Source organism: Mytilus edulis, chromosome 12, assembly GCF_963676685.1.
Source record: "Mytilus edulis chromosome 12, xbMytEdul2.2, whole genome shotgun sequence".
NCBI classification, from domain to species: Eukaryota; Metazoa; Mollusca; class Bivalvia; order Mytilida; family Mytilidae; genus Mytilus; species Mytilus edulis.
In genome coordinates this window covers 17,111,638-17,172,585 of record NC_092355.1, presented here as the reverse complement: position 1 = coordinate 17,172,585, position 60,948 = coordinate 17,111,638, and the positions used below count along the sequence as shown (strand labels likewise).

The 60,948-nt window shown below is 32.3% G+C and overlaps 4 protein-coding genes and 1 pseudogene across 4 annotated transcripts; 1 reads left to right on the top strand and 4 right to left on the bottom strand.

Moving 5' to 3' along the window:
• Nucleotides 1–292: 292 nt before the first annotated feature.
• On the bottom strand, nt 293–2,476 carry LOC139497465 (uro-adherence factor A-like). The gene is made up of 3 exons (XM_071285691.1): nt 2,209–2,476; nt 1,311–2,157; nt 293–618 (listed from the first exon to the last, which is right to left on the bottom strand). The coding sequence occupies exons 1-3, from the start codon at nt 2,474–2,476 to the stop codon at nt 363–365; spliced, it is 1,371 nt and encodes a 456-aa protein (XP_071141792.1). The 3' UTR covers nt 293–362.
• Nucleotides 2,477–2,486: 10 nt separating this feature from the next.
• On the bottom strand, nt 2,487–3,260 carry LOC139497464 (uncharacterized). Its single transcript, XM_071285690.1, has one exon. It carries the CDS (start codon nt 3,258–3,260, stop codon nt 2,487–2,489), a length of 774 nt encoding a protein of 257 aa, XP_071141791.1.
• Nucleotides 3,261–3,472: 212 nt separating this feature from the next.
• LOC139497463 (uncharacterized) lies at nt 3,473–11,208 on the bottom strand (annotated as a pseudogene).
• A 14,319-nt stretch (nt 11,209–25,527) lies between these two features.
• Nucleotides 25,528–36,277, top strand: LOC139497461 (uncharacterized). Its single transcript, XM_071285687.1, has 5 exons — nt 25,528–25,724; nt 30,586–30,940; nt 31,444–31,670; nt 34,044–34,251; nt 35,019–36,277. Exons 2-5 carry the CDS (start codon nt 30,673–30,675, stop codon nt 36,275–36,277), a joined length of 1,962 nt encoding a protein of 653 aa, XP_071141788.1. The 5' UTR covers nt 25,528–25,724; nt 30,586–30,672.
• Nucleotides 29,197–30,286, bottom strand: LOC139497462 (uncharacterized). The gene is made up of 2 exons (XM_071285689.1): nt 30,071–30,286; nt 29,197–29,667 (listed from the first exon to the last, which is right to left on the bottom strand). Exons 1-2 carry the CDS (start codon nt 30,284–30,286, stop codon nt 29,197–29,199), a joined length of 687 nt encoding a protein of 228 aa, XP_071141790.1.
• Nucleotides 36,278–60,948: the final 24,671 nt, after the last annotated feature.

Genomic DNA, 60,948 nt, shown 5'->3' with positions numbered 1-60,948 from the left:
TAGTGGCAATGAAGGATGGATGAAAGCAAATAAACAAAATACCACCTATATACTAGATCGACATTATCAAGTTTTTTACCATGATAGTTCACGTGTGGCAAATACTAATTTTATTTTCCAACCTAGGCTCAAATGTTTGAGCTTCTGCACTTGAAGCAATAGTACCAAACATAACACATATTGAATGGTACACATTCACTTGTGTATTGGAGCTGCAAACACAAAAGGGCCATCAAAAACCAAGGACAACAATAAGAAACGCCAACAAAAAGAACTAACCTGAATGATAGAATAATGTTGAAAGGATATATTTAGGTGTTACCACATTTTTTACTACTACACCCATTAATAATAATAAACAATTATGGACTATTCAAGCAATTGTGACACTGTGTTACCAGTAAACATAGTAAGTCAAATGAATGAAAACATTTAATTATCAAATTTAAAGTGAAAGAATGTCTTGTTGTTTTTTTCAGTCGTATTTGGTTTAGCGAGTCTTTGAACAATATGTTCCTCAGGTTCCTGTGATGAATCTTGCCTCTCTGGCCACGTGTAACCATATTTACACTTCTGCATGTATCGCAGTATATATTCTCTCTCAACAATATCAACGATCTGGAAAAAAGACGAAAGATGTAACAATACCGATCAATTTAAACAAAATAAAAAAAGTTGATGTGTAAGACTTTTATAAAAAAACTTAACTTGTTTAAAGACTAACATTTTAGTCCAAACCAAAACAAAAAACAAATTATTGAGAACATGTGTAATCAGTTTAGTTCCTCAGCTAGCTTTCAGTTAATTAGCCAGCAAGATTTAGATAAAACATCAGTAATGACAAATAAAGTCCAATAAGACTAAACATTAGGCTCACCTATTATCACTGTACCAAAAATGAGTATTAAAACTTAATATTTCCTAATCTGAAACATGCAATAACAAAGGACACCAAATGTGATTGATGTCAATAATTATACTGCAAGTAAAATAAAAGAGAAAGAACATCAACGAAACACAATAAACAAATAACAATAACAAAGAACCTTTTTACCTCAGCAACAAAATTCTGTGTTTTTTTTGGTCCACATTGAAGTTTCACCAACACGAAATTTCCCACATCATGATGCATTAGCCTAAATTCATAACATAATTATTATAAAAAAAAACTTGACATACCATTTCAGTTAAATAATATATCACACAAATACTAAAACAAATCAAAAAGGAGAGAAGTTTACAATTTTTTTTTCAAATAAAACTTCAAATTTCAACAATATCAAAATTAATAAAGAATAATATTCCCTTACCTTTTGCAATCTGCTTTGTCTGTTGTCTCCAAGCCATCTACTTTCTCTGGAGTCACCATGCCATCTGCTTTCTCTGGAGTCACCATGCCATCTGCTTTCTCTGGAGTCACCATGCCATCTTCTTTCTCTGTTGTCTCCATACCATCTGATTTCTCTGTTGTCTCCAAGCCATCTACTTTCTCTGGAGTCACCATGCCATCAGCTTTCTCTGGAGTCACCATGCCATCTGCTTTCTCTGGAGTCACCATGCCATCTACTTTCTCTGTTGTCTCCATACCATCTGCTTCCTCTGTTGTCTCCATACCATCTGACTTCCCTGTTGTTAACAAGCCACCTGCTTTCTCTGTTGTCCCAAAGCCATGTACTTTCTCTGAAGTCATCATGCCATCTGCTTTCTCTGGAGTCGCATTGCCATATACTCTCTCTATTGTCTCCATACCATCTACTCTCTCTGTTGTCAACAAGCCATCTGATTTCTCTGTTGTCTCCAGGCCATCTGCTTCCTCTGTTGTCTCCAGGCCATCTGCTTCCTCTGTTGTCCAAAAGCCATGTACTTTCTCTGGAGTCATCATGCCATCTGCTTTCTCTGGAGTCACCATGCCATATACTCTCTCTATTGTCTCCATACCATCTACTCTCTCTGTTGTCAACAAGCCATCTAATTTCTTTGTTGTCTCCAGGCCATCTGCTTCCTCTGTTGTCTCAAAGCCATGTACTTTCTCTTGAGTCATCATGCCATCTGCTTTCTTTGGAGTCTCCATACCATCTACTCTCTCTGTTGTCAACAAGCCATCTGATTTCTCTGTTGTCTCCAGGCCATCTGCTTCCTCTGTTGTCTCCAAGCCATCTGTTTTCTCAATTATCTCTAACCCATCTACTTTCTATGAAGACATCATACCAACTGTTTTCTCTGTTGTCATCAAGCCATCTGAATTCTCTGTTGTCTTAAAGCTATCATATATCTCTGTTGTCTCCATGCCTTCTGCTTTCGCTGTTGTCTCCATACCATCTACTTTCTCTGTTGTCTCTAAGACATCTGCTTTCTCTGTTGTCTCCATACCATCTACTTTCTCTGTTGTCTCTAAGCTATCTGCTTTCTCTGTTGTCTCCATGTCATCTGCTGTCTCTGTTGTCTCCAAGACATCTGCTTTCTCTGTTGTTTCCATGCCATCTGCTTTATATGTTGTCTCCATGCCATCTGCTTTCTCTGGAGTCACCATGCCATATACTCTCTCTATTGTATCCATACCATCTACTCTCTCTGTTGTCAACAAGCCATCTGATTTCTCTGTTGTCTCCAGGCCATCTGCTTCCTCTGTTGTCCCAAAGCCATGTACTTTCTCTGGAGTCATCATGCCATCTGCTTTCTCTGGAGTCACCATGCCATATACTCTCTTTATTGTCTCCAATTATCTCTAACCCATCTACTTTCTCTGAAGACATCATACCAACTGCTTTCTCTGTTGTCATCAAGCCATCTGAATTCTCTGTTGTCTTAAAGCTATCATATATCTCTGTTGTCTCCATGCCTTCTGCTTTCTCTGTTGTCTCCATACCATCTACTTTCTCTGTTGTCTCCAAGACATCTGCGTTCTCTGTTGTTTCCATGCCATCTGCTTTATATGTTGTCTCCATGTCTTCTGCTTTCTCTGTTGTCTCCATGCCTTCTGCTTTCGCTGTTGTCTCCAAGACATCTGCTTTCTCTGTTGTCTCCATACCATCTGCTTTCTCTGTTGTCTCTAAGCTATCTGATGTCTCTGTTGTCTCCATGCCATCGGATATCTTTGTTGTCTTCAATCCATCTGCTTTTTCTATACCATTAACTGTCATATTTTCTGTACCAATATCATTTACTGCACCAACGTCTATATCCATACTATCAATGTCATATGTCATTTCTAGAATATTTCCAAATACGCTGCTTATCAGATCAGAACCAAATAAATCCATTGATAAATCTGGTGTGCTTTGTTCTTCCAAAACAACTAAATCATCGTCAAATGGTTCTTTTGGTTTTTAAATTTGCAAAAGTACAACAAAGTGATTTGGCACCCATTCTGAAGGTTTATCGTCAATTCCTCCTGTGTTTGTCCACATAATATGTGCTGGAAGTAGGTCTGTATTGTATGTCTGCTTGAATGGAAAAAAAGTGTCTATGAAGGTCATTTCTGATACACTGGATACACTGAGACAACCTCTCTGAGTAACGCATTGGAAATTGCTGCTATTTGCCAAATACCCATATAAGCCGCATGATGGGCGACACTTAGAACCTCTTGCTCAAATATGGACTCAATGTTGTGCTTTGATAAGTTTTGAACCATATAAAATGGCGAAAACATCGCATATTGCTTTGCTATATCCCTTTTTCTGGTTCCACCTCTCTCCAAATAATGGTCATCAAGGTATTTTTGCTTCTGCTGTACTAGCTCAAACACTATTCTAATTCTCATTTCCTTGAAGTGTTCTTCTGTTCCATATGCAATTAAACTTGCACAACGTGTCAAACAATTTCCTTCCCCATAAATAGTTGTTGGATAAAATCCCTTATCCATATATTCTCTTGTTACAAGTGGCAATGAACCTTTGTCTATTTCACGCTTGTGAGACACAATATATATGTCTTGCTGGTTTGTCACTGGAGGAAGTTTCCCTACATCTCTAACAAAATCTTCAACCTGTTCATAATGAGTGCATGCATTTAACTGTTCATACAGATCTGGGAAAACTATATAATCAACAAGTAATGTTTTGCTAACACCATCCTCTATCCAAACCTTATCCAATGTTTCAACACCATCCGGTGTCTCAACACCATCCACTGTCTCAACCTCATCCACTGTCTCAACACCATCTGGTGTCACCATACCAGCTGCATCAACGCCATCTGTTGTGGTATTCTGTTTTGTTTTGACTTTTTTGTTCACTGTTTGTCTTTTGTTTCTTTTCAGTCCTTTCTTAGGTTTACATTGGTCTTGTCCATTTCCAGCTTGCATTAATCTTGTCACTTTCCATTTATCCACATATGCTTTGTTGGTACAACAATTATAATTTTCAAGCAAACATTTTTCACAAAAGCAAGTCAAATTTCTGGTCTGGATCATATTTGGATCATCTGTAAGACCTTTGATACTGTGTATTTTTTGTGTTCCTGGCACTGTTTTACAATTAAAGCTTTTATCATGGTCTATTTCTGTCTTTCCTACTAAAATATAGTGTGTCCTATGGTGTTGATGAGCTTCCTTCTCATCTTTGCTATTCTTTGTAAGAAAATGAACAGCACTTTCTGCATTACTTATGACTGCTTGGTTTGATTTCACTGCTCTACTAAGCTTTGCTTTCACAACTGCCACTACCTGGTCTCCAGGTCCTTTGCCATGACGACTTCCAAAGTAAGATCTATGAATTTTCACATTTGAGTTACAAATATAACTGAAGGGAATTTTGCTCTTATACTGTGATGAACACCCATCTGTAAATTCAAACTATGTGTCATTTAAATATTTGAATATTTTTCTCTTTTAAATGTTCAATAGTTTTATTTTCAAACCAATTAACTGCGTGTGCATCATGGCGAATATCTTCACTTAAAAACACAACATCTTCCTTAACTGTACTATTGCATCCATTCTCATTACACTTGTAATAACACACCACAGGGTGTACTGTTATTTGAGTATGAATCCAGTAGAGAAACTGTGGTTCATCTTGAAACTCACAAACATAGTTACGTCCAAAGTCTAGCACTGCAATCACACAGTTTACAGGTGGGTGCTGTGAAATATTCTGGAATTGACCTAATTCCCAATGGGCAATAAATAAATGTTTTTTCAGGAATAAAATCTCAGAACACAATTCATCAATTAAAGTGTTGCTGTTCGAACTTTTGAGAATGAGGCCTTTCTTTTTAGCTCACCTGGCCCGAAGGGCCAAGTGAGCTTTTCTCATCACTTGGCGTCCGGCGTCTGTCGTCCGGCGTCCGTCGTCCGGCGTCCGTCGTCCGGCGTCGTTAACTTTTACAAAAATCTTCTCCTCTGAAACTGCTTGAACAAATTAAACCAAACTTGGCCATAATCATTATTAGGGTATCTAGTTTAAAAATTGTGTCCGGTGACCTGCCCAACCTTCCAAGATGGCCGCCAAGGCTAAAAATAGAACATAGGGGTAAAATGAAGTTTTTGGCTTATAACTCAAAAACCAAAGCATTTAGAGCAAATCTGACATGTGTAAAATTGTTCATCAGGTCAAGATCTATCTGCCCTGAAATTTTCAGATGAATCGGACAACCCGTTATTGGGTTGCTGCCCCTGAATTGGTAATTTTAAGGAAATTTTGCTGTTTTTGGTTATTATCTTGAATATTATTATAGATAGAGATAAACTGTAAACAGCAATAATGTTCAGCAAAGTAAGATTTACAAATAAGTCAACATCACCGAAATGGTCAGTTGACCCGTTTAAGAGTTATTGCCCTTTATAGTCAATTTTTATCCATTTTTCGTAAATCTTAGTAATCTTTTACAAAAATCTTCTCCTGTGAAACAACTGGGCCAAATTAAACTAAACTTGGCCACAACTATCATTTGGGTATCTAGTTTAAAAAATGTGTGGCGTGACCCACCCACCCAACCAAGATGTCCGCAACAGCTTAAAATAGAACATAGGGGTAAAATGCAGTTTTTGGCTTATAACTCAAAAACCAAAGCATTTAGAGCAAATCTCACACCGTGTTAAATTGTTCATCAGGTAAAGATCTATCTACCCTGAAATTTTCAGTTGAATCGGACAACCCATTGTTGGGTTGCTGCCCCTGAATTGGTAATTATAAGGAAATTTTGCTGTTTTTGGTTATTATCTTGAATATTATTATAGATAGAGATAAACTGTAAACAGCAATAATGTTCAGTAAAGTAAGATTTACGAATAAGTCAACATGACTGAAATGGTCAGTTGACCCATTTAGGAGTTATTGCCCTTTATAGTCAATTTTTAACCATTTTTCGTAAATCTTAGTAATGTTTTACAAAAATCTTCTCTGAAACTACTGGGCCAAGTTAATTATAGATAGAGATAATTGTAAGCAGCTAGAATATTCAGTAAATTAAGATGTACAAACACATCACCATCACCAAAACACAATTTTGTCATGAATCAATCTGCGTCCTTTGTTTAATATTCACATAGACCAAGGTGAATGACACAGGCTCTTTAGAGCCTCTAGTTTTCTTTGTTGTCAGTGACGGCCCATACATAATAGTCTACCCCATATTTGTTGGTCACGTCCTTTAGATGAGTTCTCATCTTCTGTTCTCCACATATGTTGCAAAGCCCATCAATACAATCCTTCTTGTGGTAAGGTTATCCCCTTTTGGACACATAACTATATTAACAGCACAGTATTTGTCCTTGATATTCAGTTCCTCTGCATTTTCACAAGAACGGCCACTTAATTTATTGACCGTCTTCAACTTCAGTTCTACATTTAAACAGTATTCACATAAACACTGCTGCAATTGTTGATCACAAAATGTTTTAACATTTTTGGGGCGCAGTGATGCAAACTTGCTTTTTCCTAACTTAACGCTTGGATTCTTTTCCTTATAGATTTGAAATGTGTCTAACAATGATCTGTGCATTATGTGTGCTGCTTTTCCATCTTTGTTAACCAACCTTTTGTCTGGCAATGGTGTTGATAGCTGTGGGTGTAGAAAAAAATCTTTAACGTCTTCAGTTATTTCCACAGGGATTTTATCTGATCTGACTTTGTATTCATTCAGCATGTTCAGTTCTGAACATTTATTTAGGTAAGACCATTTGATGCCCAGGTGTCTGCTTACATTCTTAGCACTTTTAACTTTAGACTGTATGCATGCTGATACTAATGCTCGACGTAAGGTTTTCTCAAATTTCTTATTACTGCTTTTTAGTCGAAATATTTGTCTTTTTATATTATTAAAGCAATAGGTTTCTACTTTTCTCTTTTTTGGTGTGGTTATTCCTACTCTTGCAAGAGCTGCATGTTTCTTGGGTGATGCATTACTTATTATATTCATGACTACTCTTGCCATTTTTTCTGCACATTTTGGGAGATACTGCTTTACTCTTTGTGTTGCTTTTTCTTCAGCTGAAGGACTACTAAAAACTGAATTAGCATGTGCTGGCTTTGTTCTCGTCTTTTTGTTCTGCGACATTTTTCTCATTCGGTCCTTTTCCTTAACACGTCTTTTTTTTCTGGCAAGATGATCTGCTACGAGAATCTTGCTTTTTTATTCGCCAGTATTCTCGCTGTTCTAAGATTTTTTGTCTTGTCTTTGGTTTTATTCTCTTCTTTTCTATCCCAAGGGCTTTTTGTTTTTCTCTATGTCTTTTAGCTCTAATACGATTTCCTTCTCTTATTTGTTCTATTTCTGTTTCAGTTTTTTCCTTTAGTCTATTCTTTTTGGCTTGCTCTGCATTCTTCTTTTTTATCTCCAAATAATCTAAAAAGAAAAAGAAAAAATCAAGGTCGACATACTTTTATTGTGATTTAAACATGGGTCTTAGCAATTGTGAGGGATAAAATATGCGAAACACAAAGGCCTGTGTTTAAAATATTCAAAATTTATGGCCACAATGAATATTTCGATTATAATGTTTTTTTTTTTAGAGAACATAGACTATACCGACATTTTCAACAATTTAATGAGGTTTTCATGCACTAACTATACTGTGATGTTGTCAATTTTGGTGTAAATATTTACACAGTCATATAGACACATCTTTGAAACCAGAATGCTACAGATGATTGGCACCAATAAAATCAACGGTACCAATTTTGTTGCACCAGATGCGCATTTCGACAAAATATGTCTCTTCAGTGATGCTCGTGGCCAAAATATTTGAAATCCAAAGCTTATATAAAAGATGAAGAGCTATAATCCAAAAGGTCCAAAAAGTATAGTCAAATTCGTGAAAGGAATCAGAGCTTTGCATGAGGGAGATACATTCCTTAATTTATAATAATTTCTAATATTTTGTAACAGCAAATTTAAATAACACAAAAAATCCGTATTTTCATGCCAGTACCGAAGTACTGGCTACTGGGCTGGTGATACCCTCGGGGCACCAAATTTGGTCAATTTTTTACAAGTAGTTTCAGCAAAAAAGATGTTTTAACAAGAATGTGTCTATAGTACAGGGATGGCCCACTCCCACTATCATTTCTATGTTCAATGGGTCGTGAAATTGGGGTCAAAACTCTTAATTTGGCATTTAAATTAAAAAGATCATATCATAGGGAACATGAGTACTAAGTTTCAGGTTGATTGGACTTCAACTTCATCAAAAACTACCTTGACCAAAAACTTTAACCTGACACTGGACACGGGACAGATGGACGAATGAATGCAGAGACCAGAAAACATAATGCCACTACTATTGTAGGTGGGGCATAAAAAGTTTTCAATGCGTGACAAATGCCAAATGAAGCGTTAGTTCACACAGCCCTTCTGGCCAGATAACTTATTAGGAGTCCTTACCAGGTCTTAATTTCAGGTTTTCTCTGTATCTTTTTTGTTTCTCTGCATTGCTGAGTTTTGGTACATGCATAAATCCTTCTTCTTCAGCTGGTTTTTCTTTCCTAGGCCTCATCTCCATTCTGTAAATACCAAAATAAGCCAAATGAACTGTAATTCAAGCGTTTTCTACTATAATCAAAATGTCACATTTCTCTTTCTATGTATGAATGTGAAACACTGTTACTTTTTACATCATTTCATGGTTAAGATGTCCATAATCACAAAGCCAAATATTTTATATTTGTGGTTTATCATTATATATCTTTCAAATTTAACAGACTATAGGTACAAAAATGTACTTCTGTTAACATGTAGAATGTTTTCAATATTGCAGTCATAACGATGCTGATATGATCAATCATCATTATGTCAAAATGTTGCGACATTTGACACCATTTTGTTTAACATTAAAGGTCAATATTCACATATATAACCTAATTTGTTAACACTTGTTTACCTTGGACTATAAATATATTTTGAGACAATAATTCTGTTTCAAGAACACAAAAAATATGTTCTTTAAAATAAAATGATGACTGTTCTATTACAGTAATATAGTATAATACTTTGCCAAACAGTTGTTATTTGGACTCGTCTCTTCACAATTTGTTTTTTTTAAAGCAAGTCAACATCACATATGTTACTTCATTGTCAAACAGTATTAATTGAATAATATAAACAAGATTATATTTTTTGAAGCAAAAAAAAAAAAATAGATTGGAACTCAGGATTTTAACATATTTAAAGCATTATTAAACTGATTTTGTTACATTTCTTGGTTTGTCGAGATATCTCAAACTGCTGTGATTTGGACATACATTATTCACAATATTTAAAATAAAAAATGGTCAATTTTCACAACTGTTACAAAAAAATTGTAGAATGATATTCTATGCAACAATTGCACTGTCTTTAAACGATAAAGAGCATGACTTTTTTGTTTTAAAAGTCTAATTCTGACAAGAACATTCAAAGTCTAATGTTATGTAAGTTTAAGTAAATTGTAAACAGGTCATGATTGACCATGATTTTTTTCCATAAAAGTCACATGTGACATTAGTTGTACATCTTAATGTAAACTGGTAAATAACAGTCTTTCTTATATTATCATGCTAGTTATAAAGAATTTTAAACCATCCTCTTTAAATTTAAATCTTTATCAAAGACTTCAATTAAGAACTACATCTAAATTGATTTGATGTCAAAATCATGTTATACTGGACATATTTTAAGTAAGACAAATATCTTTGATGAGTGGTCAAACATCACAGCTGTTGTTTTTTGTGTTGTGAAATTTGTTTGTGCATTAAATGTACTTAAATGGTACATTGACATGTGGGTGATTTAAGATAAGAAAACAGAACTTTTGATACTTTCAGGTAAAGAGTATATTAAAAGTATTTTTGAACAGGATATGGTAACACCAGTGTGCTTGACAATGTTAACAGGTTGAATTAAGTAAACAGATGTCATGAATGACAATGTTACACCAGCCAAGATCTAATAAATTAATTTCTTATTTGTAACAATTATTTATAATTTTGTATACATTATCAATAATAAGCCTAAAAAAAAAGAACAAAACACATTGAGCAATGTTTAATTTATTGTATCAGTCAGACACCAAACTGTTATGATGAATGACAGTTTTTTCAGGCAAGAGCTGAAAAAAACAAAAAGTCCATAATAACATTCTTATCTGTTTATGGGAAAATGTTCACATGTACAATTCAGATCTAATAAGGCATGTAATTTTCACCTTTATAAACAGAAGTATGTAAACAAAACCCATTATAGTGTGTTTAAAACATGTTATGATTGGTGATTAATAGAAATACATTGCTTAGTAACAACTGTGTACTTGACATTTCTGTCCAGGACGTTGAAGTCAACCATCACTTAGTTATTCATGGTTAACATAAACACACATCCCTATAGATCTATATTTCTTTTTGTTTTCAAAGTGTACATGTATCATAGTAGATTCTTTTTGCAACTTTTTCTTTATCATGACAAGCTTTCTTTTTGATGATGTGATGTACAAAAAACATAAGTGATGTTTGACTCTAATTTTAAACCAGACAATGTATGTCAATGATAACATGTGTTACCCATGTCAATACCGAAATCATGCGTATATCTCGTGTCCCTTTCCAAACTCCCCAGGTATTTTATATAAAGTTTGCACTCTTTAAAACAATCATATCACATTAAAAACCACATCTAAACACGGGACATTTAATGGATTATTTACTTATAACGGTAACTAATGTTATCATTCTCAACGAACGTGAAAATCCTCAATTTCTGACTGAAAACTTACCTGAGGAAATTGCTTGCCATCTTGTATTGTAATAACCAAATCAGATACGGTATTAATCCGGTCGTTTAACTTCCGGTGGAATTGTCTAGAACAATCAACTGCAGATTAAAATTCATTGGATAATATTGCATAAACTGCATCCAACAACCGTTACTTTTTTGACGGAATATTTTTTATTTTTTTCAGTTGTGTTTATTTTTTTAGGGTGCATTGCTCTGTACGCCATACTATAAGAAAAACGTGTTATAACATCAGATGTTTTCAGTGATAACAAGTTTGCGTTCTTTTTATTTCACATTTTGCTTTCTGTGTGTCTTGTTGCTAACACTGTTATTTGACGGAAAATCGTAATGCTTGGGTTATCATCTAAATAAATCAAAGTTTTCCTAGAAAACACCACTAAAACAACTTTATGTTCATAATTTAAATAAAATATTGATTGCACTATGCTTTAAAACCATCAACTTGAACAGAAAATAGTATCATGAACCAAAAATTTTGCTGTGAAAATTTGACACTCTGTTGAATTTTGCATTTGTCCGTGATTTTTTTCTCAAAATTTACAGTTTTAACTTCAAATCTTTTTTAATATAACTCCAATCACCATGAAATTTTAAGAACTATCTCTTTATTCATTTAGTTTCAATTCTGATATCTAACACTTTTATTTTTATGATTATAATTTGCTCTACACAGGTTATAATGAATGTCACTGTAAGTTCCACTGTAGCGTGGAATGGCTTCGCGGATTTCGTGGGTACAGGTGAACCACGAATTTAAATATTCAACAAACTGCAAATTTTCAGTTGGTTTGAATGTAGACTTTGGCAAAAACCACAAAACGAAATTTTTGTAAAAGTTACGACGACGGACGACGGACGCCAAGATATGAGAAAAGCTCACTTGATATGGATTCCTGGAAAAAATTCTACCCTCCCCCTTTTTTGTTGTTGTAAAAGGGAAGTGATAAAAATGTTAATTTCACATCAAAATAGATTTTTCCAAACCATAAAGCAAATGTCAGCAAGAGGTATGCAAAGGTAGACGTCAGCGCATAAGCTGAATTATTATTAAACATTTTATTGAAAAATGTGTTTTGTTAAATGATTTGCTTACAATGCTACGCTTAGTCTGCTACGCCACTGAAACCTTGATCATGTTTTGTTAGTGTTTAAAACATATTGTTGTAACCAGAAAATATTACACCCATTAAAAGATGATGAAGATTAAGTAGAGGAAAATCTTGGATTACCGAAATATTTTTCTTCCAATCCGTCAAAACATCAACCTTAAAAAGCGTTGTCTTATATGCGGCAATTGTTGATCATTGTACTACATGTTATGTTCTATTGAATTGTTTTTCATCTATACCGATATCAATTTAACCCCAGCTCTTTAAAATAAAAGCATGCATTGACCAATAAATTTAAATAATCATAACAAACATTTACACGGATGAGTACATGTGACGAGCTAGTATATATCATACGGTAACTAGAGAAAGGTTCCGATTTAAGTATTCCTTAGTTAAGTGAAGACTTAAGTAAGTTTATGCATACCACTTAAGAATTTTACTTAACTAAGGAAGTTCTTAGTGAAATATAAGTTTAAGGAATACTTAAGTTAAGATTTTTTATGCATACGGCCCCTGCCGAATAGTTTTTCTGCACTTGTAGTCAGGTCAAGGTCCTCGGCTATCGCCTCGGACCTTGACCTGACTACTAGTGCAGAAAAACTATCCGGCAACGGTTTTTACCGGCCTGTTTCTTTGTTACCTTTGTATTTTTTCTAATACATGTAGACAAAACATGATTTTAACTACATGTAAACATTGAGTTTTATCAATGGGAACGTTATTATGTTTTGTTTATGTGTGAGTTACACTAACTCAACATCGAGTATAGGTCAGTGTGAACACAGCCTTATTCATCTATTATGACTGTAATGTGTTGCATTCCAAAATTGACATATTTGACCTAAATACGACAACCGTTCATGCTGGCTTTTCAAACTCCTCCCTTTGAAAAATCACAGTGCCAGCCGTTTGCTTCTTTAAAAACAAAAAAGAGAAGTTCATGGAAGAGCCTACACAAACGCTTTTACACTTATACTAATCGGACATAGAAATTACCTAAATAGATTGTCCTATTCAGAATCGAAATAATTGATGCAAGCAATACTCTTTTGTAGTTTTAACATGTGTAGGCATTATATTCATTTTATTTTAGCCCTCACTGTCGCTCGGGCAAAAATAATCACGAATATAATGCATACCCATGTTAAAACTACAATAAAGTATAGCTTGCATCAATTATTTCTTAAATATACAATTTATGAATCAGATGAAAAAATATAGCAACTCCTTTTAGCTCTATTTAACTTCATTCAACATATTAATAACATGGAAAATGGCTCTGTAGATATACCGCTAAAATATATAACAACATATATGTACATAAAAAAAGTTGTTTATCATTTATCTGACCATTCTCATATTGAGCTGAGTATCGAAGTCATTTGTCCTAAACTTTAAACCATATACAGTATACACAAAACGTACTACTGTATATCAAATTCACCAGAAGAAAATGGCTCTTGTTATTTAGTTTAAATTTCAAGTTATTTTGAGAAAGTCTTGCATCTATATACATGTAGAAGTTCTGTTCAGCTGTCATGCAAGTGGGTGTTTTATTTGGCAATGGGACCACGTTTGGTCCACTGTTTTCTACATAGATAAATGCATGTAAAAGTCAAGAATGTCACAGTTTTTTTTATTATTTGTGTGATTTGTTTGAGTATTTGATTTATAAATTTGAAATGGACTTTCCGTTTTGTGTTGTCCTTGGAGATTATTTTTTTACTATCGGCTATGTATTTAAGGAATGACTGTAATATATCTTCTGCATATGATTGAATAACATCTAAAGTGTGGAACACACTGAACAACCCTATAGATTAAATGTGCGCCACTTTTTAATGTTATTTCGAATAGATTGATCTTATGAGTTAAGCCTTTTTTTGACTGATTTTGTATAGTTTGTTCCTCAGTTTTGGCTATTTCACCACAATCCCAGATTACGGGGAAGGTTGAGCGCTCACAAACATGTTTTACCTTGCCACATTCTTTTTGTGTCTTTCCTCCGTCAGGAGCCAGTATTTCAGAGGTTGTCGCTGGTTCATGTTGGTCATATTTGTTGTACTAATTAACTTGTTATATAATAATTTGACCGTTTTTTTTCAACCGAATTTGTTTCATATTTTATAGTTTTTAAAGCCTACTACAGTGTATACGATAATTTTTTTCTCATTGTTGAAAGCCGTACAGCCTATTATTACTTCCAACACTTCGTTTGAAGTTTGATGGAATGTTGTCTCATTGGAAATTATATCTCATTAACTTATTTTACATTATTAAAAAAACAAAACAAAACGAAAAACAAACAAACAAAAAACGAGAGGCTCCTAAGAGCATGTGTCGCTCACCTGAATCTACTGTGGATTTAGAAATCAAGTAAATATGGTTAAATCATAATGAATAATATTAAATACCATAGATACACAAAAAGTGGTCGAGACGAGGTTTGGTTTAATTTGGTCCATTTTTTAAATCAAAAGCAGGTCATTCATGATTTGTCTTTACATTTTTTCCATAGACTTCTACAGTTCAATTATTAGCTATATTATCTATGGAGGTCATCTTTGTTCATGTTTTGGGTCATTAGATACATTTGTTTAACTAAATACCCAAAAGATGATCCATGTCAAATTTGGTGTGATTCGGCCCTGTAGTTTCAGGAGAGAAGATTTTTGAAAATTTACTTTGGAGGGCAATAACTCCTTATGGGGTCAATTAACAATTTCGAATTAAGTTGACTTATTTGTAGATTTTACTTTGTTATACAGTTTTGCTGTTAACAGTTTATCTCTATCTATTATGAAATTCTAGATAATAACCGAAAACAGTAAAATATCCTTAATACTACCAATTCAGGGGCAACAACCCAACAACTGGTCATTTGATGCGTCGAAAAATTTATGGGCACATATATCTTAACCAGATGAACATTTTACTCCTGTCTGATTTTTTCTTGATACGTAAGATGCAGAGATATAAGCCCAAAACTGCATTTGACCCCATTTCCTAATTTATCCATGCCAGCAATCTTGATTCTTGGACAGGGCCATCGAACACAACTAGATACACTAAAAATTATTAAAGCCAAATTTGGAATTATATGACCCAGTAGTTTCAAAGGAGAAGATTGTTATAATCGTTAACGGACTTCGACGACGGACGACGGAAGACAAAAGTCAAACGATGAATAGGCTCACATGTTTTTTTTTTTGTTATAGGTGAGCTAAACAATAGTGAAAATAAAGAAACTTAAGAACTTAGGAAAACAAAATAAGTGCCTTTTAAAATTTCTCCTGATTTTAATTTTTCTTACTATTGTTTCATTTTTCTGAAATCTTTGCACAGAATAATACAATGAATTCGAACTAACAATTGCATGTTTGCAGTGTCAATTACTAATGACGAGATTTATCAATTAATCCAAGCTATTTTAATAATGTCTCACTCTTTTGTGAGATGTTTTGCTTAAAACCTTATACGACATAGACGAAGCTGACAACGTACCCTCTAAAAATAATATTTACTCACCACGTGACAGATTAAAAAATATTTTTTATAGAACCATTGTTCGAACACCAAGGACACCAAACCTCTAACACAAGGAAAATATTGAAAAGATACTTAACCATGTCCATCCAAAGAGCTACTAAAATAAGGTCTAAGTATTAGCATAATGCACAATAATTCAGCATGAGATGCACGTCAAATAAAAAGACGTCAATACAGAGTAAAAGACACCAGTCTTAAATACTAAAGAGTAAAATCAAAAAAATATCTAACTCCTAATCAAATGGCAAAATTAAAAGCCCATACAAATCAAACGAATGAATAAAAACTGTCAGATTTCTGACTTGGTACAGTCATTTTGCATGTTAAAAATTGTGGATTGAACCTGGTTTTATAGCTAGCTAAACCTCTCACTTGTATGCCAGTCGCATCAAAATCCATTATATTAACAACGATGTGTGAAAGACAGTTACCAGCATGGATTCATCAACGTGATAGACTACTAAGACGCAGAAGATCATTTACTTCATTTTGAATGCATGACTTCGTGAGATATTGTGACTTTGTAAATATATTGCTTCTTACTTGTTAGGCTCTCTAACTGTTTTGATCTCAGCGTCACTGCTGATGAGTCATATTTAGACGAAACAAATATTATGTTTGTAAGAAAAGAAAACTTTATCTTACATAAGCTTTTTTGTATCATTATATTATTACTCGAAACTTTAAAGATGAATTATAAAGATAATTAAAAACCAATTCTTCAGAGAACAATTGAATGTCTTTCCACCTCGACATGCTCGATAATAAGAATGAAATTTAAAAAATGTAATGTGGAAAAACTAACTGATATAAAAAAAGATAAGATTAATAGGTTTATGCAGTAGATTTAACTGTTTTATAATGAAGCAGAAAGAATTTTTAGCAAAGGTTAAAATCTATAACGTCAAATTGACCATTGACCTTGACCTCAATTTTTAGGTCAGTGATCTCAAATCAAAAGACCCCATGTCAATCACTTGTATGGTTGTGGAAAATACTGATTTCAAATACAGAAGGGGAGAAAACTCCTATAAGGGTTAACCAAAACTCTTCGACTTAAATAAGTTGAAGTTGCCCCTTATTGTAAACAGTTATTTGGCAAACGCATCATATCATTTACCGTAACAGTGTCTTGTGACAAACGATAACAAGCAAACTTCAAAATTTATAACATGACCTTGACCTTTGACCTTGACCTCAATTTCCCTCAAAATGACCAAGGACTTCATATCAAAAGACTGTAGACCTCTCCGACTTATAACGTATGAATTGATCCAACATATCGACCATCTTAAATTTTCAAAGGGAAATAACTCCCATTAAGATGTCTTCCGATCACTCCAGTCAAAATTAACCAAATCATTCTTAGAGTAGACGAACAATTCGGTGAAAACAGTTTGTTAAAATCTTTTACGGTTTTAGAGATACAATGTATAGCGATAACAAGACAAAGGGGACGCGGGGGGATAACTCCTATAAGGATAAGTGTTCGGTCGCACAGGGTGAGTTTTGAAACCCCCATTACTGTACCACATCATTGGTCAAAAATCAATTCGATATGTTGTAAGACAAAAAAGCATATTAGACGGCAGAAAAAGAAGAAGAAGAAGAAGAAGAAGAAGAAGAAGAAGAAAAAATAATCAGAAGAAAAACAAAAGACCTAAAAAATAATCAGAAGAAAAACAAAAGGTCTTTCGACGAAAAGTGGAAAGACCTAATTATAAATGGATTCTAGTCTCTTATTGACGTTTGTATGAAAAATTGATCTATTGAATTAACATTGAATTATTAAAAATATATTTGATTTATTAATTTACACAATTTGCATCGTCGCTATGAAAGATACCTGAATACTAGTTTAATCACAAACACATTATACCTATGAAGTTGGAACAGACTATATATCAGTTTGCTCATGAAATATATTGCCTTTTTTATTTACTTAACTAATAGACTATTGGTAAAATCAAATGTAGAAAAACCAGGAGTTATCATTTTGTGTATAATGTTATCTTCATACAGAAACTGTAGATAATTGATTGGGGCTAATGATTTGTTCAATATAACTAAAAGCAACACTAGTATACCGCTGTTCAAACTCGTAAATCCATGGTTTCAAATGCAAACAAATTATGCTTGTATAGAATTAGTTTTGAACAACTTTAATGATAAAACATTGCTTGATGTTTGAAGTCCTAAATTCACAATCTAAATGATTTTATTTATTTAAAATGTCATTGATCAAATAAAGTATGATATATAATTGTAGTCTTACTTATATTGTTAACGCTGTCAAATACTGGAGTACTGCTTTTGTCATCATGAAATTAAATGTATTTGAATTTTTGATCCTGCTGGTATTTATGATTAGCTTTTGTACAGGTTAGTCTTTTTTAATTCTTAGTTACACTTAATTTTAAATGTATGCCCTAATTTTATAGGCACTATGTTTTTCGATCTTTGCGTCTATTCGTCCTTCCGTCCGTTCGTCAACTCTATTATCCGTCTGTCCCGGTTCAGATTTAAGCTTTGATGTTTTCACAGTTTTTGGTAAAAGTTAGTTTTTGATGAAGTTGAAGTCTAAACCATTTGAAACTATGTGGTTAATGTATCTGATTGTTTGACATGTTTATTTATGATAGTGCTAATATTCATATTCCATATTCATATATGGATCATTATCCTATTGGACGAATTAACAAGTTCAGAATAACATGTACTATTGTATAATGCATTTTACAAATGTGTCTGAATAGCATTAATGCAGTAAAATAGACAAAAGACAATAACTAAATTAAAGTTCTGGTTGCTTGCTTGTTTATGAGATAGTTTTCAAGGAAAGCTAAGATTTTCTGAAAAAGTCATACGAAGAATAATCCCTGTTTCTACATGGAAAAGCCATGAACCAAAAGTGTCCACTAAAATGTATTGACATACAATGACTTTTTTTAATATTTTATTGAAACATGCAGTATGTTAATATGGTGAAAATCAATTTCATAAGACTCATCATTGATACTGGATCCAAAACAATTAGAAAAACAAAATTGTAAACATGTTTAAATAATTACGTAGGAGTACTAAAAGTGCTAAATATTTGTTATGCCCCACTTTCGATAGTAGAGGGGCATTATGTTTTCTGGTCTGTGCCTCCGTTCGTTTGTCCGTCCGTTCGTCCCGCTTCAGGTTCAAATGTTTGGTCAAGGTAGTTTTTGATGAAGTTGAAGTCAAATCAACTTGAAACTTAGTACACATGTTCCCTATTATATGATCTTTCTAATTCTAATGTCAAATTAAAGTATTGACCCCAATTTTACGGTCCACTAAACAAAGAAAAAGATAGTCTGAAGCTCAGGTTAAAGTTTTTGGTCAAGGTAGTTTTTGATGAAGTTGAAGTCCAATCAACTTGAAACTTAGTACACATATTAACTGTGATATGATCTTTCTATTTTAATGCCAAATTAAAGTCTTGACCCCAATTTCACGGTCCACTGAACATGTAAAATGCAAGTGGGGCATCCGTGTACTATGGACACATTCTTGTTTTTATTAAATCAAACAATTTTCTAGTCATTCAATTGATTATTTTAAGTCTTATATGCAATTCCATTTACAATCATTAATGTTTGATATTTAGGATGTACAATGGAGTTACTCGGTGAAACCTTTCAAGTTGGAAACGTGTTTAATTCATTTTTTTAAATTAAATCTTACATTTTTTCTAGTCTTTCAATTGGTTATTTTAAGTCTTATATGCAATTCCACTTACAATCATTAATATTTGATATTTAGGATGTACAATGGAGTTAGTCGGTGAAACCTACCAAGTTAGAAACGGAGATGGAGTTGAAATAGTTGTATATAATGATGTTGACAAAGACACATGTCTCTACACCTGCTTGGTGAGATCAAAATGTTCCCACATTGAATACAAAACTGGAGGGAGGTGCAAGCTATTTGAAAGCGTTAGCAGCATGTATTCAGTACTAAACCCATATTATTCCGTATATATTAAGGATTGTTCAGGTATGAAAAGTTACAAAATATCCAGCGGGGATATAATAAATTGACCACAATATATCACACATTTTAATAAACGTGGTATACTAGGGTATAGGAATAAAGTTACCCAATTTTTCCCAATTTTACGTTAAAACCAAGTCTGAGCGTGTGTTTTAGCCAGAATGAGGGCGTTAAAGCCGAGCGCTTTTTTTTCAAAGCGACAACTTGACTGCTAATGAAAGATGTCTTGTTTAAAATCGTTGGTGTATCTTTATGCATTTTTTATATCTAGTAGCAGTCCAAATGATCTGCCCTTCAACCCGTTCAGCTCACAGTGTGAACCTACGTATTGCATTTATCAATAATTGGTTATGGCTCTAGATTTATATGAGTTATATTGCCACTGTTCATTAAAAAAGCCATGCAAAAATCAGTTGAATATGATATTTCAGTGCAAACTTATTTATAACAATACACAATTTAATAAGACATTTCAGACTTTCTTAACAACAGCCTAATTCAGGTAATATAAGTGAGCATCGAAACCAACAGTACATGAGTGTCAAAAGTTTAAATAGTCACAGACTAATTATGGAGATGCAATTAAAAATCTAGTCTAACAAGTGGTGAAAATTCATTCTTGAGGATGAAATAAAGAACTGATTTAATCTTATTATCCTTCAAAAGAAGATATCGAACTAAGGGCTCTATGTTTATAAATATATCTAACTTAAACAGACCACAGAAAATCAAAGACGAAGAACCTTGAGTAAAGCGCTCTTGCTTTTATATTGGTTGCAATTAGTACTTGATCGATTGTTTTTTAACAACTCAACCAAAGCCATTATTACCCGCTAATGATTCCGCATGGACAATTTTTAATTTAGTAATAAAAATATAAGAATTGACACGTCGGTTAAAGTGCTTTTATTGATATGTTTCAGAATGATGGTTTATATGCAGTTTTCTTTTTCTGTTTGTTTTGCTTGTCAACAAGTATTAAACTATACATTGGTATAATTATGTATTTTTAGATGGAAACAGCATGGGGACATTTGAGCTCATGTATTCTGGAACCTCGTTTTCAGAAATGAATATTGTTGTTCCAGTGCCGACACGTGTTAGTTGTGCTTTTTATTGCCACATTGATACAGAATGCTCGGCCTTTATTTACGATGTTTCTCTATTGAGCTGCACACTCCTGAGCGAAAATGCAGTGTCTGGTGGATCCTATTGTAGTGCAACTCTTCAGTGCTTTTTAAAGCTATGAAATTACACATGTTATCTAAAATGCTACAGTAGAAACAATATTGCAAAAGGAAATAACTTGCAATATTTTTTAGATGTTTTACGTTATAAGGATACTGCATAGACTAAATATTTCAAAATCTATAAACATTTGAACGCTAAGTTTGCCCTCATGCTCTCATATTGGGTTCAAAAAATAGAACAGTATAACACTAATGAAGATAAACTAGTCAAAGATACCAGGATTACATTTTGTAGTTAAGCCAGACGCGCATTTCATCTACAAAAGACTCATTAGTGACGCTAGAATCCAAAAATGTTAAATAAAGCCAAATAAAGTACGAAGTCGGAGAGTATTGAGGATCAAAATTCAAAGTTTTTTACAGCTAAAGTTGTCTATCCCTGAGGTAGAAAAGCCTTAGTATTTCAAAAATTCAAAAGTTTTGTAAACAGTTAATTTATAAATATGACCATATCAATGATAATGCATGTCAGCACAGTGCTGATTACTTGGCTGGTGATACCCTCGGGGAATGAAAACTCCACCAGCAGTGACTGACTTAGATATTTACTTTTCAAAACAATAACTCTTGAGGAAATGAGTTATATGTGTGTGTATCACTATGCAAACAATTACATTGTTGTATAGATATATAGTATAATGGATTTGGTTCTATATTATAAAAAAGTTGTTTGTTGCTCATACTTTTTTTTGTTTATGTCTTTCATGTTTGTTGATGTGCATTGCCAATATGTCATTTTTCTTTCTTTACATATTTTTTATACCCCGGCTTTAAAAACAGTTGGGGGGGGACTGTTTTACCTCTGTCTGTCCATCCCTAAGTGCATTCGTCCGTCATTCCGGCCGTCCCCTGAATATTTTCGTCGAATATTTTACAGGAACTACTCGACAAGGATTTCTGAAATTTAGGTTCAGGGTTTATATTAGTCAGCTATACTGTGTGATGCGTTTTCTGATTCATCACTAAACAACTTCCTGTTTACCGAACACTTGTATCATTTTACACCTGATTGCAAAGTTGAAAACTTTCGTCACATTTTTCTCAGAAACTACAATACAAAGATTTCTGTTTGGTTTCAGGGTTTATATAAGTCCGCTATACCGTGTGATTGGTTTTCAGATTGATCACTCAATAACTTCCTGTTTACCGAAATATTTCGACAAGGGTATCATCATTGAACAGTTCCCACAGTTTTACTTGTTATTTTTATGGTATTAAAAGTTATAGCACGATGTTGATGGTTGTACTTTATTTGGCCTTTTTCATTTTTTTGTTATTAGAGCGTCATCGATGAGTTTTTTTGTAGACGAACTGCGAGTCTGGCGCAAATACAACATTTTAATCCTGGTACCTATGATGAGTTTTTTGAACATCCTTTTTGACATTTTTTACAATCAGATTAGTTTTGGTCGTTCGCACATCGTTGTCAATATAAAAACATTTTATGGGACTGTAATACAAGTGAGAGGGTATTCTAGTCTGTACCAAGTCAGGAATTTCACAGTTGTTTTCTATTCGTTTGTGTTTGGTTTTACCATATGATAAGGAACTTTTTGTTTTCATTTTTCCTTGGAGTTCGATATTTTTAGTATTTTACTTTTATCATACAATAATATTCTTTAAGAAATCATACAGTTCATCACAATATTTTATACATGTCTGGAAGCTATTGATATTCTGCTGATTACCATATTTGTTGGTATGAGTGCGAAAATAGTATGTTACAATTGCATGTTAATGAAATGTGTAAACATGAAACTTTAACATATTTTGTGATTTCATATTATATTTATCACTTGGTGCGAAGTCATCCTTGAAAATAAATGAATATCTGAATGGAGAAGTAAGAGTTTGAACTGCTACACTGAGACTATTTTGAAAAAAATATACAATTTTCCTTATAACTTTTCCCTTCACCCTAAAATACAAAAAAAAACATCATAATACGCATGTTTAGGTAGATCATAGAATTCAATTTGTAATACCATCGGATATGTAAAATCCATTTTGTATTTGTTTTCACCACGAAAACGACAAATATGACTGATTGGTATAAATTGGTTTTCTATCAATTACAAATAATTTTAAATTAAATCAAGCGAGTTTTGTTTGACCAAGTCAAATCTCATTATGATAACCCTTGCTTTATAATCTATTTGAATTTAATTTTTTAAGACTTCAAAGAACATGAAGAATAGTCGGGAAAATAAATGGGTCGTGAAAATAAATCGCGAAAATAAGTTTGTATACAGTATGTCTGTTATGTTTTGGATAACTAACTTCGTGAGAACAAATGTCTCATGTCATCTTTTTTCAATACCATTGATGAGCCTTGTGTCTTTCATAAACCATATACCGTATACACGATTCAAACAGAATGAGTTAACTTCCATTTTGTTCTGCAATCTTTTCAATTAACTTATATTCCAGGGAAACAGTCGATACTGTTTGGTTTAGAAATTTAATATTGATGATGTTATTGCTCAATTTATAAAGTTTACTCATCAATAACCGTCAACAATGCTCTTTCCCAACCATAATTATGTGTTGTATTACTTTAACACTGATTATGTATATGTGTCGTGTTTTCGTGAAATTAAGAGCTTTTCTCCTCAGGAATAAATTACTTTAGGTGTATTCGATTTTCAATCCTTTTCAACTTCGTTCTTTACTTGGACATTTTTTATTCGAGCGTCACTGAGTCTTTTGTAGACAAGAGGTGCGTCGGTGGTTAATCTTTGGTAGACAAAAACGCGTCTGGTGCAAATACACAATTAATTGTAAAATGTACAATGTATGTCTCCTATAATAAGTAAGAGTTGCTTTTCTTTCGTTGTGTGTTCTTATTGTCATTCACAAATACTGAAATTAGAGTGCATTTAATAAACGGTTGTAGGAATTGACACACTTTTGTAAAGTGTCTTTTCCTGTAGCTATACAACTATACACATGAATATAATTTATTAGTAAACATACATGTTATTACACATACTTGAATTAGGATTATAGTGATGAGCATATGATCATTTTGTCTGTGTGCCATACATTTAAATACACGCAGAGTATTCTATAATATTTGTTTAGGCATCATGGCGACTATTGATTGCATGTTCCTACACAGGAAAATAACTGACATATGTTGAAAGTGTCATCAAAACTACGGATAGTTAAACGCTACACTCTTCCATGGAGAGTGTCAATGAAAACCCCTCGCATAACCAATGCTCCAGTTCAACAACAATCAAAACCATAAGAGTTCCCGAAGTTGACCATGTTACAAAGAGTTGACGAAGGCATCATAGTTATTCAATATTGAAACATATAAATCCATCAAAGAAATTAAAGTGCATTAAAAAAGTAAGAAGATACAACAATTAAAACAAAAATGCGAATCCCTATTAGACCTACAACACAGAGGACTTGATCAACATACTATAAAACGAAAAAGTACAGAAACTCGAAGAATTCTCTTCACCTTCGTACTTTATTTGATCGTATATACTTCTGTCAATCGAGCGTCACTGATGCGTCTCTTTTTGGACGGAATGTGCGTCTGACGTTCTAATTTTAATCCTGAAAACACTGAGAATGTACCGGAAGCACTTTATACGCGTTATTGTCCTTGATATATGAAAAGAATGCGTGTTTTGTTTAACAAAAATAAAAAAAAGAGAACATGGCCGAATGCACTTTATACGCGTTACTGTCCTTGATATATGAAAAGAATGACTCGTTTTAATATCAAAATGTACGTTTCGATCAGCTAAATTATCTATAGTAAAGGATCCTACAAATGAATGTAAGATACAGTCACAGAAAATAATTATTTAAATATATATATATATAGCGGAAAATTAGGAGGGAAAGACATACAATTTTGAGTTAAAAAGACATTTTAACTTTTTATTAAAAGGGATAACAATTATTAGTCCAGAAAATGGTCCGTACCAGAACACAAACAATGTATGATTGGTCAATTCCCGTTGAATGTAAATAACTGGAATGGCTAGAATTACTAAACCCTTCCGAAAATAATTTTCTTAAAATATTTAAGTTTTATCTACAGTGAACGAATCACTAACTCTGTAAATTCTTTTTTTCTGTATTCCGAAATTACATGTTCTCTTATTCTTTTGCTTACCACAATTTCTGTTGCTATTTTAAAAACTCAGTATTCGCATTATTTTCCGAATGCTTTTTTTTTTGGTAGACAAAATCTGGACCTTTTTACATAATTTGCTTTTTTTGAAATGATTGTCCATCTCAATTTTTAAAACTTTTTTTAGATCCATTTCAGAAAAAATTACGATATCTTATCAATTTGTTGTACCTTTATACGTCCGTTATTCAAACATGTAATTCTAAGTTGTTTACAAAATCTTAATATAGACATATTTAGCTATGATTCATCAACTTTGTGGTGTTGATTTGGGAAATTAATGACTAATGAATTTCATAAAATTAACAATTGTATCATTACCAAGAATTATATCCGTATTGATAAAAAAAAGTTTTTGTCGTGTACGCAAACGAAGTGATTGTGTGGATTTAGCTTTTCGTAGAGTTTCAGCTGCTTAAGGTAATATATTTAGCACATATTTATTTACTGAAAACAAATTTCACGTTGAACAATTTACCATTGCAACAAATCTCGACTAAACTTGCATATTTGGTATATTTTGTATATTTTCGTTGATTTTCATCAAATTCTAAGTATATTTGAGATTGGAAAAGTATGTGCGTACCCAAGAAACAACTTTATATTTGCTGAGATTATGTCTATAGTTATAATAAAGCTTCAGTTAAATTATGTTATTGTTTCTTTGCTGCGCACGATGTTTCCACAATGGAATTAATGATAGAAAACTGCATAAATTCTGTGTTTTTCATCATTTTTGTTAAAACAGTACATACAAAGGCAGAATTTTGACCTCATCAGATAAAAATCTTTGTGTTTTTTATGTATATTTCTCGACCCTATGCATTCTAAACATTTTGTGACAATTTGAAATAGTTAGCAAACATTTTTTTCTTGGGCCAAAACAAGGCTTTAACGTTGACATTTCAGTCCTATAGTAAAGGTGTATTATTAGTTACATAGTGTGCTAGTGACCTAATACGGTATATATGGGGTCAATAAATTTCATATGGGGTAAGAGCGAAGCTCGAATCCCCATATGGAATTTACTGACCATATATATACCGTATTACGTCACTAGCACGCTATGTAACGAATTTATCTTACCGACTATCTTAACGTGTGAAATTAAGACTAGTAATTCTCAAAACGAGCAAGTCTTCAATACTGTTAGCACTAAGAAAATACTTCCATTGATCCTACAAAAACAGATGCCAACAATAATGACTTGTAAAGTTTAAATGTGTTTTATGAATTTGTTTCAATCTTAATCATCAATTTCTTCGTCTGTTGGAACTTTTAAGATTTTTTCTCAGTATCGTTTTGTTTTTTATAAAGGGACATAACACCATTACTAACCGTGTATGAAATAAGCCCCGCCCCCTTCTTACCTAATAAGGAATATAAAGGGACGTAACTCCACTACTAACCGTGTATGAGATAAGCCCCGCCTCCCTACTAACCTAATATCAAATATACACGGTTTGCACGCGGACGCTTTTAACCAATCATATTCCTGGAAATGTATAGGAGGTAAGATAATATTTTATACATGTTTGTATCTGCCTAATGTATACTACAAATGAAATCAGTATGGATCTGTGAAAAAGAAATACGCAAGACTGTCTGAAAGTGTTTATGTCAGCTTGTACTCTATGTTGAAATAATTTATATTAACCTTTTTTTAAATGCCGATATTATAATTAACAAACAATCTGCGGATTTATTTTTTTTATTCTTCTTAAGTAATTGACCAGTTTTAGATGATTTAGTGTTTTTAAAGACAACTTTTGACTAAGATATCAGAGATATTATAGATTCCAGATTATTCAACAAAAATGCAGTGCATGGTTTATGTGAACATTACATTAATAGCTTTAACATAATTATTATCATTCTTGGCCTATTACCAGTTTCCTGTTTTAGGATATACTAATATTTGTGCGGTTTCCTTTTCCACTTTTAAGTTTATAATATTTCAAATAAATTTATTTTTGTTTTCCTGAATAAAAAAAATCTTTGTTTTTGAAGTAAACTTTAAGATGCCAATTGCTCGTCAGATAACGGGTTTTCTATTCAATAATTATAAATTTCGCTTTATAAAAGACAATAAATTCTCCCTTTTTATAAATTCTTCTTATCAAAATTAAAAACAACAAAAATGTATACCCCAAGTCAATAGTAAACTCTAGGTATTCCAAAAGAGTAAAATTATAAACAAAAAATAAACTCCACGGAAAATTTAAAATGGACAGGCCCTAGACCATGTAGTCCTATAATAAATCAAAAGTGTAAATTCATCAAATAATGGATAACACCTGTCATATTCCTTACTTGGTACAGGCATTTACATATGCAGAAAACGATGGATTAAACCTGGTTTATAGCTAGATAAACCTCTAACGTGTGTGACAGTCGCATAACATGCCCTTATATTGATAACGATGTGTGAAATAAACCCAGACATTATGGGTAGGAATGTCAAGGGATATATCATTCAACATTGTGTGAACATTTTCATCACTACAAAAACAAACAAATATGATAGCAAAGATAAACAAAAAGACATATCGACAAAGCATGTTGGTAAAACTGAAAGACAATGAAGGAATTTTCTAGTACCGTGTTATGTCAAATGAATATTACCCAAAAATATTAAACAAGTAATAATTTAAAAAAGACAAATTAAAAAACACACTATAACACGTTTTTAAGATGATAAACAACGTCAGTATATATGATGCTTTTCTGGAAACACAAATACTGAAATTATTAAGTTGGTTATTTATTGTTAACACATGACAGAGGCAAAATCCCTTTGATCTTACTGTGGCATAATCTGGATAATGCACGGGTCAGGTGTGCATAATTAACTACTTCTTTCATTGCACAGGTCACGTGTACTTCACGTCCTTGACAGATGTTTATTATACAGTAATTTACGTTTGTTGATTCCATTGCTACTACAGATATTTGTTTTTCTCCATTTTGTAAGAAATATCAAGTGGATACATGTATATATACTCGGACATAAAAATCAGTCACTTGATAAAACATCAGAATAGAAAACATACAAGGCAAATGTTGTAGCATTACAATCAACAAAATAAAAATCTAAATTAGATAAAGAACACAGGTTGTTATAATACTCAAATTATTTTTCCATCAATATAAAATAATTGTCATGAAAAAAAAATGAAAATAAATAATCATCGACATCTTCTTATTATAGTCTTGATATGTAAGTCAAAAGTTATCAGTGTCACAACCTGCCACAGTGAAAAAAAAACCCGCCTTTTCATACATTTCTATGTATGGCTTTAAAACAACTTATAAAAACGATTCAGAGTTAACAATTGAAAAAAAAAATCTATGAGGTTCACATCTTCGTTACAAAATTAAACACGCAGTTTTGAAAAGAGCTGTTACTTGGTAGTCCCCGATATTTTCCTTCTGGTTTTGAAACATTAAATGCATTTTTCTGTATTTTCAATATTAACTTGTTCAGGTAGGATTGCACGAGTATCCGATTCGGTTAATGGTTTGTGATCCTCAAGTTTTATCTGCTTATTAGAAGGATTCAAAATGTTAGAGACATCTTTTAGCATAGAATCCGCAGGTCTTTTGTAGGTACGAACAGCCTTTTCACTCCTGTGACCTGTTCTATCCATTATCATCTGCTCACTGACTCTTGCTTGGTAGAATCTAGTTACAAGAGTTCTTTTTTCCGAGTGGTTACTAACATTCCCCTTTAGTTCTCCCTTTTGGCATATTGTCTTCATGAGTGACCCTAATCTATTAGCACCCAGTATGTGGTCAACCTTAACAGAACCATCTGATAAAACAGGTCTACGATAAAAAGGACTGCTAACAGATTTATCAATTTCATATATAGTATTCATATATATGCTTCCTATGCAACTGAAATCGGATCTGCTTGTTTAACATTTATACCATACCCATCTAATGTTATTTTTTTCATCTGTGCGTCAAGTATTTGTCTAAACCTCAGAAATCTGTCAACAGACTCGTTCAAAAAGTTAAGATTAGAAACACCTTGTGACTGCATTCCTCTTAGAAGTCCAGTTACAAGAAGATAAAGTGTTTTCGCTGGATATTTCTCTCTATTCTTTTTTCGAACTTCTACTTCAAACTTTCCTAAAATGCTGTTAATATCTTTAACAGACAAATCCTTCAGGTTTGGAACAATTAAACCAATACCAATTTTAGATTTCGTCCAGTCTTCATAGACATTAACTGCCCATTTTGTGGCTTTCCTTGTGTTTTTGTTCTCAGCATCTTCAATAAGTGCATCAATTTCATTGTCTGTCATTTCTGCAAACCTTGATTCGACTCCTTGTCCCTGTTCTTTAGGTTTTTCATCCTGAAATAAGATAATATCACATAATTTAACACATGGCAGAGGCAAAATCCGGCAGTGGCAAATATTTCATGAATATTCCGGATAAGAACAAATAAACGATAAATCTAGTCGGAAGTTTCCGCAAATGATTATATCAAGGGTTCAAGAAGGGGATCCAGAACTTTTTATTAAAGGGGGAGGGCTAACTGGCCTAAAAGGGGGACACTCGTCATGTTCCAGTGATTCAATTCCCTATATAATTAACCAAATTTTCCCACAAAAAAGGGACCCGGGACCCCATCCCTTGGGTCTGTCTATGGGTCCACATCTCAAATTATGCAATAATGGGTCTGCGCGTTGCAGATAATTCTAAAACAAAGACGTACCTTGACTTTTTTTTTATCTTTCCGTTTTCCGAAGGAACTTGCAACCATAGATCTAAGTCTAGTCCTAGGTCAAATGAAACAGCTGAGGTGTCGATTAAATCTCCAGATGCATTCTCATCCATCTCATTATTCGGAAACTTTCCAAAAAAGTCCTCTATATTTACATTTCTCAGTTCCATTTCATTCTCCAATGTTTCTAATACTTGTGATAAAATCATATCGTCCTCCGATAATTCATGATGAAATCCGTCCATTTCAGCTTCTTGTTGGGCGGATGTGATGTGATTTATGCGGGAAAACTGTTGACGTCATGTGTTAAAACAGTTATTAACCAATCAAATCGGTATATGTAATTTAATTTGCACAGCAGGAGATGACCAAATAACCCGAACTCCTTCGTAGTTCGGATTAAACAGGGTCACTCGAGCTGTGCAGATTAAATCCCATGTACCGACTTCCTTGTTCAATAACTATAATATGTTTTCAAAGCATGTTTGCATACATGGATATAAACGGTATTTCTTTTTTACTGAACTCAGCTTCTTTCTTACAGGTAACTGGTGCCATGAAAGATGATAAACGGCTTTAATATTGAATTATTTGGATAAAGGTTGTTACACAGAAACTCTTAGGCTGAAACATGTCTTCGATGTCACAACTAAAAGAAGAACAAAACTTTGTTAGATTTTTCTTCTTGAACTTAAAAGTATCACCCAAAATTACCAGACGATTCTTCGACGGAATTTTTCCGCCACCAAAATTAGCTCAAACTATCAACAGTAGTGTTCCTGCAATTATCAATTTATACCAGCGAAAAAGAATTAATGCAGTCCAATTAGAAATATTAAGGAGTGTCCCAGGAACAATATGGTCTCCATTTCATCCAAAGATTCCTCCGGGCACAAAAGGTAAACAGTTATAATGGAGATCACAATGTTTACTTTTGTTTTCAGGTAGGCGAATAAATTACCTGTCAGTGATAATTTGAGAAACAAATATAATTAAACCATGAATCAGTTTCGGTACTTGAATATGTCAACCTTTGACGTGACATTATTTACATAATGTTTACTATAAAAAAAATTATAAAAGTTATTTAATTAGGGCAGACGGAAACCAACTATAAACACTTTAGGTCATTGTATATTTTAAATGTGTAGTTATTGTAAGCTTCGACAGTCATTAATCATGTCAATAACATAAAATACATGTAAAATTGAGAATGAAAATTGAGAATGTGTCAAAGAGACAATAACCCGACCACAGAGCAGACAACATATTAAGCTTCGACAGGACAGTCATTAATCATGCAAACAACAAAAAAATAAATGAAATTGAATTAACAAGACAATAGTAACATTTGATAGTAAATTCCCCCATCCTCTATTCACACTACACTGTTTTGTTTTAGCTACATCTTCTATGGACTTTGATTTGACACTGATGATAAGTCTGCTTCGTAATATAGGAGGTTTAGTTAAACCCTTACAAGGATGGGATCAACTTCCTAATACGAGTGATACTTCACAGGCAGCGCACTTAGCTACACTGAAGTGGTACAGAAATCAGTTGGCCCATACAACAGTTTCTTCTATGGACAGCAATGAATTCACAGACAAATGGGCTTTTGTTGAAAAGGTTAGATTTGGTGATAAATGCACATTTCCTTTTTCGGTTTAGATATTTGACATTGTAAATTAGTAAAATCCGAAAAGAAAACCGCACTACCCAGATATTAATAGATTATTTAAGGAGATACAAATAATTTCCCTCTCATATCATTATCTTTCGTCATTTTAAATTGTACTAGAACACATACGCGAAATCGCGGGCATTTAGAGCGTGGTTTAAATTATGTAAACAGAAAAGGCATAAATAATTATTCTGTCCACAAGGACCCACAAAAAGTATGTGTAATTGAAAACAGTTCTAATTCAATTATTCCCGAGTTTGTCTGTATACTATGAACATATATTGTACATGTACTATAATATCTCAATAATATATGACCGGCGTTGATAATAAACTTGAAAAATTGAAAGTAAATAGCAAATACACTTTATGTATAGTGCTAGTATACATGTATATGTATGTTCATATAAAAAAGAAGATTTGGTATAATTGCCAATGGGACAACTCTCCACAAGAGACAAAATGACACATTAATCAATAACTATATATTGCCGCATGTCCTTCAACAATAAGCAACGCCCATACCACATAGTCAGCTATAACAGGCCTTAAAATTACAAATGTAAAACAATTCAAACGAGAAAACTAACGACCTAAGTTATGTACAATATATGATCAAATTCATAGTTTACAGAAAACATCTAATTGAACTGTCCCTAAGTACCTCAAAGGTGAGTAAAAGGTCCGCTGATGCAGGACCTCAGGTAAAAGGTACCCTCAGGTAACCGGGGGAATTTGTAATCAAATAATTCGCAAGAAAATATAGTTCAATATTTCGATCAATCTAAATATCAAATGTTAATGTGATTACATGTAATACCAACGATGTTAACCAAATTACCAAGTTCATGAAAAAACACTTGCGAGTGCATAAAAAGAAATTTATGAGATAGAATTTTGAAATAAATTGTGAGAAGATTGGTTTCATAGTTTGTTTTAAGAAAAGAAATAGAAAAAATGGTGTCACCGATCTTGTTTTCTTGCGACAAGTAAATATTCAAAATTCACCATGATCATTCCAGTATATGTTTGGGTATGGATGTTTTTTCTTTATTAAAAGAGCTTTCTCTCCATAAATAGCTTAAATTGAAATAACTCATTCTTAAAACAAAAGATTAGATATTTGTGTAATTATTTTGAATAATACAATAAACCATCAAGTTTTCTTTATATAAATAAATAGTCTAACTAAAAAGTTGCTAATCTGTCTCCAAATTTGCAGATGTGCATGGCAAATAACTAAACCGATTTTGTACTGCGATTTTACAATCCAAGTTTGCGGTATACCATGAATCTACCTATAGGGGTAAATTCAGTAAATAAATATACGTCATCAGGGACCGCCCATTTAAGGGAGAGCTTTCTGTATAACACTGAAGTCATATGCTCTTCTGATTGGTAGATAATGTTTGTAATAAATATTTTTTGGCAGATGGATCAAAACTAGAGTTGAAAAAAAATAAAAAATAAATGCTGAATGTACTAATTACAGGGTTGAAAAGTAATGGGGGTCAGTATAGGAATTCAGTGCGAATCTTCATTGTTTGTAAACAAGGCCATGTGAATGCCCAAAAATGCCGCATGACCCTATGTTTTTATTAGTGCAAAAGATAGGGCTACATTTGTACTTTCATGAATGTTATATGAAAGTTTCCAATTTCTAAAGGTAAATCAGGTATAAATTTAATTCCATACATAGATTAGCATTAAAGTCAATGGGAGATTTTTTACTCCTTAACATGTGTTTAATTCTATAATAAAACAAAGTGAGATATGTTTTCATTTCTCCACAAAGGAATTAGGAATCATTATGAATAATCAAAGTATGTAGTCAGAAAAATGATAACACTAATTTTGTTTCCAATTTGATATCAAATGAATTCCACCGCCAAAGGTAGGATCGTGCCAAAATAGTTTTTCCAACATGTCATAGATTATAAACATAAAAACAGAATCAAAATTGATATAAACGATTGAAGATTTTCATTACGATTTATCAACTGTTAATATACAATTGCTTATTAGTTTTCTCGTTTGAATTGTTTTACATTGTCATATTGGGGCCTTTTATAGCTGACTTTGCGGTATGGGCTTTGTCCATTGTTCAAGGCCGTACGGTGACCTATGATTGTTAATGTCTGTGTCATTTTGGTCTCTTGTAGACAGTTGTCTCATTGGCAATCATACCACATCTTCTTCTTTTTTTTTTATAAATTCAGTGTTAGAGTCAGTTAAAACGAATTACTTTTCTCAGAATATTGTTTAAAATGTTGAGGCATTTAAGATATATTTTTGATTTATTTTTATACTTTCTTTTAGGCTTTGACATCTTTAAATAAAGGTCAAAGACCATATGAGATCACTGAAATCTTAAATTACGATATTGATGGAGATCAAGCAAAATTACTAGCAAACGCTGAATTAAAGCAATTGAAAAAGGAATATATGGATTGTGAAAAGGAAAAAGAACAGATAGAAAGCTATTTATCCTACTACAGAGATGGAAATATTCCGACAAACATTGCAGGTTTGTTACAAATGCTATCAATAGAACCAGTTTGATCGGGCATTAGCTGTCAGAAAAAAATCCTGTTAACCGTTTTGACTTAAATTCTCATATTGATATATAACATATAAAAAGTACATCCAAATTATAAAAAAGTCTAAAATAAAAAATATGCGATGAATGGAGTGGATAATATGTATCACCATTTCTGTGTATTTGAGTATAGACGACTTTAATTGACCATCAAGGAGACTTCCGAGACTGCATTTCACTTCTATTTCTGTAATATTACGAACAGTATAAATACGTTTATTCTCATGTTCAGTTGCTTTGTAAACAAAATACTTTTGTAATTCTAAAATGCTGTTAGTTATTTCTATATACACCGGGCGATTTTTTCTAATTTATCATCTAGAAATTTGCTCTTTTATAAAGCCGAAAATAGCATTCACAAAACATTTTTGTAATTCTAAAATGTTGTAAGTTATTCCTTAACAATACACTGGACGGTTTATTTTTTCCATTTGTCATCCAAAAATGTGCCCTTCGGTGATGCCGAAAATAGCCTATATTTCACTATTTTTGATAGTTACTGCAGTATGATTCTAAATAAAAGAATTAGAAATTCTAACCTGGTCAGAACTATAAGAACAATTGAACATTTTGATTTACAGTTTGTTTATTTATTGTGTATTTTTTTATAACCTCAAGAATGTTAAACAATCTTTTCTGGTGATTAAGTTGTGTTACATGATATAAATGTGAATAAATTAATATTTTTTTTACAGAAGCGAATGCAACTATGGTTGATACATGGATAAAAGATGATGAAAGTTTTTACGAGACAAAGAGATCAAAGCTTGTTTATGAAAAAGTAAAGGCTTGTAGTTGTATTTTAGTAACATCAAAGTCTGGATCAGGAAAGACAGCAACTATTCGACATATTGCTATCAAATTACAACAAAAAGGATATGAAATTGTTCCCATTGAATCACCCCGGGATATAATAAAGTTCAACACAAATACACAGCAGGTGTTTCTCATTGATGATGTTCTGGGTAAATACGATTTAAGTCCGACCCTGTTAGAAAAATGGGAAAGATTGAACGAAAAGCTTATAACCTGTTTTGAAACAAAATTAGGTTCAAGCAAAATATTGTGTACACTACGATTACATATAGTATCACAAGAAAGATTTCAAAATGCATCCACAATTTTAAACAAAGTAGTCTTTAATTTAGAGCACGATTCCAATATTCTTTCAAAAGATGAAAAGCAGAAAATTCTTCTCAAGCACCTTAGCAGAAATAACCTAGAAAAAAAGGTTTCAGCAAATGAGGTTGAAATTATGTGTGAATCGAATTATGCATTCCCTCTTCTTTGTAAATTAGTTTCAAACGACGACGACAGATTTCAAAAACGAATTGCATTCTTTAAGCAACCTTTATCGTTGTTAAATGAGGAACTTACTAAAATGAGACTTGAAAATAAGAAGCTATATTGTATTTTGGTAGTTTGTATGCTGTTTAATGGTTCAATTAGTAGAAGTATCTTTGACATTGACTCAGACACATATGATGAGAAAGTATATAAGATAATGCACACTTGCGGACTCAATAGAAACATGTCGAAGAAAGAACTTGAAGATTCAGCTCTTTCTGCCATAGGATCATATTTCAGTAAGGACAGTAACAATATTTGGTTTATTCACGATGCCCTTGAAGAGACTATCGGCTGTCATTTCCAGACGTTTAATCCACGGATAATGTATTCAGAATGTGACATATTGTTTATTAGGGATCGAATCAGAGTTGTATCAAATAAACACACGGATGGCAGTATTGATGAACATATTGTTACATGTAACACTTCCTACCGCTTTAAAATACACATCAAAATACTTTGTTTTTGTTATTTACTATTATTGGTGGGGGAGGGTTGTCGGAGGGGACCTGATCCCATAATCCCAAGGTTAAAAACACGAAATCCTGAGGTCCCGAATTTTAAGAAATTAAATACACGACATCCCGTAATCCGAAAAAAATAATCCCGGATCCGGAAAGGACCAATCCCGAAATTCCGAGCTTAAAAACCACCAATCCTGACCAGTGGCTGATCCAGAACTTTTCCTAAGGGGGCCCGCTTACTGACATAAGGGGGGGAGGCGCTCCAGTCATGCTTCAATGATTCCCTATATAATCAACCAAATGTTTCCCACGAAAGGGGGGCCCGCCCCCCCCCCCCCCTCCCCCTGGATCCGCCTATGGGTATACGTATAGGGATCTCGAAAAGAAGTGTAGAAAATGCAAGAATTTGAAAATGAGCATCTCGTTTCAACCTCACAGCAGTAAAGAGAACTTACACCAACACACTTCATAATATAAAATAAGCGAGAACAAATTAAAATTGTATGCATGAAGGTAATAAAATCTAGAACATGCAGAATATTGAAATGAGGGCGAAAAACTCGAGGCTAGTGGAAAATATGGCATGCGTATGAATTCACTAATTAACGCTATCTTCTCTTTTTTAAAACATATACACAATTACAAATGTAAATATTCAGTTTAAATGTACAACCAACTGACCAATTATGACAGCCTCTCTTTCTTTACATTTCACATCTTTGTTTACAAGATAATTTTGCACTTACACAGGAAAAATTGATTGCTTTTAATACTTGTTCTGTTATGGGTTATATCATGTATATTGAAAACTCTAATCAGACTATATGTATGAGTGGCCGTTCTTGTCAAAATAATGATACTTCCATCATGATAGTTTTTCCATCGTGATGATTTTAATAAGTATCACGATGCTTTCGACAAGTATCATGATACTACTCAAAAGCATCGTGATACTTATCAAAAGTATCGTGATACTTATTAAAAGTATCATGATACTTGCCGAAAGCATCTCGATGCAACTGAATTGAGAAAAGCATCGCGATGGAAGTCAAAAGCATCACGATGCAAATTAAAAGCATCATGATGGAAGTCAAAAGCATCACGAAGGAAGTTAAAAGCATCGTGATGGAAGTTAAAAGCATCGTGATGGAAGTCAAACGCATCACGATGGAAATTAATCCATCATGATGGAACGGCATTACGAACCGTTGACCGACGATAACCAATCAAATAGATTGTCTTTTATTTCTTGGGAAGATCTATTAACTCAGAACAGATAAAACCAGGACAGTTATTTTCAATACGCTTTTATCTGTAACTTTTGTTTTACTCAACATATTGTTAAAAGATCAATTGTATTATAAAAAAACAGGGTATTTACTTAAAATACTGTAAAAAATATAAAAATAAATAATAAGTAAGTTAAAAAAAAATACAAAACAACTGTCTGGCAGAATATTTTTTTACGATTATAAAGTTTATGAAATGTTCATTCTAAAAATTTATAATTTAGTATTTTTTCTTCTTTTAAAGATAAAAAAAAATCTTACAGGACAGTAGCCTTTCACGTTGGAAATTTTGTTGAAAATATTTCAAAATCAAAATACAAAGTTAAATATCTTCTTCAAAATAAATGTCTGGTAAACAAATTTAGTTCACTGGAAAGTTTAGAATATAGCTTTATAAAAAAATAAAATTATATGAACTTTTATGTCATTAACACCAAAAACATCTGCCGGGACAGTATCCTACTCCGTCAAATTTTAAGAAAAAAATGGCTGAAATTGTTGAGAAAAGTTTACATATAATTGTGATATTTTCTTCAGAACAATTGTCTGGCATAACATTTTTTACGATTATAAAGATTATTGAATAATCTTTCTAAAAACCTATGATTTAATATTTTCTTCGTCTTTTAAAGGTAAAAAAATGTGCCAGGACTAGCCTTTTACGTTTTATTTGGTCAGTACATCAACGGATAACAATTTTGTCAACGAAAATCTTTTTCTTTTATCCGTTAGCCGTCCGTTCGTGCTATCCGGTAAGGTGTGATCACAACTTAAGTGAGGAGTAAACACTTCTAGGCTTAGATAAAGAATAATGTGTTCTTAAAAAGTCACAAATCTTAACTGCGGGATAATACCTTGTGTCTACTATAAACATATATATAAAAGGAGATGTGGTATAATTGCCAATGAGACAACTCTCCACAACAGACAAAAAATGACAAAGAAATTAAGAACTATAGGTCACCGAACGGCCTTCAACAATAAGCAAATCCTATACTGCATAGTTAGCTATTAAGGGACCCGAAATGACAATGTAAAAAACATGTAACGAGAAAACTGAAAAGTGAACGAAAAACAAAATGTGACACATTAACCAACGACAACCACTGAATTACAGGGTCCTAACTTGAGACGGGCACATACATACATAATGTGCCGGGTTTAAACATGTAAGCGAGATCCAAACCCTCCCCCTGACATTGGACAGTGGAATAACAGTACAACATAAGAACGAACTATAAAAATTAATTGAAAAAGACTTAACTCATCTGATGGACAAAGATACACGTGGACGTATATATCAATTTCATTCCGAAACAACATGGCGTGTCAATCTAGTACAAAGGAGGGTTTACATTTTTGTAACATTTTCATGTACTCGTCCTGAATATGCATTTAGTTGGACAATGGGCGTTAATGACGCAGCAATAGTACAATATGTGCAGTTTTATTCTATAAACATAGAAAAAAAAACGTAATAGAAAATAACTGACCCACTGACATTTACTTTGTTGAAATTGCTACCGGTTGATATATAATTTGACTATGAAAAAGATACCCATTCCTGTGGCAAGTCTATGTATTCTTCTTTCACCAGAAGATCTCAACATTGTTCCAGGATATCTCAACCGATACCAGAAAATCTCAACATGACATACTTTATAACATATTTAGCTTAATGAAATTATATAAGTAAAGAAAAAGAACAAACTGTAATTTTATGTTCATAAGGTTTAGAAAAATACTAATTTATTGATATATACGTAAGTTTATCAATAATATCACTGTCATTTTGTCAATAACTGACTGTACTGACGACATTTACCTGCTGGAGAAAAGTCATTCCGATGTCATTTTAAATCATATTGGTCCGTGTTATACACCAGACAAACCCTAATTCAATTATTTATGGCATGACATTCCCCTTTTTTACAAAAAAAAAAAAACCACATTGCTTTACAGTAAATTGACGAAAAGTCGACCTACTCTGTGTTTATTTTGAATATTTTGAACCAGTAAGGCTCAACACGAAGTGCCAGAATAATCTTTTCCGTCTCAACATTTGGTTGAGATTAGATGGTTCACCAGGCGTGGGTGTGCTATTGATATTTCTGTGCCAGTATTTTATAACCAATGTGCTTGAACACTGTTGAATTGCTTTTGATTTTTTTCATATATTTACATATATATACTAGGCTGACACAGCCGCGAAATCGTTTAAATCTGCGAAAATAAAGTGTAGTTGCTTTTTACGAAAGCCGAGAAAGATCATTCATAATTCAGAATTTAAAACTCGCAAATCAAGAAAGATAATCCTGTTTTATTGCAGTTGCAATCCAAACACAATAAATATTATCTTAATCTGATCAACTGATCTGATAAAATATACCGTAGATTAATAATATAATAGTGCACAGACAAACATTATAACACTTTTCAAAGGATATGTGCCGACATTATGTCAGACAAGTGTCACTTCAATCCTTATTCGATTTTTTTCTTCTTCTTTTCATGAGTCGACTTGAGAATCTTTCATAATATAAGAATAAGAAGATGTGGTATGATTGCCAATGAGAAAACTCTCCACAAGAGACTAAAATGACTCAGAAATTAACAACTATAGGTCAACGTACGGCCTTCGTCAATGAGTAAGACCCATATCACATAGTCAGCTATAAAAGACCCCAAAATGACAAATGTAAAACAATTCAGACGAAAAAACAAATTTGATATACAGCAAAAAACGACAACCACCAAATTACAGGCTCCTGACTTGGGACAGGCACATAGAGAATGTGCACATCCTCATTTATACAACACAAAAAATATGTCGTCCACTTTTCGGTGTAGTGAATTAGAATTATTGTCAGGTGTAAAATAAGAGAATAGGCAGGCGAAGAATGGAGATCGTAGCGTTGTTTTTTTTATCCACACAGGGAACACATTGAGAGTTTTATGCTGTAAGAAATTAAGCATTTCGCATTGTGTCCGAAAAGACAAATTTTCCTTCATTGTAGAGGATGCTTACATAGTTTTGACATACTATATGTGAATGTAATATAAAATTTCAACGTTTTTTTTATTAATTTATTTCTGCTATTTCTTTAACCCAAAACCGCCTTTGAAACTGGTGAAAATGTTTTGCAATGTTCCTGGATATCAATTTTACCCAGGGTTTTCGGATTTTTTCATTGCTGTCATTGGGAAATCTAGTGTCAAAATATTACCTTCTAAGTAAACACTGAAAACTTGATCTTTCAATGTTGGTTCTGTTTTAGCAAAGACACTATAAGTTAAAAATTCACAAGAAAACTTTCTGGTAGTAACAATAAAAAAGATTTGCACTTAAAAATAACATTTCAAAATAAAGTTATCATTTCCCTCCTAAAATAGCAATTAAACGACGAGTACAACAGGCTACAGAAACTTTTTGTATAATAAAGATAAAAAAAAAAGCTTTGTGTCAAATTAGGTGAAAATACTCCTATGCGAATATATTCCTGGAGTACCAGCTTTAATTTATGTTTTTATTGGCTGTATACCTCTCTGGAACATACTAATTATCCGCATATGTATCATATGTACATTTTGGTTCGGTGGTGCTGATGGCATTTGAAGCAGTTCTCTTTTTCATATAATGACATCGGGGTTTTATATGATTTGCTATGTGGTATGAAGTTTGCTCATTGTTGAAGTGGTAATAAGCATTGTACAATGTATGTAACTTTCATAACATTTTGTTGAGGCAAATAAAGTTAGAGCGCGTAGACGACAAATTAAACATTTTTTTCCACTTATAAATGGGCTCGAACGGTGAAAGTGATGCCAACCAAATTTTAACTTGATCTCAGTGTGGTGGTAATTAGCATTGTGTATAAGTTTCATAGTATTTGTTTGAGGCAAAATAAAGTTAAATTGCGGAAACTTTCAGTTTGTAAATTTTCCCATGAATACGTACGGACGTACAGACGGACAAGCGTTAAAATTAATGCCCCCTCCGCTGTAGCTGAGATTATTCCGGCGGCACGTCTGTCTGTGTATACCTTTGTAAATAAATATGCCATTTATAAGAATGGATAAGTTTGAAAAAAGTTTGTGTTGAAAAGGGGTGGAGGCAAACTTCTGAAAGTGACAAGAAAAAAAAACAACCTATTTTCTATGTAATGTAATAATCTTAAATTTAGTGATTGTTCTCTCATTTTCATTTTTTAGTTTCAAATTTGTCTTAAAATGGGTGGGGGCATAATTTTGTCCCCTTTTTGCCCCTGGCTCCTACACGTACAGTTATTATGACATATTTTTTGTAATAGCAATGAAACGAGTCATTTCGAATACCGGTATGAAAATGATAAAATTGAGAATAGAAATTGGGAATGTGCCAAAGAGTCAACAACCTGACCATAGAGCAGACAATAGCAGAAGGTCACCAACAGGTCTTCAATGCAACGAGAAATTCCCGCACCCGGAGGCGTCCTTCAGCTGGCCCCTAAACAAATATATACTAGAGACTGTTCTATGACGACTTCTATTTATTGAAGGCACTAAGTTATAAAATACAAAATTATTGTATTTATTGGCTCTTAGTAATGTTTAATAGCGTATTTAAATAAAATTTCAAAGAATTAAATTTACTACAATACAAACAATTCTCAGCTCTATTTTAGAACTTAAATTCTAATTCGTAAACTCAAACGAATATAAAATATTTATCAAATAACCACAAACTCTCACATGGGAGACGCCACTTGCAGAGACAAGTGCACATTTATTATTCGTATATGTATAATGAAATCAATGTTTTTGTGTAAATACACCGAACATTCTCAGCTGGTGCTGGTAACCGCATACTAAAGGTCAGCAAATCTGAAAATAAATAATATAACATTATTGTATTATTTATTTGGAAAAGTGCTACTGGTCACTTTAACTGCAATGGCTCAAATGACTTTAAACTACCTGAATTCACTCGTACATGAAACTTTAAACCCCATACAAACCGACCTTACTATAAATAACTAAAAACGTGTTAACTATAAACAGCAACAACATTCTAACATGTTCGACTTTTGTACAACTTTGATAAATACATATCTATACTATTAAACGAGAAGACCTCATTTTGTGTGTCGCTTCTCTTCTTTCCACAACAAATTAATCAACACGCCTACTATTAAACGAGAAGACCTCATTTTGTTTGTCGCTTCTCTTCTTTCCACAATAAATTAATCAACACGCCTCTGTGTCCTATAGGTACAGTACATAGTCGTATTTGTCATCCATTCATATGATTATTCAGATTGAGTTATTTTGGGAGAAAAACGAGAAAAAAGTCATCCGGATATTGTCCCGTCATTGGACGAAATTTTAAGTCAGATTAGACTTCCGGTTTGCGTTTTTCTGTATACTATGATCATACATATACTACGAATAAAGTGTATTTTAATTCTATCTGCTATCATTTTCAAGTTTACTATTGTTGTGACGGAGATTTTATGATGTTTTTGTTGGTGGAAACTGAACATGGAGATCTCTTGTTGAAGTTGGTATTATGGTTGTCTTCGGTGGTTTCTAAATTGAAAGACATGGTGTTGTTTTGCCTCCTCTCGTTTGCTCAGTTCTCCTACGGTTCTTGTAGGTAGAATGATGTCTGGACATCTGGGGACTACATGTCGTTGTTGTGGACTGGCTTGGCAGCGAGAGTGGGACTCGCGCCTTCTTACCCTTTTTAATGAAATAAATAAGACAACTCAATTTGCTGGTAGGAACAAGGATTGTAATGTTTATTATTCTTTTCTTTTTGATGATAAAATATCACAGTGGATATATCATACAGATTAATAATAAATAACATTATCAATTAACAAAAACACATGCATTTCTATTTCAAATATTGCTTGACTTAACTTATGAACTACGTCCATTTTATTTGTTAAACATGGAGTGAAAAACCTCATGAAAAGCATTTACTAAAATTTATGTATGTTTAAATTTATTGAATTATTTCCACTTAATTAGCAATAAGTTTTTTTTTTTAAATAACTTTAAGTAACAGTATATAACTCACCTTTTTAATGAAATAAATAAGACAACTCAATTTGCTGGTAGGAACAAGGATTGTAATGTACGGGCAGTAGACTTATATTTGCTTTTATAGTCACTATTCATTACCCGACATTCTTGTTCCCCAGACACGATTGAGCTTCTTTTGCAAACGATGGAATTTGTTGCCAAAACATTTATCGCTTCATAATATGCAGAATGTATTTATTTGTTTTTGAAAAGCGTTAGGATTATTTTTTCTAAAAGTAAATAGAATAACATTTTTGGAAGAATTTCAATTTCTGATCTTAAAAATAAAAGATAATTAAAGATTTGTAAATTTTAATTAGTATCTTGTATACGTCAATCTTTGTATCTCAGTTTTTTGATTGGTTATCAATAACATTCTCGTGTGTCTTTAATGTTTTACTGAATATTCATGATTCTGAGAATATGGTTATAACCTTGGATGTAATATCAATTCGACATACATCTGTGTCCGACGATCTAATAACCTTCTAAACGCGTACCAAATAACTAATGAGGTTCTTGACTTGTACTATTTTTGCTTATCTTGCATCTTACATAATGTATGTTTCTCTTATGAATTATGAACTCTTTTCTTTGTATTTTCTTCTTGATATATTTTCTTATGTCATTATTTGACATTTATATTGGTCTTAAACCTTTAACTGACTTAATAAATTAGAAATATATAATTTTTGTTTTAATAAGCTCTATTTTATTTCAATTTCTAAAAACGTCTTAAATCCTTTCATAACATTACCCCCTTGTTAAGGATGTCTGCTGGTCATGTATTTGAATTCTTGTCATATTTTCGATTTTCTCAGGTTTTATCCATCCAAATGTATTAAATTTTTTTTTACACGACACCCCACTTTTGTCTTCATAAATCTGTTCAATAGATCATTTCAGATTTAGTGATCCGGCGGCATGAAATCCTTGTTATTTTTTCTTGGTTTAAAGGGTAAAAAACAATTCCAATGTTAACAAATAGTAAAGTCTGAAGAAAACCCTTTTCCCGCCATTTTCTAAATGTCTCGTATTTTGAAAACTACACACGAGACTAATGATTTTATTACTTTATTTTGTTTAAATATCAAAGTTGTTTTCATTTTAAGCAACCACATGAAATCCTTGTTATTTTAAATTAGAGCAGCAGACATCCTTAAGTTTGAAATCTCCTGATTTCATTTTTTTTTTTTTTTTTTTTTTTTTTTTTTTTTTTTTTTTTTACAAAATGTTTGTTTTGAATTTAATTTTTGAATCTTATTAATTGTGACTAATTTAATTTTTCCTATGAACTGTTTGCAATAAATGAAACACAAATACATACACTAAAATATATAATGCATGCACAATAAAGAAAATAAATTGACAATCAAACGGTGCCGATCCTCTTCTGTGGAACAAAAGTTCACCTGCGAAATAATGGAAATCTGTCTCTGGATGTACTCCAACTCGCGACAATAAGTCATATGGAGATCTGTGTCTTATGTACTCCATATGTACGGGAATAAAAAAAAATCATTCTCTCTCTCTTTGTCATTTAAATTATACTGATTCAAATTTAACCTGATTGTAATAGAGTTTTTTTTTTATCTATAATGTATTTACTTATTTTTTTATTTATACATGAAGATCAGACTTGGTTGTATGAATTCCTCCAGTTTTTTAAAACTTTTACATTCTTTTTTCTTTTTTTTTTCTTCTTTTACTTCATTGATTTTGTTTTTATTTTTATAATTCTTAATTCTTTAATTTTTCTACCCGCCTTTACGTGTGTTAGAATTGTAATATAATGTAGGTTATTATTATTCTGATTTGTTATGAAAGTTAAACTAATTATATGTCTATATGACAGATTGTTCAAAAATATTTATGACTGCTCTCGCGTGCCAAAAATAAATGTACTGTAGTCATGAATATGTATCAAAACATATGTTTGCATAACTCTCTGACCATCTTACATTACTTACTTATTAACAAGGTACCAAAACCTGTGAAATTGCCTGACAAATTATTTACTATAGTAATCTCTGTTATAAATGTATTATATGGTTTGCACTTCACTCTCTTTTTTTTATATATATATATTTATCGATTTTTTTCTTTAAATATTTTTGTCGACTAAGTTTTTAATAATAGTCTTTTATTTGAACAACTACAACAAAAACGAAAAGGATATGCTGCAATTACTGTAAACATCATTTTAGAGTGATTTAATAATTTTGTCTACCCGAGTAGACTAGTACATTTTAGCAAGTGGCCTTGTGCTCTTATTTTTGCTCTTTAGTTGGGATTTTGTCTCGACGACATTTTCCCTCGATAAAAAATATCTTCCCTCATTATGTATAAAGGGGAACCATATATTTGAAACCTAATATTACGATCAATTGCACTCATTTTGATGTTTAAAAAGTTAAAATTCCTTTTATTTGAAACATATCTCCTTAAGTAATTGTTCATGTTCATGTATATTTTTACCTGTGACTTCGTACCTTTGCACATACTAAAAATATCTGTTCTTTCAGATTTTCATCATGCTCAATATTAAGCAATCGATTTTTAAGACTATAATGTTATAATTTTATGTCAGATATAAATCATGAGAGCAATCAAGTGGTCAGTTACTCGAATTTAGTTAAAATTGTTATATGATACATTTGTATGCAATTTGTTCGACAGGTTACATTTTTTTTTCGTTTAGAAGTATTTAAATTTGATTTTTTTTTATTTATACAAATAATCTTTTTATTAATTCATTTTAATTAAAAAAAAAATATATATTAAACTATGGTTTTAGTAGAGAGAAAATATAGGAAAAGCAACAGTCTTACCGTACATGTGAATACAAAATAATACGCGTTGGAAATAAAATTACTGTCCATAGATAATATTGGAACTATTTTTAGAAAAACATTAATATTGTTCGTGGTTCAATAATCTCTCCCTGATTTATCCTTCGAGTTGTCACACAATTGGGTATTGATAACTAATTGTATCTGTTTCTGTAAGAATTGGATGAATCGTCATGGATCGTTTTCAGATTCGGGCTCACTAAATTGAGGCTCTACAGTAGCTATTTTTCAAGTGGCGATTGACTGGTATGGTATCGTTCCTCACATCACAAAAGTAGATTTTTATGAATTGGCTTAGGGTACTGTTTGTCTCCTCATGATTGATAATTTTCTGTCTCCACCTGGTAAGGTCGTTTGCATCGTCTCTTACTTTGTTATCATAAAGAAGGTTTGGGTCCTCCGCCAATTGTTGTGACGGAGATTTTATGATGTGTTTGTTGGTGGAAACTGAACATGGAGATCTCTTGTTGAAGTTGGTATTATGGTTGTCTTCGGTGGTTTCTAAATTGAAAGACACGGTGTTGTTTTGCCTCCTCTCGTTTGCTCAGTTCTCCTACGGTTCTTGTCGGTAGAATGATGTCTGGACATCTGGGGACTACATGTCGTTGTTGTGGACTGGCTTGGCAGCGAGAGTGGGACTCGCGCCTTCTTACCCTTTTTAATGAAATAAATAAGACAACTCAATTTGCGGTAGGAACAAGGATTGTAATGTTTATTATTATTTTCTTTTTGATGATAAAATATCACAGTGGATATATCATACAGATTAATAATAGATAACATTATCAATTAACAAAAACACATGCATTTCTATTTCAAATATTGCTTGAATTAAATTATGAACTACGTCCATCTTATTTGTTAAACATGGAGTGAAAAACCTCATGAAAAGCATTTACTAAAATTTACGTATGTTTAAATTTATTGAATTATTTCCACTTGATTAGCAATGAGTTTCTTTCTTTAAATAACTTAAAGTAACAGTATATAACTCACCTTTTTAATGAAATAAATAAGACAACTCAATTTGCTGGTAGGAACAAGGATTGTAATGTACGGGCAGTAGACTTATATTTGCTTTTATAGTCACTTTCAATACCCGACATTCTTGTTCCTCAGACACGATTGAGCTTCTTTTGCAAACGATGGAATTTGTTGCCAAAACATTTATCGCTTCATAATATGCAAAATGTTTTTATTTGTTTTTGAAAATCGTTAGGATTATTATTTCTAAAATTAAATAGAATAATATTTTTGGAAGAATTTCAATTTCTGATCTTAAAAATAAAAGATAATTAAAGATTTGTAAATTTTAATTAGTATCTTGTATACGTCAATCTTTGTATCTCAGTTTTTTGATTGGTTATCAATAACATTCTCGTGTGTCTTTAATGTTTTACTGAATATTCATGATTCTGAGAATATGGTTATAACCTTGGATGTAATATCAATTCGACATACATCTGTGTCCGACGATCTAATAACCTTCTAAACGCGTGCCAAATAACTAATGAGGTTCTTGACTTGTACTATTTTTGCTTATCTTGCATCTTACATAATGTATGTTTCTCTTATGAATTATGAACTCTTTTCTTTGTATTTTATTCTTGTTATATTTTCTTATGTCATTATTTGACATTTATGTTGATCTTTTACCTTTAACTGACTTAATAAATTAGAAATATATAATTTTTGTTTTAATAAGCTCTATTTTATTTCAATTTCTAAAAACGTCCTAAATCCTTTCATAACACTATCCACGACGGTCATAGAGTTTATTAAATGAAGAGGGTCTGTATACTATATCAATTGACCACCATGGATCGAATAGTAAACTTAGAATTGAAAGTAAATATACTTTATTTATAAAGTAATAGATGAATGTTCATAATATACAGATAAGCGCTAAAATTATTCATGTGAACTTTTGATACCTTTTCTGAAATTTTCCAGTCATTAAATCTATTGCAAAATTCATTGATTACAAAAAATAGATGTGGTATGATTACCATGTTGGAGTGTCTGGATGGGGGGGGGGGGGGGGGGTCTGTTATTGGGTAAACATTTAATCTTAACCCCTTTTTTCTCTAATCTTCATTTTTTTTGCCCATTATTCTAATCTTCATTTTTGTCGAGCCTTCGACTTTAGTCGAAAAAGCGAGACTAAGCGATCCTACATTCCGTCGTCGTCGGCGTCGTCGTCGTCGGAGGCGTCCACAAATATTCACTCTGTGGTTAAAGTTTTTGAAATTTTAATAACTTTCTTAAACTATACTGAATTTCTACCAAACTTGGACAGAAGCTTGTTTATGATCATAAGAAAGTATCCAGAAGTAAATTTTGTAAAAATAAAATTCCATTTTTCCGTATTTTACTTATAAATGGACTTAGTTTTTCTGCGAGGAAACATAACATTCACTCTGTGGTTAAAGTTTTTAAAATTTTAATAACTTTCATAAACTATCCTTGATTTGTACCAAACTTGGACAGAAGCTTGTTTATGATCATAAGATAGTATCAAGAAGAAAATTTTGTAAAAATAAATTTCCACTTTTCCGTATTTTACTTATAAATGGACTTAGTTTTTCTGCGAGGAAACATTTCATTCACTCTGTGGTCAAAGTTTTTTAAAATTTTAATAACTTTCATAAACTATCCTTGATTTGTACCAAACTTGGACAGAAGCTTGTTTATGATCATAAGATAGTATCAAGAAGAAAATTTTGTAAAAATAAATTTCCACCTTTTCGTATTTTACTTATAAATGGACTTAGTTTTTTTGCCAGGAACAAATTATAAATTTTGTAAAAAAGAAATTCACTTTTTCCGTATTTTACTTATAAATGGACTTAGTTTTTCTTCCAGTTAACAGTACATACAGTCTGCAATTAAAGTTTATAAAACATTTATTAGATTCATAAACTATCCTGGATTTTTTTTACCAAACTTGGAAGCTTCTTTCAATCAAAAGACAGTATCGAGAGGGAAATTTTTATTGATGTTTTTCCTCATTTTTGTTGAGTCTGCGATTAACAGCAAAAGTAGGCGAGACACTGGGTTCCGTGGAACCCTTACGAATTTCTTAAGGGCATTATTCTTTAATCATTTAACCCCATTCAAAACCTCATGTTGAGGCAACTCTCCACAAAAGACCAAAATGACACAGAAATTAACAACAATAGGTCACCGTACGGTCTTCATCATCGAGCAAAGCCCATATTCAGCTTTAAAAGGCCCCGATCGTAAATCAATTCAAACGAGAAAACTAGCGGCCTTATTAATGTACAAAAAATGAACGAAAACAAATATGTAACACATAAACAAACAACAGCCACTGAATTACAGGCTCCTTACTTAAATGTTCATAACATACTAAATGAATGTTGATATTGAAATTGATAGAAAATCAAAACTTAGGAATTTTGAAAATGAAGGAGAAGGGATAAAAAAAAAAAAAAATTTTCCTATCCCCAATAACCTATGACTTAATATGATACTTTTGCTGAAATTCTCCAGTCATTCAATATTTTACAAAATTCTTCCAACAACACTTTACATACTTCAAACTACGCTCTGAATGCCCGCGATTTCGCGGGTGTGTTCTAATGTAATTTAAACTTGTTGAAACGAAGTTAGTTTAAAATTTGTCAAAGTAAGCTTTAAGAATTCCTTTTTTTTCAATTTGTCTTTTAATTTAGATTTATCATGCATGTCTCTAAACAAAGTATGCGACACGTAACAGTTTATAAGTCTTGGTGTACTCATATATTCATTTGATACGGTGCATTTATTATTGATATATTTCAGACTCCATTTATGAAAGAAAATCTATAGAGCAGAGCCTTTTGTTTTTTTTTGTAGCTCTATTTTAGAACATAAGATTTAAACTTGTTGAAATGAACTTCAGTTTAAAATTTGTCAAAGTAAGCTTTAAGAATTCCTTCTTTTATTTTAGATTTATTATACATGTCTCTATACATAGTATGCGACGCGTAACAGTTTATAACTACATTTAAGTGTTTTGATATATGACTTTGATACGGTCCATTTGTTATGGATATATTTCAGACTCCATTTATGAAATAAAATCTATAGAGCAGTGAATTTTTGAATTTTTTTTTGTGTATCAAGTTATGAACATTTCTTAACCTATAATAATAAGAAAGCATTCAAAAGTTGAAGAAGGGATTATTATTGGATTGCTAATACAAATGGTAAGGCTATTAACTACATATTAAGTATTAATTTTAATGAATTAAAAACAGAAAAAGAAGATCTGTATGTTAGTGGTCTTTACCATATTTACACTAATATAAGACAATCTTTAATTATATTTGGGATGTAACTGTATTATATACACTATGTACACCAGACCTTTTTGTAAATCTTTTTCTATAAGAAGATTTTAATTGATCAACTTTGAAAAAATGTGTGTAATTATTTTCAAAATATTATTCTTGAAAGGTTTTGGTCTGTACCCATTTCAATTTGAAACTTGATTTGACATAAACAAAAACACGTTCTGTAATATAATATTGAGACATTAAACATTGTTTTAGCTCATGAAAACAGCCTCTGGGATATGCACTCGTTTCATTAATTAAATATATACAAAATAAGAATTGTTATTATTAAAAGTTTTATAGATGTTAGTGTCACAAATAGAAATGTGCGTATCTTGTGAATGGGTGATGAGTTGGAATGCAACACTCCCCTCCCGTCCCCCCTCACAAACACACAAACTAGACAATACGAGGAGTCTGCACGCACTCGGACTAGGAAAGGTTAAAGTCTATATATAGGAAAATTAATCTGATATTATTTACGGTATTCTTGTATTCTGTACATGCATATTTAATTCGATAAATAAGTCTGTATGTTCTATTGTTTATTTTTAGCTATGTACTTATTTTTCTATAATCCGTTATTTGTATTTGTCATTGTTTTAGAAAAAAATATTTTTCAAGTATATTCAAGTAACTTTTGGTTTGTTATATAAACTATTTTATAATTCCTATATGGCATATCGGATCATTGTATTACATGTGCACAGAGCAGTTCAAACTGTGTAAAACTGTATTACGTAATATAGATACAATGACCCTAATACGCTTTCGTAATAAATGTAATTACATAAGTAAAAGCCAAAAGAATCATCTTTCGTCAATCATAGACCGTAACTCCCAAAGAACATAAAGAAAAATCGTCAAAAACTTAACACGAATTTTGTTGATATAACAACACAAAATTATCAGAATTTGATAAACGATACACAAAATTTGTCTTTTGTATATACATATTTTAATAACTAGATTCTTCCGTTGGAAAACTAGGTTATTATAAGAGATTGGTTGTTGTTTGTAAATATTTCATGCATATTTAAACTTTACGAAAAAGCGATGATTTCAATTTTTCCATTGTGAACGTTCCATCTCAGTGAAGCGACTTTCTAGCTTAAAAGTAAGCATTAAGAATTCCTTCTATCTTTTTTCAAAGATTTATTATGCATGTCTAATTAACTGGGCATTTAAAAAGTCGGAATGCGAGTACATATGTTCAAACTCTTTTAGATCATTTTTTAGTAGCAATAAACAAAAGAACTATGTCAATTGGACATGCTTTGATACTATTTATGCACTTGAATTTTTACTTGATAACATTTTTGTTCGCTTTGGAGATTCCGTATATCGTCAAGTTATTGGAATTCCAATGGGGACTAACTGTGCACCACTTATTGCGGACCTGTTTTTGTATTGTTATGAGTTAGAATTTATGACTAAAATTAGCAAAGACCCATCAAAACAACATTTGATACAAAAATTTAACAATACTTTTAGATATTTGGATGATATATTGGCTCTAAATAATGACGACTTCAGTATGTATACTAAAGAAATTTATCCTGTAGAACTTACTTTAAATAAAGCTAATGATAACAATGACCACTGCCCTTTCCTCGATCTTGATATCTATATCATAAACGGGAAGCTTAATACAAAAATTTATGATAAAAGAGATGATTTTTCATTTCCTATTGTTAATTATCCATTTTTAGATGGTGACGTTCCCTTGTCACCATCTTATGGTGTTTATATATCTCAACTTGTACGATTCGCTCGTGTATGTAACAATGTATTAGATTTTAGCGAGAGAAATTTATGTATTACTGAAAAATTATTACACCAGGGTTTTCGATATCACAAACTGGTCAAAACATTTACTAAATTTTATCACCGGTATAAGGAAATAATTCGTAAATATAACTCAACATGCAGACATCTTATACGTTCAGGTATTTCACATCCAAAATTTTATGGAAATATTCTTTATAAAGCACAAAAATGTCAGTATTCTCCTCAGAAACTAACAAAACCTTTAAATAGACTTATTAAAAGGGGATATAGTTACGATACTGTTGTCAGGTCATTAAAGATTGCATATTTTGGCTTTAACATTGATTCACTGATAGGGTCTTTGCATCGGAACTAAACACATTTATTTCTAAAAAAAACAGTTGTTGGCATGACACGGGTTATGTTCTTCTCATATATTTTATGATAGTATGATACTAAACCCCTAACGGGAGGGATTGTACCTGATATTCATATGATGAAGACATAATCTTTCAATCAGTTTAATTGAGGTCTGGAGCTGGCATGTCAGTTAACTGCTAGTAGTCTGTTGTTATTTATGTATTATTGTCATTTTATTTATTTTCTTTTGTTACATCTTTTGACATCAGACTCGGACTTCTCTTGAACTGAATTTTAATGTGCGTATTGTTATTCTTTTACTTTTCTACATTGGCTAGAGGTATAGGGGGAGGGTTGAGATCTCATAAACATGTTTAACCCCGCCGCAATTTTGCGCCTGTCCCAAGTCAGGAGCCTCTGGCCTTTGTTAGTCTTGTATGATTTTAAATTTTAGTTTCTTGTGTATAATTCGGAGTTTAGTATGACGTCCATTATCACTGTACTATTATGCATATTTTAGGGGCCAGCTGAAGGACACCTACGGGTGCGGGAATTCTCGCTACATTGAAGACCCATTGGTTGCCTTCGGCTGTTGTTTGCTCTATGGTCGGGTGGTTGTCGCTTTGACATATTCACCATTTCCTTTCTCAATTTTACTCTATACATAGTATGCGACGCGTAACAGTTTATAATTACATTTAAGTGTTTTGATATATGACTTTGATACGGTGTATTTGTTATGGATATATTTCAGACTCCATTTATGAAATAAAATCTATAAAGCAGGGAAATTGTTTTTGTGTATTAATTTAAAATGTAGATTCAAATATTTTTCACTTCAAACGATAAAGTAAAACTTCTTCAAAACTTATATATAATGTATAGTTCGGCGTCCGCAAAACAGAAGCCATACGTATTTCATTGAATCTCGATATTTATCATGTTTATAATTTTTCTAACAATGACGTTCTACCTCCATAAGCCTGGAAATGTCATGCCGGGTCATAATTTTTATATATATGATTATAGGTACCATATATTAGTTAATATTATATAAAAATGGGTACATTGTTTTAGACAAACATAGCACACCCCTACCAAAAAAAATCGAACTTAACCCCTCCACCCAGATTAAAATTGATAATTCCAAGATTAGAGTTGGAAATTGAAAGATTAAAGTTGATAATTCCAAGATTAAAGTCGACAATTTGAAAAAAATAAATGAAAAAGGATGACCCTAATACGCTTTTGTTATAAATGAAATTACATAAGTAAAAGCCAAAAGTATCATCTTTCGTCTATCATAGACCGTAACTCCCAAATAACATAAAGAAAAATCGTCAAAAACTTAACACGAATTTTGTTGATATAACAACATAAAATTATCAGAATTTGATAAACGATACACAAAATCTGTCTTTCGTATATACATATTTTAATAACCAGATTCTTCCGTTGTAAAACTAGGTTATTATAAGAGATTTGTTGTTGTTTGTTTAACCTCCAGTGGTAAATATTTCATACATATTTAAACTTTACGAAAAAGCGATGATTTCAATTTTTCCATTGTGAACATTCCATTTCAGAGAAGCGACTTTCCAGGCTTGAGTTTCCTTTCCTATTTTCTTGATAGAGGGTTGCTACTGGCAAGGATGCTGTGTTACCAAAGGGTTGCAAATGGTAAAGTTGGATGTATCCCTTTGAAGGTGTAACGGACCCTTTGCATTGTTTCAATGGGTGTGTGTTCTTAACAAACTTTTTAAAATAGCTTTCAGTAGTATTTCAAAGTGTAAAGAGTGATCTTTGTAAGCTTTCGTAAGCGCGGGGAATCATGATAGAATAATGTAGGATTTTTGAGTTTTGAATTTTGAATTTTGAATTTTGAATTTTGAATTTTGAATTCTGAGTTTTGAATTTTGAATGATCCTTCTCGGCTTTCGTAGCTTTTTACTATCAATTCTTAATTCACTAATCAATCAACGGCGGTCATTGATATATTATCTAGATCCTCTCTATTTAATTTACTTAGTGACGGAATTTCAGAAAAGGTATCAACAGTTATAGGTACTTTGGGACAGGACCATTACTAAAAATAAACTTATAATATAGAGAGTCTGCCATTTACACCCTTACATGTTTTATAATGAATCAAATTTGTCATGCACAGTCGGGCGTATGACATTTGCGCCGAATTTGAAAACATTCATTTTTTCATTTGCGCCGATTTCATTTTTTCATTTTCGCCGATTTTATATTTGCTCCAAACTAGATTCACAGGTAAGCTAATACTTGTACATGTACTATGTACTGTACTATACTATTGGTAAACTCTGCCAGTCTCTGGTTATAAATGTTGTTGATCTATGTTAATTTTGATTTATATTGTTCTGAAACTTCATAGTAACATGATAGACATATTGCACACTGAAACGAGTCGAGGAGTCAATTCTTTAATCATCGAGGGCCATACATATCTGAAGATAAGTGTCCTTAAACATATCTTACTTATGTACCATAAAATCGTGTACAGCCAGCGTCACCACGTATTCTATTGTCAAAACACAGAACGAGTATAACCATGTGGTAGATGTCCGAAAGACAGCGGGTGCAGTCAAGGAAAAAGTCTGGAGATGTACCTTGTAGGACTTCTTCCACCTACCCGTGGTGAGCAGGGGACAACAGTTATATACAAGTTATGATTGATAATTCATTAAATCTGTACAAGTGGCTAACTGAGGAGGTCTATAATGATAAAGGAAAAATAACATGACTTGGATTGAGAGTTCATTCATTGGCACTCATACCACATCTTCTAATATATATTCACCTGTAATTTACCTTAAAAAAATCTGCGCACATGAAAGAAAAAATCGGCGCAAATGAAATGCAGATCGGCGCAAATGCAAAACGCCGGCACAGTCACATTTCACCACACTAGTTTACCTTTTTCAAAACAAAATCACAAGATATTCTATACTAGTTCTAGTTGTTCTACATGCATGACATGTATCCCACCTGAAAAACGTGTAAAAACAAAATTAAACAGCATTTGCAATTGCGAACATCCCATAATACTAGCATTAAATTTTATTAGTTTTTCTAAAATTAAAGCTAAATATCTTCTTTACCACACGCTCGCTTTACGGTTGACATGACAGAATATATAAATACACAGTTTCGATGACAGATCGTTAAGCTTAGCTAGCACATGCCGACTAAATATTTAGCTATAGGACGACTCATCGGCCGCTTTTTAATGGAATTCTTCTATTATCAAATGAATATTTTTTGTCTTTTCCTAAAACGTTACATCGAATTATTACAACGACAAAAAATAATAATCTCTTCAACTTTCGATTTTGATTTGAAACAAATTTAACAAGTTAAGACAGAATAAGTTACTGTCCTGGCAAATTTTTTATTCACTTTTGCTTATATTTCAAACTTTTCAATGAACTCAAATTTGTTTACTACATGTACTAGACGTCTATTTTGAAGAAGATATTTAACTTTATATATATTGATTTTGAAGTTATATCAACAAAATTTCCAACTGTCTTACCTTTAAAAGATGAAGAAAAAATCTAAATTATAAAAAAAAAGTAAACTTTTCTCTGCAATTTCAGCCATTTTTTTTCATAAAACTAAACTGTCCTGGCAGTTTTTTTTTAACTTGCTTATTATTTATTTTTATATTTTTTACAAATAATATAAGTAAATACCCTGTTCTTTATAATACAATTGATTTTTTAACAATATGTTGAGTAAAACAAAAGTTACAGATAAAAGCGTATCGAAAATAACTGTCCTGGTTTTATCTGTCCTGTTAATAGACTTTCTCAAGAAATAAAAGACAATCTATTTGATTGGTTATAGTCGGTCAACGGATCGTAATGCCGTTCCATCAAGATGGATTAATCTCCATCGTGATGCGTTTGATTTCCATCACGATGCTTTTAACTTCCATCACGATGCTTTTAACTTCCATCGTGATGCTTTTGACTTCCATCATGCTGCTTTTAATTTACATCGTGATGCTTTTGACTTTCATCGTGATGCTTTTAACTTCCATTGCGATGCTTTTAACTTCCATCGCGATGCTTTTCTCAATTCAGTTGCATCGAGATGCTTTGGACAAGTATCATAATACTTTTAATAAGTATCACGATACTTTTGATAAGTATCACGATGCTTTTGAGTAGTATCATGATACTTATTAAAACCATCACGATGGAAAAACTATCATGATGGAAGTATCATTATTTTGACACGAACGGCCACTCATATATATGGCATGTTTACAAATACATCGAATCGATTAGATCTAACTTCAACATGTTCAAGCCAATCTACTCTACACATTTCATCTTTACCTTATTAAATCCAATTAAATCTGCTAGAGTGAACACGGTGTGTAAATACTTTTTTAGATCGTATACTTAATCAGATCCCTACACCTTAAATTGTCAATTTTTAGAAAAGGGATACCTGTTGCAATAGCAAGTGTATTGTCAAATGCAATTATTTCTGCTTGGTTGAACACGGTTCTATAAAGGATCATGTATATATTTTTTTTAGATCGTACACTTATGTAGATCCCTACACCCTAAATTGTCTATTTTTAGAAAAAGCGATACCTGTCGAAATAGCGAAGTATACTGTCAAACGCAATATATTCTGCTAGGTGATGACACGTTCTATATAAAGGTGCAAGTAAATATTTTCTTTGATATTTTACTAAATTAGATCCCTAAACCTTCTAAAAGAGGTACCTGCCGAAATAGCAACGAAAGCACAATTGTAATAGGTTGAACACGATTCTATAGAAGTTCATGTAAATATTTTCTCCGATCCTACACTTAATCAGATCGCTACACCTCAGTCAGCGGAGTGCCAGGCGAGAACAAATAGTAGCTGAACTACTTAGGCCACTCGGTAACCGACCCCCACCACTTTTTCCATTGTTTTGAACTATTGAAGCTTTTGTCTTTAGACATCTGTCAATGCTCAGTGTCAATGTTTTAATCATAATTATAGATTTACTGAACAAATATTTCCGTGTAGATGATGTTATATAAATCAAATCATGTATCCATATATCAAGTTGAACATTTGTACCACGATAATCGGTATGATAGTTGAGGGGTGGGATGGGACATTTGTACCACGATAATCGGTATGATAGTTTAGGGGTGGTATAGGACATTTGTACCACGATAATCGGTATGATAGTTGAGGGTGGGATGGGACATTTGTACCACGATAATCGGTATGATAGTTGAGGGGTGGGATGGGACATTTGTACCACGATAATCGGTATGATAGTTTAGGGGTGGTATAGGACATTTGTACCACGATAATCGGTATGATAGTTGAGGGTGGGATGGGACATTTGTACCACGATAATCGGTATGATAGTTGAGGGGTGGGATGGGACATTTGTACCACGATAATCGGTATGATAGTTGAGGGGTGGTATAGGACATTTGTACCACGATAATCGGTATGATAGTTGAGGGTGGGATGGGACATTTGTACCACGATAATCGGTATGATAGTTGAGGGGTGGGATGGGACATTTGTACCACGATAATCGGTATGATAGTTGAGGGTGGGATGGGACATTTGTACCACGATAATCGGTATGATAGTTGAGGGGTGGTATAGGACATTTGTACCACGATAATCGGTATGATAGTTGAGGGTGGGATGGGACATTTGTACCACGATAATCGGTATGATAGTTGAGGGGTGGTATAGGACATTTGTACCACGATAATCGGTATGATAGTTGAGGGTGGGATGGGACATTTGTACCACGATAATCGGTATGATAGTTGAGGGGTGGGATGGGACATTTGTACCACGATAATCGGTATGATAGTTGAGGGGTGGGATGGGACATTTGTACCACGATAATCGGTATGAAAGTTGAGGGGTGAGATAGGATTTTCAGAATAGAGAATAATGGGCAAAAAGTGCAGATTGAGGGACAAAGCCCGTACGAAATAAGTAGTAGGAATCCACCCAGACCCTAGTAGGAATGAAGTAGGAATCTACCTAGAATCAAAGATTCCATATAGAAAGTAGGCGGACATGGAAAATGAACTAAATTCTGACTGGAACTTTTTATTTTCCTACTACCAAAATCCTACTACCTAGGTGGAATTTAAAAAGTCTGTATGGATTTTTTTCTGTTTTGAAAATCTGATTTGATTATATATTTTCCTACTACATGTACAAGATTCCTACCAGAAAATATTTCTACCTGGAATCGTATTATTTATCTTGAACTGGATTCTTGTTTGCTAATGACACAAATTTTGCAGTGTTAAATCCAAGCAAGTTCCAGTTCACAAATTCAAAAGTTGGAGGGAAAAAGAATGAAAAATTGTGTTGGAACACAATGCTGCAAGCTAGAGTCAAACAACTACAATGTAGAAATGTAAGAACATATGGCTTATGAAGACTGAAGGTAATTCTTAAACATTCAAAATGATTTTTTTATCTGCCTATTAAAATTATTTTGTAATCAATTATTGAACAATAGTGTATACTTTCACTCATTAATTCACTCTTAATTTCATTTAGGCATATGTTTGGCTAATCTTCATGTTTATGTATAACACAATTTCTAGCTTGCATATATTGCACTTTCCTTATACATTTCAAAAGTCCATTTTCTTAAAAATGAATGTATTCTATGAATTTCCTTTGTTCTTTGGTGTTGAGATTTAAACTTAATCATTGACCCAGTTGTGTATTTGTGAATATACACTTACATTTTGTATATTTTTAGATTCCTACCAGAATTTTTTTTTCTGGGTGGAATTTTGAAAAAATCCTACCAGGTTTTCTAGCAGAAATTTTATTTTCCTACCAAATTATTCCTGCTAATTTGCATAATCCTGGTAGAAATATTGGTATTCCTACTAAGAAATTCCTGCTAATTTAAATTTTTCGGCTATTTTCCGTGTGGATTCCTACTACTGTCCGACTAGAATATCACTCTTTTCTGGTAGGAATTCAGAGCAATATTCCTACTATATTCCGTGTACTCTTGTGGTTTTGTACTCAAAATTCAATTTTGTACGGACAAAAGTGACTTTTGTTCAACAAAAATAAGTTCAGTTTAACAAAATTTGTATCATACTACAAATTTAAAATTTTGTCATACAAAATTATCTATCAGCGGACAAAAGTCACTTTTGTCATGACAAAATTCATTTTTGTTACACAGACTTGAATTTTGTTACCTAATTTGAAAATTGGGCGACAAAAGTCAATTTTGTATTCAAATTAGTTTAGTTTGGTTTCTGTGAACTAATTTGCATACAAAATCGACTTTTGTTACACAAAATTGACAAAAATGAATTTTGTCTCAACAAAATTGACAAAATTGACTTTTGTCTCAACAAAATTAACAAAATTGACTTTTGTCTCAACAAAATTGACAAAATTGACTTTTGTCTCAACAAAATTGACAAAATTGACAAAATTGACTTTTGTCTCAACAAAATTGACAAAATTGAATTTTGTCTCAACAAAATTGATTTTTGTCTCACGAAAGTCAATTTTGTCACATAAAAGTCAATTTTGTTGTTACAAAATTGAATTTTGTCGTCACAAAAATGAATTTTGTCGTCACAAAATTGACTTTTGTCTCAACAAAATTGACAAAATTGACTTTTGTCTCAACAAAATTAACAAAATTGACTTTTGTCTCAACAAAATTAACAAAATTGACTTTTGTCTCAACAAAATTGATTTTTGTCTCAACAAAATTGACAGAATTGACAGAATTGACTTTTGTCTCAACAAAATTAACAAAATTGACTTTTGTCTCAACAAAATTGACAAAATTGAATTTTGTCTCAAAATTGAATTTTGTCTCACAAAATTGAATTTTGTCTCACAAAAGTCAATTTTGTCTCACAAAAGTCAATTTTGTCTCACAAAAGTTAATTTTGTCTCACAAAAGTCAATTTTGTCTCACAAAAGTCAATTTTGTCTCACAAAATTGAATCTTACTTCACACAATTGACTTTTGTGATTTAATTTCCATATCAGGTAACAAAAGTCAATTTTGTATGCAAATATGTTTATATTTACATACCTTTTAGACAAA

What these genes read in the sequence shown, in the direction of transcription:
- LOC139497465 (XM_071285691.1), bottom strand. Translation starts at nt 2,476, where the DNA reads ATGGAAACAACAGAGAAAGCAGATGTCTTGGAGACAACAGAGACAGCA. An exon ending in GACAACAGAGAAAACAGTTG is followed by an intron (nt 2,158 to 2,208) that starts GTATGATGTCTT and finishes TTGAGAAAACAG; the next exon opens with ATGGCTTGGAGACAACAGAG. An exon ending in GACAAAGCAGATTGCAAAAG is followed by an intron (nt 619 to 1,310) that starts GTAAGGGAATAT and finishes TCTTTTTTCCAG; the next exon opens with ATCGTTGATATTGTTGAGAG.
- LOC139497464 (XM_071285690.1), bottom strand. Translation starts at nt 3,260, where the DNA reads ATGGATTTATTTGGTTCTGATCTGATAAGCAGCGTATTTGGAAATATT.
- LOC139497462 (XM_071285689.1), bottom strand. Translation starts at nt 30,286, where the DNA reads ATGGACGGATTTCATCATGAATTATCGGAGGACGATATGATTTTATCA. An exon ending in ACTTAGATCTATGGTTGCAA is followed by an intron (nt 29,668 to 30,070) that starts GTTCCTTCGGAA and finishes ATCTTATTTCAG; the next exon opens with GATGAAAAACCTAAAGAACA.
- LOC139497461 (XM_071285687.1), top strand. Translation starts at nt 30,673, where the DNA reads ATGTCTTCGATGTCACAACTAAAAGAAGAACAAAACTTTGTTAGATTT. An exon ending in GATTCCTCCGGGCACAAAAG is followed by an intron (nt 30,941 to 31,443) that starts GTAAACAGTTAT and finishes GTTTTGTTTTAG; the next exon opens with CTACATCTTCTATGGACTTT. An exon ending in TATTCCGACAAACATTGCAG is followed by an intron (nt 34,252 to 35,018) that starts GTTTGTTACAAA and finishes TTTTTTTTACAG; the next exon opens with AAGCGAATGCAACTATGGTT.